General features: G+C 34.0%; 3 protein-coding genes across 4 annotated transcripts; 1 reads left to right on the top strand and 2 right to left on the bottom strand.

The window, feature by feature from the left end:
• Nucleotides 1–29,438: 29,438 nt before the first annotated feature.
• Nucleotides 29,439–41,808, bottom strand: LOC131626408 (uncharacterized). The gene is made up of 6 exons (XM_058897222.1): nucleotides 41,718–41,808; nucleotides 40,312–41,304; nucleotides 39,231–40,030; nucleotides 38,388–39,123; nucleotides 29,622–29,710; nucleotides 29,439–29,516 (listed from the first exon to the last, which is right to left on the bottom strand). The coding sequence occupies exons 1-6, from the start codon at nucleotides 41,806–41,808 to the stop codon at nucleotides 29,439–29,441; spliced, it is 2,787 nt and encodes a 928-aa protein (XP_058753205.1).
• Nucleotides 41,809–45,573: 3,765 nt separating this feature from the next.
• On the top strand, nucleotides 45,574–51,750 carry LOC131626397 (homeobox-leucine zipper protein HDG2-like). Of its 2 annotated transcripts, XM_058897211.1 has the most exons (13): nucleotides 45,574–45,772; nucleotides 45,884–46,094; nucleotides 46,565–46,866; nucleotides 46,938–47,055; nucleotides 47,140–47,328; nucleotides 48,084–48,524; nucleotides 48,720–48,821; nucleotides 48,932–49,132; nucleotides 49,218–49,392; nucleotides 49,483–49,754; nucleotides 49,835–49,930; nucleotides 50,007–50,398; nucleotides 51,216–51,750. In XM_058897211.1, exons 3-12 carry the CDS (start codon nucleotides 46,634–46,636, stop codon nucleotides 50,364–50,366), a joined length of 2,187 nt encoding a protein of 728 aa, XP_058753194.1. In that variant the 5' UTR covers nucleotides 45,574–45,772; nucleotides 45,884–46,094; nucleotides 46,565–46,633; the 3' UTR covers nucleotides 50,367–50,398; nucleotides 51,216–51,750. The 2 variants fall into 2 exon arrangements, with proteins under 2 accessions (XP_058753194.1, XP_058753195.1); XM_058897212.1 differs by lacking the exon at nucleotides 45,884–46,094.
• A 14,819-nt stretch (nucleotides 51,751–66,569) lies between these two features.
• On the bottom strand, nucleotides 66,570–68,956 carry LOC131626394 (uncharacterized). Its single transcript, XM_058897208.1, has 2 exons — nucleotides 68,527–68,956; nucleotides 66,570–67,094 (listed from the first exon to the last, which is right to left on the bottom strand). Exons 1-2 carry the CDS (start codon nucleotides 68,848–68,850, stop codon nucleotides 66,915–66,917), a joined length of 504 nt encoding a protein of 167 aa, XP_058753191.1. The 5' UTR covers nucleotides 68,851–68,956; the 3' UTR covers nucleotides 66,570–66,914.
• Between the last annotated feature and the right edge of the window lie 3,133 nt (nucleotides 68,957–72,089).

The following is a 72,089-nucleotide window of genomic DNA, read 5'->3' as shown; positions in this document are numbered from 1 at the left end:
TTTCTTTGAAGAACTCCTCAAAGAATTTGTTCTCAAATTCACCACCATGATCACTTCTGACCTTTATGATTTTACACTCTTTCTCAGATTGAATCTGAGTGCAGAATTCAAAGAACACTGAATGAGACTCATCCTTGTGTTTCAAGAACTTTACCCATGTCCAGCGGCTATAATCATCAACGATGACTAATCCATATTTCTTCCCTCTGACAGATGCTGTTTTGACTGGGCCAAACAGATCAATGTGCAAGAGTTCTAACGGCCTTGAGGTAGAAACAACATTCTTAGACTTGAATGCAGGTCTGGAGAACTTGCCCTTCGGACATGCTTCACAAAGAGCAACTGATTTGTATTTCAGATTTGGGAGTCCTCTGACTAGATTTAGTTTGTTAATCTGAGAAATCTTTCTCAAACTAGCATGTCCTAATCTTCTGTGCCAGACCCATTGCTCTTCAGAAACAGACATAAGACAAGTCACCTTCTGCTTCTCAAGATCAAAAAGATCAATCTTATAAATGTTGTTCTTCCTCTTGCCTGTAAATAGGATTGAGCCATCCTTCTGACTTACAGCCTTGCAAGACTTTTGATTAAAGATTATGTCATAACCATTGTCACTTAATTGACTTATGGACAATAAGTTATGAGCTAATCCATCTACTAGAAGAACATTAGTTATGGAAGGAGAGTTACCAAGACTTATGGTTCCAGAGCCAATGATTTTGCCCTTCTGATCTCCTCCAAACTTGACTTTTCCACCTGGTTTAAGCACCAGGTCTTGGAATGTAGACCTTCTTCCCGTCATGTGTCGCGAGCACCCAGAGTCCAGGTACCATGACATTTTGCTTTCTGTCCTCTTTGCCGCCAAGGATATCTGCAACAGAAATTATCTTCTCCTTAGGTACCCACAATTTCTTGGGTCCTTTCTTGTTAGTTCTCCTCAAGTTCTGATTGAACTTGGGTTTAGCAAAATATTTAACAGGAGGAACAGTATGACACTTCTTATTCTGAGTTCCATGATATTTCTTAGGTTGTGTCACATGCTTCTTGGTGTGTGTTATGTGAAAACTTTGTGCATGTGATGTGTGCTTAATATCATGGGAGTGGCCAAATTTAAATTGGTTATAAAGAGGCTTGTATGATATTTTCATATCATCCACAGATTCAAGCTTGTATGGGATTTCACCCTCATAACCAATGCCAACTCTCTTGTTCCCAGACACAGCATATATCATAGAAGCTAGCTGACTTCTGCCAATACTTCTAGATAAGAACTTCCTGAAACTTAAATCATATTCTTTCAGAATATGATTCAGACTGGGAGTGGATTTTTCTGAATCAGAAGGAGATCCAATATTATTGGATAATTTTAAAACTTTTTCTTTTAATTCAGAATTTTCCAACTCAAGCTTCTTAGTTTCAAATTCAAATTGCTTTTTCAGCTTTTTGTATTTGATACTAAGATGAGCTTTTAATTCAAGAAGCTCTGTTAGACTGGAAACTAACTCTTCTCTAGATAGTTCAGAAAATACCTCTTCAGAATCTGATTCTGATGTAGATTCTGATCCATCATCTTCTGTCGCCATCAGCGCAAAGTTTGCCTGCTCTCCTTCAGAGTCTGATCCTGATTCTGATTCAGAATCATCCCATGTTGCCATAAGACCTTTCTTCTTATGAAACTTCTTCTTGGGATTCTCCTTCTGAAGTTTCGGACACTCATTCTTGTAATGTCCAGGCTCATTGCACTCATAGCAGACAGCCTTCTTCTTGTCAGATCTTCTGTCACCAGAAGATTCTCCATGTTCAAATCTCTTTGAACTTCTGAAGCCTCTGAACTTCCTTTGCTTGCTTTTCCAGAGTTGGTTCACCCTTCTGGAGATCATGGATAGTTCATCTTCTTCTTCTTCAGATTCTGATTCTTCAGGATCTTCTTCTGTAGCCTGAAAAGCGTTAGTGCATTTTTTAATATTAGATTTTAATGCAATAGACTTACCTTTCTTCTGAGGCTCGTTTGCGTCCAACTCAATTTCATGGCTTCTCAAGGCACTGATAAGCTCTTCCAAAGAAACTTCATTCAGATTATTGGCAATCTTGAATGTTGTTACCATTGGACCCCATCTTCTGGGTAAGCTTCTGATAATCTTCTTTACATGATCAGCCTTGGTGTAGCCTTTATCCAGAACTCTTAATCCAGCAGTCAGAGTTTGAAATCTTGAAAACATCTTCTCAATGTCTTCATCATCCTCCATCTTGAAGGCTTCATATTTCTGGAGCTTTAGTCTCCTTTACTTGAGCACTTCCTTCATGGGTCATTTTCAATGACTCATATATGTCATGGGTCGTTTCCCTGTTAGATATCTTTTCATACTCAGCATGAGAGATAGCATTCAGCAAAACAGTCCTGCATTTGTGATGATTTTTGAAATCTTTCTTTTGATCATCAGTCATTTCGCTTCTCGTGAGCCTTACACCAGTAGCTTTAACAGGATGTTTGTAACCATCCAACAGAAGATCCCATAGATCAGCATCCAGACCAAGAAAGTAACTTTCCAGTTTATCTTTCCAATATTCAAAGTTTTCACCATCGAATATTGGTGGTCTAGTATAACCATTGTTACCATTGTATTGCTCAGCAGAGCCATATGTAGATGCAGTTGGATTTGATTGAGATTCACCGGCCATCTTTTACTGAAGCGTTTTTCTCTTCCTGAATCTTTTCTAAACACGGTTAAGTGCTTGCACCTTAGAACCGGCGCTCTGATGCCAATTGAAGGATAGAAAAACACTTAGAAGGGGGGGGGGGGGTTGAATAAGTGTAGTCTAAAAACTTGAACGATAAAAACAATATGCACAGTTATTTTTATCCTGGTTCGTTGTTAACTAAACTACTCCAGTCCACCCCCACAGAGTGATTTACCTCACCTGAGGATTTAATCCACTAATCGCAACAGATTACAATGGTTTTCCACTTAGTCCGCGACTAAGTCTTCTAGAGTATCCTGATCACAACCTGATCACTCCAGGAACAAATGCTTAGACACAAGCTAAGACTTTCTTAGAGTATCGTGACCACTACGTGATCACTCTAATTACAACTGCTTAGACACAAGCTAAGACTTCCTAGAGTATCCTGATCAACACTTGATCACTCTAGTTACTTACAAATTAATGTAATCAATTCTAAGAGTATTACAAATGCTTCTGAAAAGCTATAATCACAACAGTGATATTTCTCTTAACGTTTAAGCTTAATCTCACTAATATATTACAACAGCAATGTAGTGAGCTTTGATGAAGATGAAGTTTCTGAGCTTTGAATTTGAACAGCGTTTCAGCAAGTTTTTCAGAATAATTTCGTTCAGAGTTGGTAACCTTGCTTCTCATCAGAACTTCATATTTATAGGCGTTTGAGAAGATGACCGTTGGGCGCATTTAATGCTTTGTGTATTCCGTACAGCTTTGCATTTAATGTTTCACGCTTTTGTCAACTACCTCGAGCCTTGTTCACGCTGTGTCTACTGACGTTGCCTTTAATAGCTTCCAACGTTCCTTTTGTCAGTCAACGTAGCCTGCCACCTGTACTTTCTTCTGATCTGATGTTTGTGAATAAAATATTTGAATATCATCAGAGTCAAACAGCTTGGTGCATAGCATCTTCTTGTCTTCTGACCTTGAAGTGCTTCTGAGCGTGATACCATGAGAACTTCAGTGCTTCTGCTTCTGATCTCAAGTTCTTCTGATGCTTCCATAGACCCATGTTCTGATTCTGCCTTGACCATCTTCTGATGTCTTGCCAGACCATGTTCTGATGATGCATGCTGAACCTTCTGAGACAAAGCTTCTGAGCGCTGATTTGTGCATACTCTTTATATATTTCCTGAAATGGAAATGGCAATGTATTAGAGTACCACATTATCTCACACAAAATTCATATCCTTGTTATCATCAAAACTAAGAATATTGATCAGAACAAATCTTGTTCTAACAGAAGGGTCGTCAAAATATCATTCGCCATGAGACTGTCCCATGCCATAGAGAGGCAGGTAGTCTAAGGGAAGGATCAGAATAGCCTTTCGTAGGCAACCAGAGGATACCTCAGCCTTTCGTAGGCAACTTCCGAGGGACGAGATCATATTAGTGCATCGAAGGCAGCATCATTAGGGACTTATGATCTTTGTATTAGTCGAGGCAACATGGCTGAGGAATCCTCGTATTCGAGGGACATGGCTATCCTGCAAAAAAACACAAGGCAACAGGCAACAGACAACAGGCAACAAGAGGGGTTACCACAAAAGCGTGCGTGGGTGCAACAATCACGTGATTCAATTCAAAATATGTTATCTTGTAATTAAGTGACTCTAATTCAGCTCATAGTTGCACTCCCTAAATTACTAACCACAACAATTAATATTATACAGTTTAAGTGCCTTTAAAAAGCCAACCTATACAAGCCAGGAACAGATACATAATAATGGGGGAGGGGAATAAGAAACCAGCGGGTTTGGCATAAGTAATAATTAGGCATAAAAATAAAAGAGGTCAGAGTTCTAGGGTTACCGACTATTTGAGCTTTGGCGGTTGGCAAACCCTGAAAAATTGACAAAAGGAAAAAAATACGAAGGGGTGAGTGCATTATCGATTCATTGACAATTACGGTTAACCCTAATTAAAAGGAGGTAAAAAGAAAATAAAAATATTGAAAAGACTTAGCTTTTGATTTGATCTGATATGGTTGGCAATCGGGGTAGCCTCGGGGTTAACCCTGAAAAATGGGCAAAACAAAGGCAGACAGAAAAAGACGTGAGTGTATGTAAATTCTTTTAAATTAGCAAGGCAAAATAAATGTTTAAAAGAATAAAAGGAAGAATAACATTATATTAAATATAAAAGAAAAGAAAGGGAAATAATAAAGGAAATTTAATCGGGACTTAGCTTTGTGAGGGGCGTGGCGCGTAGTCGGATGAAACCCTGTTGCTAACCCTGAAAAAATGCATGAAGAAGAGAAATCTTAGTGCATTAACTGATTTGCAACCCTGGTTTACCGAGACAAACCAGGGTTAAAACCATAAGGTATAAAAAAATAAAAAAAATTTAAATAAACATTTGAGGTTAGGAAAATCGTAAGTTCGATTAAAAATAATAATTAAATAATTATTGAATATAAATCCTAATTATTTAATTGATTAGAAGTATGCATGAAAATAAAATTGAATTTTAAATATAGACACAATTATTAATAGAATTACGACAGGAAATCGAGTTTTTGATAAAAAATACATAAGTATGAAATTATTAGGTATACAAACCAATTTATTGAATAAGTGAGAATAAATAAATAAATAAATAATTATAATAACATTAAGAAAAAGAAATAACTATAATGTTCATGTAATAACAAAAGATAAAAAATAAAATTTAGAACACTCAGCTTATAATCAGATGTGGTTGGCCTGAGAGTCCATAACATGCTCTTCATCTCCTCAGATGCATTGGATCCTTGTTCGCTGGAGATCTGATGGAGGAGAATGAAGGTGCATAGTATGCGTCCACAGAGTCATCCACACTAGATCCTTTAGAGAAAATCTAAATAGGGAAAAAAATGGAGTTGACGCCGCTAAGGTTCGAACCCCAATTCCTGAGATTACCAGTCAACACCCTAACCATTCCTGCCGCACGCTTTACATGTTAATTGGCACTAAACACATGTATATAACAGGACAGACAAACCTATTCTAGATTTAAATCAAAAGGGCGCGCGGGGCTTCTTCTTCTTCGTTTATGTTCTGCAGATACACACACTTTTACCCACGGTTTTTGTGGGTAGCCATAGACCTGCATATAACAAACTCACAGAATACCGCACATAAATTCCAAATATGACCATGGATCAATTGGAAATCGCTTCCTAAGTTCAACGGTGCCCCCAATTTGGGCTAATTCTACCTGTAATCAGAGTTCCCAATTCACAGTCCAAAAACCCTAAACATGGTGAATCATTCAAATCGCAACGAAAATCAAATTAGACACACAGACACGATCTAAACGTCAATATGAAAACAAATACATGACCAAAATTCGTTTATGATGCGCGAAAGACCGTAATCGAAGCTAGCAAAACAACAAGCAAACCGTGGCTTTTTGATCATGAACCCAGACGTCTCAGGCTTTAGGAATGATCCGAAACACTTCCTGAAACCTCAAGGATTGTTTATATGTCTCTAAAAGTCTCCAGATTCTTCTTAAATTTCAGAATCGACTTGGCTTTTTTTTTTAGTTTGTTGAAGGGTGCATACAATTTTCTGGGCAGCAATCCTTGTTTTTTTCCGTGTCCCCTAGTGTTGGATGTCTTGTGTATATATAATGGGAGGTTTTTAGGTTAAAAACTTGAATCCAATCCTTGTGATCTTCATGTTTAAAATTTGAAAAAAATCTTGAATTTAATCTTTCTAAATCTTCATCCAATTCCAATCCTTTTCAAATTCATATGTGTGAGCACGAATTTGATATCAATTATGGGATATTTTGTTGATTGGAAATCAAGGATGAGAGCCCGTTTGTTTTGGCTTTTTTTAAAAATGATTTTTATAGTGTTACCAAATTTTATGAAAAAAAATTTTACAAAGAAACTTTTTATAAAAGCTTCAAATGAAAATTTTGTTTGAATAGTTATTCTTAAAATGTGATTTTAGGTATTTCATCAATTTATGGCAAAAAAAATTGGATATCAAAATTTCAAAAAATCACTTAATTTTGAAGCTATTTCAAATAGATTTTCATAAAAATCATTTTTGAAATACAACTTTTTTAAAAAATTATAATTTTGACTAAGTTTTGGTCTTCAATCATGTATGTTTATGTTATAGGATATCAAATTAAGTGTTTCATTTTAGAAAAAACGAATATAAAAAAATTTGTAATATTTTGAAAAACGGTTTTAGAAAATCTATTTTCAAAAATACAAAGAAAAAATCCATTTTTTTAAAGCTGAAACAAACTGGCCCTGAATCAAATCTCTCCATAATCTCTTTAAATCTTTGATTTTCATCAATTTTTTTAATGAATAAAATTCACTAAAAAAAATCAAATAATAATCAAAATTTCGTGGCATAAAGATTGGAGCTTCTAGATGACTTGTATAGCAAGATTGGATCATGAAATATTGGGCCTCTTTGCAAAGAAATCCGTTTTGAGGCCTTTTGTTTCACATTTTTTCTTTTAAACTCGACCAACTTTGACAAGGCATATCCCCCTCAATTTTTAAGATATGGAAGAGTTCTAGGACTTTTTGGAAACCTCAAGATATCCTCTACAAGCCACTTTGGAAGCTTTTTTTCATTTGAAGAATTTATCTTGATGATATTGTCTTTGACAAAAAACTGCTTTTGGCTGACTTTTGAAAGGGACCTATAATGTTTTAAGTCATATCTCTCAAATGAAGCATTTTTAGACTTGGCATGTGAGATACAAAGTTGTAGAGAATCCAATTTCCTTCAGATTGAGCTTTGGATGGAAAATTTCTGATGTTCCATGTAGGAGTTATGGCTGGTCAAAGTTCAGTTGACTTTCTCCTATAAAAACCCTAATTTATAATCTTTTGAAATTGTTGATTTCTGATCTTTCCTTGATGAACCATGATGAATTCTTGATCAAATGGTGAATGATACTTCAATATGAGGATGTTGCCAAAAAATTAGGAGTTTTGACTTTACTTTGACCACAATTGACTTTTAGGTCAACCCAGTCGACTGTTGACTTTCTGAACATTTGAGTGACCAATCCTTTAAGCTGAGACTTGATACTTGTCATAGAGGTAATGTGAGGTACTTTGAGCCATATGGGATGCCTTGGAGCCATTGATTCATTGACTTTCCCTTGAACAAACCAAACCCTAGTTTCTGAGCTTTGTATAGGAGAATGTGTCTTGGAGCTTTATGTATTGATTTGAATTTGTATAAGAGAAATAGTATGGGCAAATTTTGGGGTATGACAATTTCTAAATCATATCTTGAGCATATATTCAGGGGCAATCTCATACAAATTCTCTCAAAGGAGATTGGAAAGAAAATTGGAAAAAAGAGAAAGATTTGAACAAATTTTTTATAAAATCTTTTCATATTTTTCTTTCACCAAATCAACTTGATTCTTAAGCAAAGATTTACCCTAAGTCTTCGCTATATATAAGGGCAAAGTTATTCAGCACAAGAGGACGAAAAAAAGGAGGAGGAGGCTAGGGTTTCAAAGAGAAGAAATATTCAAAAATAAGAGAATTTTTGTGTGCCTCCCTCAAGCAATTTAAAAGCTCCAAATTCACTCAATCCTCTTCCCCAGGTAGTATAAGGTAAGATTGAGCCATTGGTTATGTCCCATAATGCATAAGACGCATGCTTCATGTTCATCATGTTCTTGGCATGGTGATTTTCGTTTTTGATTAATTATCGTGTTTTCCTCCAATCTAATCGTTTGCATGAGTTCCTGACACTATTTAGGAGAAGATTGAACCATTGATACAAAGCTTTAACGTCCATATAGGAATATGCCATTGTTAGGGCATGAAAATACCATGCTTGCGTTTTCAGGTTTCTATGCGTTTCCAGACCAAACGAATGTTACCATCACACTCAGAAGGCCCTTTTTGATCGATCCATGCTTTTTGTTTGCCTTGATTCATCGTTTTTTTAGTTGTTTGGGAATTGCAGGTTTTGCTACGAATATGTTGTAGCAAATTTCCTGATTTTGGAAGCTGTTTGGTAGCTAATTCATGGTCCACCATGAAGAAGATGAAGCGCAACACGTGGAAGGATCTGGGTGGCTGGTCCAATGTTCAATTATTTCTCTAGCGCGCGTGGACGATGTTGGTTTGCCAGTCAACACGCTATGGGCCCCACGCGCGTTATTTTGACTTACACCATTAATAATATGTTTCATATATTATTTATTGTGTTGGTTTCTTAAACAGCGAATCAACACTGCATGACTGGAAAAGGCGTTTGTATGCAAGGGAGATGTCCCTGGGTCGATTCCTAGCGTGGACATCACTTTTTTTACAAATTAAATATTGTTATTTGCTTACAGATCATGTACCGCCAGTCACTGACGATTACGGTACACAAGCGCTCATCTGCCATTGGATTCATCATTCACCAGATCCGAGAGCCCTGAAGCGCAGGTCCACCATGGATGTTCACAAGCATGCCACACCTGATTCTGAGCTGAGTATCTATTAAATTTTTTTATTTTATTCTTATTTTTATTTTTACATAAATCCTTTTTATTTGTTTATATTTTTCTTTTTTTCTTTAAATCCTTTTTATTTATTTTTATATATTTAGCCAATTAATATTTTATATAATATTCTTATGATCATTAATTTTAATCGAAAACTCGATTTTTCCACAATTTTATCAATAATTGTTTTTAAACAATAAAAATTATTATTTTTGTACGTATCTTTTTATCAATTAAAATTCTTAGGTTTGTTCACCTCGATTTATTTATAAACCTTAGAATCCTCAGGTAGGTGTTATCCACTAACGCGTTTTTAAGCCTTATAAACCTTTTGGGTCACAATAAGTTTTCTTAAATAACCCTTTTAGGTTCAGGATTAGGGTTTGTAAACTTTTAGGGTTTGTAATCAATCAGGGTTAGATCAGTTAATGCACTAACCATTTTTCTTCTTTGTGGCTAATTTTTAGGAGTAAGCAAAATCCTTCAGCCACGCGACATCAATCAAAAAGCTAAGTTTCTATTTTTTGTTTAATACCATTATATTTTTTATTTTTCCTTTTAGGGTTTACGTCAATAGTCCATGAATCACTCATACACTAACCCCCTATTATTTTCTGTTTAATTCTCAGATGTTCAGAGTCAGTCAAGGTTCGAAGAAGATCAAGGCTCAAGATAAAGATAATTAAATTAATTATTCATATTTCTTATTTTCTGCTTTAATTCCCCCATCCCCGCAGGTGTTTATTGTAATAGCGTAAGAACTTTTATTTTTCTGTCTTTAATTTCTGCAATTTTAAACTGCATGGTTAGTAACCCTAGGGAGTGCAAGACTATTAACTGAATATAGATCACTAACTTATAAGATAAATATCATCGAAGTTAACCACGTGATTGTTGCACCCACACACCTTTAGGGTAATCCCTCTCGTTGCCTTTGTTGCCTGTTGCCTTATAATTCTGTTGCCTCTAAGTATGCTAAATAGTCAAGTCCCTCGATTCCGAGGATACCTAAAGCAATGTTGCCTTTAAAGTTGTTGAAACTCCCTCGAGGTTGCCTTATAAAGATGATCGTCCCAATTGCTAAGGTATCCTCGCGTGATGCCTAAAAAAGATAAAATGACTATTATATCCTTCCCTTAGACTACCTGCCCTCTTTATGGCAAGGGACAGTCTTATGGCGAACGATACTCTCGATGACCCTTAAACATCCATTTGAAAAACTTCCTGCCCTCTCATGGCGTGGATAGACCCTTTTCGCCCGAAAGGCTAAAAGAACGATTTTTCAAACTCAGTGTAGGTTGCTTTTAATTGCTTGCTCTTTTCCAAATTCAAATTCAAATTCAAAATCTTTTCCCACTTCTTTTCAAATAAACTTTTCAAAAAGACTACGCTTATTTACAAGCTAAAGTTCTTATTCAAATTCTTATTCACACCCCACTTTTCAAACAATTCAAACATTTTGAAAACTAAGTGAGCTAAGCAATTAAAAGCCCATGGATAACCATGGATTCAAAGGGTGCCTTACACCTTCCCTTTGTATAACTTACCCCCCGAACTCAAAATCTTTAAAAGGCTTTTTTCTGTTCTTTTAGCCTTTCTTTAAATTAGATAAAATAAAAGTCGATGGCAACTCTTGCTATCCGCAACATTTCAATAAAGTCAGTTCACCGTACTACAACCTATCTCACCGATCCACCATCGTCAAGGATACGGCGACACCCACTCACTAATTCCACACAATGGGAATTAGCTACCACTGATCCACCATCGTCAAGGATCAGCCACATAATGATTATGAAATGCATGTATCAACCATAACATGCTCATCATCCACATAAACCATCCAAATGTCATAATCATCAACCAATACAGTAAACAATAGCCACACACAGTTATGCTATTCTCAACCAAATAAAATACATATTTTACATCAACAATATATGTATAACAAACACCAATTACAACCACAACTTCATAACAGGTAAACATTCATTAATGTACCTGTACGCATAAACCACCACAACTAAATAAAATCGAGTGTTTATAAAATAATTTCGAATCACGACCCAAAATACTATTTTATTATGCAAATCATTTGATTAGCTTTACTATGCTCAAAACGGCACCAAAATCCGATTTAAGGTTTAAAAGTTAGGAGTTTTCAAAGTTAAGAAATTTTAGAAAAAGTTACGCAGAGCCCGGTTCCTCCCTACGTGGGAACCGGTTCCTGATATCCTTCATAAACTCCTCTCTAGTTTTTACTACTAGGAACCGGGTTGTACCTACATGGGAATCGGTTCCTGCTATACAGAATTCCTTCGCTTCTGGTTTTCACTACGGGAACCCGGTTCCTCCCACCTGGGAATCGATTCCTACGCTGCTGTAGTAGAAAAATACCATTTTTCCAACACCGTATAGACCCGAATCCATACCAATTCGCACCCAAATGTATTATAACACCAAACAACAACCACAAACACAAATTAACACATTTATAACACATTTCAATCATCCAATTCACACCATACATGATCAATACAACATTATTAATCAATTCTCCCAAAACCTAACATATCTACAACCTAAGCATAACTCAATTGACATAAACAACATGTTCAATTCTATCCTACTACCTATAATCCCATAATAGAAGATAAATGGAAGAGTCCCCCCTTACCTGAAGGTTGATTCTTCGCTTTTCCTCTGTCACACTTCTCTGCTTCTCTTCTCTTTCACGTTCAACTTTTTCTCTTCTCCTTGGTTCTATTCTTCTTTTCTCACAATCCCTCTATTTTGTGAAAAAATAAAATAAAACTATTTTAATTAGTAATAGGGCCTACCAATGCACCCCCTCTTTACTAATCACAACTCAAGCCCATTTACTTAATTTCTCAATAATTCCAAATAATTCCCCATAATTCAATTAAATTAATTTAAATTAAATTATGAAAAATATGGAGTGTTACAAAGGACATTCAAAAATGAAAGTTCTTCAAACAAATCCATGAGTGACTTAATTTCAATGTCGCAAACTAAATTACTTAAAGATCCTTGAAAAACATTGCATATGCATATCATAACATCGCATAACAGGTTCCACAACAGGTTTTCTCATCCTCTTTCGCTGTTTATAGGCCGAAATGGATCTCGAACAAACTGTCAAAAATCTTCAAGCTCAGAACACCCAATTCCAAGATTTGATTCTGAACTTGGCAAAGGGGCAAGACGAGCTGAAAACCATGCTGGCAAAAAAGAAGAAGAAGGGCAAGAAGACTTTGGGGATAAGATTTAGAGGCACAACTAGAAAAGCCAAAGAAACTGAGATCATTGAAGACAGTGAAGATGATTAAGAGGTTGATGCTAGCATCAAGTCTAATGCAAAGAGTAACCATGATTCTGTCAAAGAAGAGGATTACTATTATGAGGATGAACATGATGATGAAAAGTACAAGCTATTGGAAGAACGCATGAAAGCTATGGAAATTCAGAAGGTACCTGGCTTGGATTTTGAAGAATTGGTTTTCATCTTAGGGGTTGTCATCCCTCCCAAATTCAAAACTCCGACCTTTGCTGTCAAAACTTTTTGAAACTTCTATTTGTCGTATCTTTTGATCCGTAACTCCTTTTTATGCGCCATTTTGACCGTTGGAAAACTAAAATAAATTCCTATATTGTAAGAATGGATTGAGAATCATTAGAAGGTTATTAAATATGACTTATACTTTTGTATGTGTTTGATATGTATGAATTGATAATGATGTTGTATGCTATATGCAATTAGTTGTACGTATTGGACCTGTATGAGCTGATAATGCCTTATAATGAATTAACAATAAATATACTTTTAATTAAGAAGTTGAACTAACGGTGTTATGTAGTTACTTGATTTGTGTAATTTGATGTTTGTTGTTAATATGATGAATTTGTTGTTGTTGTTGTTATTATTAATATGATGAATTTGTTGTCGTTGTTGCTAGTATGTGAAATTTGTTGTTGTTGTCGTAGACCCTATGGTCAATGTTGACAAGTTGTATTGTGTTGACAAGTATGAGGTGAATAAATGTTGTATGTTGATATGACATAATGACGTGAATGAGAAGTGATGAATTACTATAATAGTAATGAATTTGTTGTTTTCATTGAATCTTAGCATTGAGTTGATGATGTTTATTCGATGTTGTGACGTGTTGTGAATGTTGTGTTTTGTGGATGTGCATCATTGATTCACATCCATTGCATAAGTGATTATTAGCCTGAAAAGGGCAACGACGATGGCCTGAAAATGGCAACAATGACTATTAGCCTGAAAATGGCAACGACGATGGCCCAAGTGGCAAATGTTTGAGACAGGAGTTTTACTCAAAATGGTACCACATGCATATGCATTGTATTTGAGTCGCATATTGAGTTGCATTTTGAATTGTTGTGATTGTGAAGTGAATGTTATTATGTGTTGATGACATAGTTGTGAATATGAATATGTTATTATGATTGATTAATAACCTTGTTGTGATGAAAGTTGCATATGATTGAGTCGCATATTAAGTCGTATTTTTGAGTGGTTGTGATGATGAAAAAGTTGGCATACTGTGTTGATGTTATGGTTGCGAAGTTGAAATTGTTGTGTTACTTTGTTGATGGTTTGGTTGTGATAAAAGCCGTCTTATATTGATAAATTGTGAAGTTGTAGTAATTGTTGTGAGAAGTGGTAGCCCCCAGAGTAGGTTGTTTGAACCAAACTGGGTAAACAATTCTGTGTGTTCCTTATTGTTTTTTATGTGCTTCTGTTTTAACTTTTTATACTGCGTAATTGTGGATATCATAACATCCAGTAAGACATCAAGCGTAAGTTACTAGAATTTTCAATTGGCATCAGAGTAGGCACCCTGCCTATTTACATCTGGGTGAGATCTAGGGACAACAAAATTCCAGTACTATGGAGAAGGAACTGTTAGTGTTTGGGAATAGACCACCCATCCTGGATGGCTCTAACTATGACTACTGGAAACCTCGTATGGTAGCAGTCATAAAGTCTGTGGACAGTAAGGCCTGGAGAGATGTAGAAAGCGGATGGAAACATCATGAGAAGGTTATGAAGGATGGAACCGTTGTTCTAATTCATGAAGCACAATGGAACAAAACTGAAGAAGATCTAGCTTTGGGCAATTCCAAGGCCCTAAGTGCCTTGTTCAATGGAATTGACAAGAACATATTCAGGCTTGTGCAACACTGTGAACTAGCTAAAGAAGCTTGGGATATTCTCAAAACAGCACATGAAGGCACATCCAAGGTAAAGATGTCGAGACTTCAAATGCTTACCACTAAGTTTGAAAATCTCAAGATGAAAGAGGATGAAACCATTTATGAATTTTATATGAATGTCCTTGAGATTGCAAATAACTCAGGAGCCTTAGGAGAACAAATGTCTGAAGAAAAACTGGTAAGAAAGATCCTCAGATCACTGCCTAAGAGATTTGATATGAAGGTGATTGTCATAGAAGAAGCCCAAGACATCAGCAACATGAAGCTGGATGAACTCATTGGTTATCTACAAACCTTTGAGTTAAGTATCTGTGAGTCTGTTGAAAATAAAAACAAAAGCATAGCTTTTGTTTCCAGCATAGAAGATAATTCAAGAGAAAGCAATGGTGGAAGTAATGAAAATTTATCATAAGCCATAGCCATGCTTGGAAAACAATTCAACAAATTTATTAAAAGGGTTGATCAGAAGTCCAGATCCAATGTCAAAAACACTTCCAATGACATCAGCAAGACCTATGATCCTAGCAGAAGATTCAAAGCTAAAGAGAAGTCAAATCAAGGAAAAGGGGTTCAGTGTCATGGATGTGAAGGATATGGACACATTATAGCTCAATGTTCTACCTATCTCAAAGAGAAAAGAAAAGGTATGTCTGTCACCCGACCTAATGGAGACTCAGATAGTGATGCTGAAGAGGAATGTGCTGCTCTAACAAGTGTGTGTACACTTGAATACAAATTCGGAAAAAAGGATCCTACCTTTGAAGAACTGGTTGTCTCATACAATGATCTAAGAGTCAAGAGTACTGAATTGTGCAGATTAAGGGAGAAGCAAAAGAAAATTATAGAAGAGCTGGAAGTCGAGAAGAAATAAATTCTAGCAACCATATCACATCTCAATGGTGAAGTCAGCACACTCAACTTCAAACTAGATCAGATGTCAAGATCAATCAGAATGCTGAACAATGGGACTGACTCCCTGGAAAAGATTCTTGAACTTGGACAGGAAGTAGGGAATATGTCGGGACTAGGATTTATGAAAAAATCTGAACCCAATCTAGGGTGGAAAAGGTCAGAACCTAAAGCTCACCATGTCAATCAGATGTCAGTATCGATGTCACAACATCATGAAATGAGAAACTAGAACCAAACAAAGAAGAAATTTCAGAAATGGAGATGCCACTACTATGGAAGGTTTGGCCACCTAAACTCGTTCTGCTACAAACTGTTTGGTTACCCCTATCAAGCAGATACGAACAATCTCAAGCAGCATAACCCTATCAAGAAACAACAATGGGTTGCCAAAGGTTCTGCATTGATTGCTCACACCTCCTTGAGGGTGTCAACCAAAGAAGACTGGTATTTTGATAGTGGATGTTCAAAACACATGACAAGAATGAAGAACTTGTTAGAAGAGATCAAGCCGCATTCCACTAGCTATGTGACCTTTGGTGATGGAGCCAGGGGAGAGATTAAAGGCGTAGGAAAGCTAGAACATTCAGGAGCCCCTCAACTAGACAGTGTTCTGCTGGTCAAAGGACTAGCTGCAAAGTTGATCAACATCAGTCAACTGTGTGATCAAGGTCTAAGAGTCAGATTTACCAAAGATGAATGCGTGGTCACTAATGAAGAAAATACAGAGGTCATGAAGGGAGTGAGATCCAAAGACAACTGTTACTTGTGGGAACCCAAAACAGCAAGTCATTCATCCATATGTTCCATGGCAAAAGAATAAAAATAGGTGAGATTGTGGCATCAAAAATTGGGTCATCTACATGTGAGAGGAATGAAAAAGATCATAAGCAAGGAAGTTGTGAGAGGAATTCCAAAACTACAGATTGATGAAGGTAAAATGTGCAGAGAATGTCAGGCTGGAAAGCAAACCAGGACTCCTCATCCAAAGATTAGTCGACTCACTACTTCTAAAACCTTGGAACTGATGCATATGGATCTAATGGGACCAATGCAAGTGGAAAGTCTTGGAGGGAAAAGGTATGCATATGTGGTGGTTGATGATTACTCCAGATACACATGGATAAGCTTCATTAGAGAAAAATCAGACGTGTTTGAGGTGTTTAAGGAGCTCTGCACCAGACTGCAAAGAGAAAAGGAGAGCACTGTCATCAGAATCAGGAGCGATCATGGAAAGGAATTTGAGAATGCCAAATTTGCTAAATTTTGCTCAACTGAAGGGATCAGTCATGAATTTTCTTCTCCTATTATGCCTCAACAAAATGGAGTAGTAGAAAGGAAAAACAGGACTATACAAGAATCAACCATAGTGATGATTCATGCAAAGAAGCTACCTATGTACTTTTGGGTTGAGGCTATGAACACAGCCTTCTATGTCCATAACAGAGTAACATTGAGAAAAGGAACCTCATATACTCTCTATGAACTCTGGAGAGGTAAGAAACCAAGTGTCAAGTATTTTCATATGTTTGGTAGCAAGTGCTATATCTTGACAGGTCGTGACCACAAAAGAAAAATGGACTCCAAAAGTGATGAAGGTATATTCTTGGGATACTCCACAAACAGCAGAGCCTATAGAGTATTCAACACTAGAACACAAGTGTTGATGGAATCCATCAATGTGATTGTTGATGATCAACTTGGAGAATTTGATGTCACAGAGAATATCGAAACATTCCTTGAAATTTAGGCTGAACAGACGGACCAACCTGAAGTGAGTAATGAGACTCCTTCCGAACCAGAACCTGAGGCAATCAGGAAAGATCCATCTATCAAGGAACTTTTCATAGGAGATCTCAACAGTGGAATAATGACCAGATCGAGAGGAACTATAGCCAACTCCTTCTTTGTGTCCAAAATTAAACCAAAAAATGTGAAGGAAACCTTGACAGATAAATTTTGGATCAATGCCATGCAAGATGAACTTGCATAGTTCAAAAGAAATGAAGTATGGGAACTGGTACCTAGACCAGAAGGAATGAATATCATTGGTACCAATTGGATATACAAGAACAAGTCTGATGAACAAGGGGTCATAACCAGAAACAAAGCCAGGCTAGTAGCACAAGGATACACTCAAGTAGAGGGAGTAGACTTTGATGAGACTTTTGCACCTGTAGCAAGACTTGAGTCAATCAGACTACTACTAGGAGTAACATGCATCCTGAAGTTCAATCTATATCAGATGGATGTAAAAAGTGCCTTTCTAAATGGATATTTGAATGAAGAAGTATATGTGGAACAACCTAAAGGCTTTGCTGATCCAAATCTGCCTGATCATGTCTACAAACTAAGAAAATCTCTCTATGGTTTGAAACAAGCTCCCAGAGCTTGGTATGAAAGGTTAACTGAATTTCTAACCTCTAACGGATATAAGAAAGGAGGAATAGACAAAATCCTCTTTGTAAAGAATGCAGATGGAAGAATCATGATTGCACAGATATATGTGGATGACATAGTATGTGGGGGAATGTCTGATGCAATGGTAAATCACTTTGTCAGTCAAATGCAGACTGAGTTTGAAATGAGTATGGTTGGAGAATTGACTAACTTCCTTGGACTTCAAATCAAGCAAATGGAAGACTCCACCTTTTTGTCTCAAAGCAAATATGCTAAGAACATAGTAAAAAAGTCTGGAATGGATAATGCGAGTCACAAAAGAACTCCTGCACCAACACATCTAAAGCTATCCAAAGATGAAGGGGGCATAAGTGTTGACCAGAGTTTGTATAGGAGCATGATTGGAAGTTTGCTATATCTAACAGCCAGCAGACCAGATATTGCATTTGCAGTTGGAGTATGTGCCAGATATAAAGCAGAGCCAAAGGTAAGTCACTTAAACCAAGTCAAGAGAATCTTCAAATATGTAAATGGAACTTCTAACTATGGCATATTGTACACTAACGGGAGTGACCCTGTTCTGACTGGATATTGTGATGCTGACTGGGCTGGAAGTGCTGATGACAGAAAAAGCACATCTGGAGGATGTTTCTTCCTAGGAAACAATCTTATATCATGGTTTAGCAAGAAACAAATTTGTGTCTTATTATCAACTGCTGAAGCAGAATACATAGCAGCTGGTAGTAGTTGTTCTCAACTGGTCTAGATGAAACAAATGTTGACTAAATAAATGTTTCGCAGAATGTCATGACTTTGTATTGTGACAATCTCAGTGCTATCAACGTCTCCAAAAATCTAATTCAGCATAGCAGAACCAAACATATTGATATTTGACATCACTTTATTAGAGAACTCGTAGAAGACAGGGTAATTTGCTTAAAACATGTAACCACTGAACTTCAGCTAGCTGACATTTTCACAAAAGCTCTTGATGCTACATAGTTTGAAAACTTGCAGAGCAAGTTAGGAATCTGCATCCTTGAGGAACCATAAATTTTTTTAAAAAATTTTTTTAGGAGAAGACAATAGTTTGCTTTGGCAACTTTTTAGGCCAAACAGGGGGAGAAGTAGTATTGTCACACCCCAGAACAACAAGTATGTGGTGTTTGTATGATCAACAAATCTGATGTGCTTATTTTTGTGTTGATCTGTTTGTGCTTGTGGTGAGGTTGGTTTTGATCTGTGTAAGCACACTGTGTGCATACTGGTGGTGTATGCTGTCTGTACTGTATTAGCTCTGATTGTGATTGTGTCTTGTTTGATTTGTTTTTGCTGCAAGTGTTTCTCTGATATGGTGTGACAGGTTGTTTTAGCCAAAAATTTGCCAAAGGGGGAGATTGTAGATGTTTTTCAAGTTGGCTGCATTTGTGGTAAAACATACTTGGGTGTGTAATGTCTTGACTGATGTCATGACATGTTTGATATTGTGTTACGCAGGCTGCATATGTGTTGAGCTAATACAGGTTCTGTTAGTGAATGTCATGACCGATGTCATGACATCCTTGTGTGACAGCAGGAGCTGTTATATTTTATTAATTGTGTTTCCTGATTTCTCTCAATCTACAATTTAGGAAACCTTTTATTGTATGCTGAATATTTTGTCCAAAAGATTTCGCTGACAGCACATTCTGTAACAACTAGATGACGTGTAAATTAGGTTAACTTGGTTAGCCCTAATTTGTTTCTAAAAAAGCCCAAGGCCCAAGAGCTGCATATAAGAAGACTGCAATCCTAATTTGGAACGCAGAGAGAAAGATTGTTAATTGTGAAGAACCCTAGTTCTGTAGCTATCTCTTGTACTCCAAGCAATTGTCTCTGATGATTGTATTGGAATAGGTTGTGTTTGTTAATTGTCACTCTAAGCTTTTAAGCACGAGTGTGTGTCTCTTGATTGAAGCTTTTAAGCAGATCAAGGTGTGTTTTTGAAGTGTGTCTTCTCTCTGAATTTGTGTAATGTTTATTTGTAATCACTGCTGTGATTGAGGGGGAGTGAGTGGAGATACTCAGGTCTAGGAATATATTGGAATTACATTGGGTAGGTTTTAAGTGAGGATTTGTAAACAGGGGAGTTTAACTCCGAATTAATTCTGCTTATATTGGATTCCCTCCCTGGCTTGGTAGCCCCTAGAGTAGGTTGTTTGAACCGAACTGGGTAAACAATTCTGTGTGTTCTTTATTGTTTTTTATGTGCTTCTGTTTTAACTTTTTATACTGCATAATTGTGGATGTCATAACATCCAGTAAGACATCAAGCGTGAGTTACTAGAATTTTCATTTTTAAAATACTCTGATTTTTGCTTATAACTTGTCGGGTAGATTTGGGGTGTTACACGTAGAACTTTAAAATAATTAGCATAAAATGTATCCAACAAGATATGGATTAGAGCAAAGATGTGTTGTGTAAGTTCAAGAGAGCACCTAAGAGGGGGGGGGTGAATTAGGTGTAGTAGGGAAAATCTGAGATCAAAGCCATAGTACTGACTTGACTCAAAATTTCAGTGAAAGTCGCCATCGCGCTTTATTATTTTCAAAGGAAAAGGGAAAAGAACGAAAAAAACCCAAAGTTTGTTTTTAAAACAAAAGAGATCTTAGGTACGAGTGTTGATTATACAAGGGGAAGGTTTTAAGCACCCCTCATATCTGTAGTATTCCACAGGAACCTTTTTGAAAATCTGTGTCATGTGTGATAAAAAAAGAGTTTGTTTTATTTTTAAATAAGCTCGGCAAAGCATTAAGCCTTATGCCTACATACCTCCTCGGTGCAATGGAGAAGTCAGAGCTAATGTAGTTCCGCTTAAAGGGAAAAACATTTAAAAACTGAATAAACACTTTATCGTCATCGGGGAGAAATACTCAGCCATTGATCTTGAGCATGAGAACAAACGAGTTCTTTGTATCGCAAATGAAAGAAGGGCTCCAACTCGGATAGAAATCAACGAGTATGCCACTAGCTCTCTCACGCGGAAAAGATCTCATTATATCAATCAATTTCAAAATCGTGGGGTATCGCCACTCGTTACAACAATTAGTCGTGTCTAAACTTTTGCAAAAAAGGTTACTAAGGGCAAAAGATATTTTTAAAAGAAAGAATTTAAAAGAGGTTTTACAAACATAAGAAGGTTTTGGAAAAAGGGAGAAGATTTTGAAAATCTAAGAAGGGGAGGAGATGAAGAGGCTATCCTAATACATAAAATAAAAGATAAGGAAAGAAACGGTCTAACAGAAGAAGAAGCCAACACTTGACATTAAGAGTCAAGGTAGATTTCCCATCCTTTGGAATATTAATACTAAACCAACACGTTACAACTTGGGGATCCAGATGAACTTATTACTTAGCACCACTTTGCATTAAGCACATTAAAATTCTGACGAAAATCGGGCAGAGTAACGGTTGTTTTCGGGTAAAATCCTTATCTCAATGCCTTGGAATTAACCATCAAGGACTTTCAAGGAAAAAACTTGCATACACAAACAGAAAACAATCCAATGCCAGACAGACAGAATAACCACAGAGTAACAACAAAATAATAGAGTCTAGAGGTACTAAGTCCATAAGTCTAAGTCTCCAAAATGCTCAGGATAGTAACCAATAGTCCATAGGGTCTTATGTATTTTTTATATTTTTGTTGTTTATTAGTGTTTTAGCACAAAAATAGAGTATGGTCCAAGTGGACAAAAGTAAAATAGCATAAACATAAACAAAACGTCCAAATGGACAAAGAGAAAATAGCGGAATATAAACGCCCAAATGGACAAAGAGAAAATGGCTGAAACATAAACATGATGAAATGATAAAATAAGGCAATAAAGCGAAATATAGAGAGCGGTATAATAAAGTGCGGAAATTAAAGTCAATTGTTAGATGTTAAAGATAACCATCTTAAAACTTGTCAAGTATGTTATTAAAGTTAGTGAGAAAGATCGATGGTGAGTGAAGGATGTTCTCGGATTTAAATTCAATGGAAATTTACCAGAAGCTTAATAAAATCATAGCGACTACACGATAAAATTCCATAAGTCTTAAATCAACTGCATACAATTCTCTTCCATATTTGATCTTTTTTATTTGGGACACGAAATATTACGCTATGTTAAGCAGATCGCCAAGTGATTTATGTAGAAATCACCCTACAACAAGGCCGGTCAAAACTTTATGTGCTAATGCATGCGAGAGAAGCGATATATAGATCACTCTCCGAAAGCAATACCTCACGAAAAGAAAATAGGTAACGATCTAGTCTTTACCAAGAATCCATAAGAATTCTCAAGGTATCAAAGACTTTCATCGATCAAAAGGAAAAAAGAGAAGAAGAAGAATAAAAATGCATAAAGTAAAATCAACTCACACTATCATTAATATCATTCATCTAATATTATGGATTTGGTCATTTCAAACCTATCAACATCCTAGATCCAATGATATTAATGAAGTAGAGGAAGAAGGAAGTCAAAACAAGCATAAAAAAAGCAAAAAAAAAACATTTTGCCTCAGTGGAAATTGATTTACCCCTGTGGGAAATCGATTTCCTGAGTGCAGATTTTCAAATCTGGCGTAAAAACAGAGTGGAAATCGATTTACCTCTGTAGGAAATCGATTTCCTGCGCGCATTTTTCAAAAAAACACCATTATGAAGCATAAAACTTGACTTAAGCAAACATACAAACACCTTATGATCACATATCAATTGGAGCACGAAATTTTCATCAATTCACCATCAAATAGGACCAATGTAGCATCAAAGATGCATTAAACACAAGCAGCAAAGATCTACATCTTAGAGTTTAGAATTTTACCACTTCTTGAACAAAATGTTGGAGTAGCTTCAAGAACAAGCACCAAATGAGTAGATCCTTCAAAATTGGAGATGAACAAGTAAAGAAAAGAGTAAAATGAAGAAGGTTTAGTTCAAAACTAGCAAGATTCAAGGTGAATCTTACTAATTCTATGAAAATGAACTTTGGGTGAGGGTTTTTAGAAAGGATGAGAAGTGAAAATGCAAGAATTTCTTTGGCTCTCCAATCTTGTCAAATGAAGAGGTGAAGGCCTCTATTTATAGAATTGGAAAGAGAGGTGTGGGTAATTTGGTAATTATTCAATTGGTAATTAATTTGTGTTTAATTGATAAAATGGGTTTAATGAAGGGAATTAATTTTGGTGAGGTGGAAAATTCGTAAAATGACAAAAATGATCAAAGAAAATAGGTGCCAAAATGATGTCATGATTCCCTCTTTTTTTTCAAATTTCATCCTAGGAAATCAATTTCCTACATGGGTAAATCAATTTCCACAGTGAAATTTTCAAAAATTCTTTTTCTTGTACTGTTTTGATTTTTGCCTGATCTTTTACCTGTAAAATATAAACAAAAGAAACAAAATACATATTTTTGGATTTTGGTTAGTATAAAACAAATTAAATAAACATAGGTGCTTGATGGTTCCCCTCAGAGGCGAAGTGAGCATAACACCAAAAAATGAAATTTCAAGATTGTGATCTTGATTGATGATTGAAACGCAAATGATGTATGATCTTAGGGTCAAAAATTGGGGTATGACATTAGGTACTTTAAAAATTTTGTTTTTGAGACTTAAGTTGTTCTTATTTTTCTGGTTTGGTGCAAGAATTTTGAAATGTGTTACTTTCTTTTCTGGTTATGATTTGTGGAAACGGTAAATGCGAAAAAGCAAAGAACACAAGGGTGTATCCTGGTTCCCCTTACAATCTGAGAGTACTATAGTCCCCTTTCAACATGAAAGAGATTTTACTATTGTTAGGTGTCATACCCCAAAATTTGCCCATCATATTTCAAGATATTTTGACTCACATGACTTTCAATTGCTCAAGGCTACACAAAAATTGGACATGCTCATCCTTCTCCTAAGCAAGAGGTCCCCAACTAGGGTTTTGTTTCTTTTCAGGGAAATGAGATTTCTGACACCTCAAGTGGGCTTCATGGCTTCCTATATGCTTCAAAGAATCCCCATACCAATTTTCAATCCTTGATTCACAAATTTACTCAGTCAATGGCTCAGATGGTTGAAAATCATTTGTATTGAACAGAAAGTCGAATATGGTCAACATACTGCAAAAAGTCAATATTTTTGGTCAACATCAATCATTTGAAGTCACATTCATAATTTGATCAAGTATTGATCATGATTCATCAAGAAAAGCTCAGAAATCAACAAAATTCAGAGTTTCTAAATTAGGGTTTTTAGGCAAAAGTCAACCTAACTTTGACCAGCCATAACTTTCACATACTTTATCAGAAATTCCCCAACCAAAGCCTATTCTCAAGGAAATTCAATTCTCTACAACTTTGGTGTTGGGCTCAGGACCAATAAATGCTTCAATTTAAAGATGGATGCCAAAATATTATAGGTCCTTCTAGAAGTTCACAAAAAGTAATTTTTTGTCAAAGCCAATATTGCCAAGATTAAATCTCCAAATGCAAAAATTGTTCCAAAGTAGGTTGTAAAGGACATATTAGGATTTCCATAAAATACAAGAACACCCCCATCTGATAAAAATTGAATGAGTTATGGTTGTCAGAAGTAGGGTAAATTTTGGAAAAAAGGATGAAACCCTAATGGAGGAATTTCAAATATTTGATTATTGGGCCTTTGTTTTTTAGTCATCGACGTGAATATAAGTTCATGAGAGGCCCATGGATCAATTTCCACTTATTTTATGGTTTTATTTTATTTATTTTGAATGTCGTTGGGGCCAAAGTTTTCATTTTTAGAAGGTTTTGAAAAAAGTTTTGGAAAGAAATCGTGATATTTCTATACCTTGATTGCAATGTTTCTTTCTATATCTTTCAACCCTAATCTCATGCCCTATAAATGCACACTCGACTCAGCCTCAAAAAAGGACGAAAATCCTTGCCTCATAGCACCTCTCAAAAGTTCCAAAAAGATCACACCAAGGGTATCGAGTTCTTGATATTCCAGCCACTTGCAATCAGAACTAACCACTCTATTCTTTCCCTGAGACACCAGAGAGTAGGTATGGACTAATGCATGAGCTTCATATCACGTATTACTCACATCTTATTATTCATATTTTCACATGTTTCTTAATTCTTTCGTTTTGTATGCATGTTACTGTTTTAATGTAATTTGGTGATTTGTACGAGTTCATGGCATGATTTAAACTGGATCCACACCTTTAGATCGAAGCTTTAACGTGAGGATACGAAAACACCATGGTTAGGTCAAAAACATATAAAGCTTTCGTTCTTCATGCTACAGGCCATGTTAGCCAAAAATAATGGTACCAATGAACTCGCAGCCATCCATTTAGGGGATCTGGGTGCCTTTTATTTTTGGTTGGATCATTTTATGGTGGTTTCGAAATTGCAGGTGTGAAAAAAAGGAACTCGCAGAAAAATCCGCAGGAAAAATTGCATCTGTTTCCATGGGAAATTCCGTAGGAAACGAGGATGAATAGTAAGGTTGAACGTTTGACCAGGCGTGGCGCGCGTTCATTCGTGGGTCAAACGAGGCTCTCTCTCTCTCTCTCTCTCTCTCTCTCTCTCTCTCTCTCTCTCTCTCCCGTTCCCGTTCGTCCATCCAGTGACTCGTGGGGCCCAAGTTTGAAATCGTTTGAATGGTCCAAAGAATCAGTTGATTTAAAATTTGTTTCTTTTTGTTGAATATACTAACACATCTTGCAGGTGGCGCAGCTGGTAAATGAGAGAAACCTTTCACTATAGGAACCTGGGTTCAAGCCCTGGTTCATGCTTCCTTTTTTACCAATTAATCAAGTTTATTTCATTTAATTAATTTACCACAAAAAATCACAAAAAAGGGCATATGAAAATAGTTATGATTTAGTTTTTTTTTCTTTCCAATTAGTTTTTCTCACTCGTTTTTTTAATTAATTTAACAATCAATATTAGGTTAATTTTTCGGTTAAAAACAATTAGACATAGGTTTTAATTAATTAATTTTTATTTTGCATATAATTAATTTAATTAGGTATAATTAATTAGAATTAGTTTTAATTTAATAATTAATTAGTAATTAGGTTAAAAAATAGGTTTTAATTAAATTCTAACCTTGTTTTATTTTAAAAACCTAATTTCTTTTTTTTTTCTCTAATTTTTGCCCACCTCTTGAGTTCTCGATTTCAGTCATGATTTATTTATTTATCGTTTATTATTTTATTTTCATTTAAAATTCTAGATATTAATGTATAGGTCGCGAGTTTTTGTAATAGAGTAGTTTTAATTTCCGCACCTTTACTTTCCGCATATCCCCCATTTTGAATTATTTACACCCCTCCCCGAAGCCCTGTAATAGTTAGGTTTTTATTCCCGCTTTTATTTTCCGCATGTATGAATGATTAACTGCTAGTAACTAGGTGTGTATGGTAAGACTAAAAACAATCGTAGTTCACTTTAATTCAAGATAAGATAATCGAATCTAACTCACTCGCACACACTCACCTCTAGGGTACGCACCTCTTGGTTTCCTTACGAATTAAATGGTCGTGTCCCTCGAATATAGAGGCACCTATAGCAAACGTCCCTCGATTCAAAAATCATCAAAGATCATAATCCCTCGATGTTGCCTATGAATACATGATCTCGTCACTCGATTGCTTCCTACGAAAAGATAATTATCCCTTCGAATTTGCTAAAGTTACCTCTATCATGTTGCCTTCAACGACCATCGATGACCCTTCAATGTCCCTTAAAAACGTCCAATAAATAGAATGACCTACCCACAAATGGTATGGTTAGTCCTATCCATTCAAAAAAAGTATAAAGTGTAGGAAAGACTAAACGTTAGGGTAAGTAGCCCTTAGTTTGCTTGCCCAACAAAAATGTTTTCTCACCACCTACTTTTTCAAACAAATTTCAAAAATATTTCGCATACATCCTTGAAGACTGATACAAGGATCATTGCGAAGTCTTGCCTTACTATTGGCACCTTTTCTCAAAACACACACACACACACACAATGCTTTTTCAATCTTTTCAAACAAAATAAAACGAGCTAAGCAAACTAAGATCGCGTAGATAACTACGAATAAAAAGGGTGCTAACACCTTCCCTTTTCATAACTTACCCCCCGAACTCAACTCTTTTCTTAAAGGTCTTTCATGTAATTTTATACCTTTCCTAATAATTGGACAAAATAAAAGTCGGTGGCGACTCTTGCTCACCACAACATTTGTTTGCGAATAGATTAAAATCAGTTCTCTCACCGAGTTACAGAACTGCCCCTGTTCAATCTTCTTAAACCTGAAGAGGTAGATTGGCTTGTTTTCCTATCGTGATCTGAAGGTAGAAGATGATTGAACATTAGGACTTATACTAGACTAACACAATCACCAAGAACAATCCTCTTGTGATTACCTAAGTTGAAATAAGAACAATCCTCTCAAACTCAACTCTCTTGTTTCCAACAATTAATCCTGGATAGCAAGGATACAAACCAACAAATTAGAACAAGAAAATGATCTTTTCTTTTCTACTCTCTTGTTTCCAACAATCATAACAAAACAAGGATTACATTTACACTATACACAATCTTAATTCCAACAATCTTGGAAAAATGAGATGTGATACAATGAGAGTTTTTGAATATATAAGTTTGTGGAAAAACTATCACATTGAGTGATATGTCAATGTACTTGATCTTCCCTTCCAATAACTAATTCACAAATACAAATGTATAGAATGCTCGAGAGTTTTCTGTTATGAATGATATGGAAATTATGCAGAAAATTCCTTGAATGAAGGTAAAGTGTTCGAAATGTGAATTTCTGAAAATCCAAAAGTTTGATTGGAAGAGGTGAATTGTGAAATGAAATTTCATGTATTTATAGTAGCATAACACCCTTTTGATACATGGTAAAGATATGAAGAAATACCATGAAAAAATTCCAAGACAAAGTGAAATGGTTCCATGAAGTGGTGCATGAAGAGGTGTTGAAAAAGCTATTGGTTTTCAAATTCGTGCAGAGAGCAATCGATTGCTCAAGGGTCAAACAACTATATTTTTGAAATTGCTTCAGTGAGCAATCGATTGCACCATAGCAGAAATTGATTGCAGAGATAAGACAGAGACATTTTTCAAAGAGAAATTGGCTATTGGAACAGGGAGCAATCGATTGCTGTATGAGTGCAATCGATTGCACATAGTGAAATTTGGGAAATTTGTTTATGTGTTTTGTGTTATGGCTATGAACAAGGTACGCAATGGTGTTAGGCCATTTTGAGCATCTAAGACTTTAGTATTTGGTAAGAATTGTTACTATACCTTCTTGAAATGTCAATTGCTTGAACCCAAAGTCTTGATCATGATGCTTTAACATTGAAGATCATCTTTGCCTTCTTGTTGCTATTGGATTTGTCTTCATCAAAACATATTCATCATGGATCATGGAGAACAACTACGTACTACGATAACACTACATTTGTTGTAATAATGTAATTTAATATTTTATGTACACAATGTAATGTTAAAAAAAATCTTATACACCTTTTACCTCAATTTTTGTAAGAAATCGAGGGTATTATTTTGGCGTGATAATTGAGAATATTGATCACTGTAATGCCCCCGACTATTTTTTAGGATTACCGACTGACCCTACAAACCGATACGGGTCTTTTCAGCATCTTGTTGGTATATGTAATATCAATCAATCACTATAAGCCTTCATTCAACTATGCAGTCTCTTCCCTGCACAGCCTCAAGATCCTTCTCATTCCGATGTGGTGACCACTCCTCGCCATCTTTGGTCACAAGGGTTCCATGCGGTGCAACCTGTCATACCCCATTTTTTGCCCCGAATTTAATCATCTTATACATAAAAAATCAAAAAATATATATATACATTCATTTCATACATCATTTTAGAATTAATAATATTTTTGTTTATTCCTACTAATCTTTTGGAATTTATGATTTTATTTTTAAATTCAATTTAGATTTAAGTTGAGTTTTCAATTAAAATTAGTAAATCAATTTCATTACATTATTTTCTGTGTTATTTGTATGTGTTTTTGTTCTTTATGTTTCAATAGGTGCAATATTAAAAAGGAGGTCCATTTTTATGCAAAGACAATTGATGGTCCAAGTTGATCCAGGTTGTTCCAAGGGCCCATTATCATTTTAAAGCCTTTTTGAAGATGGTTGTGAGCAAAGAAAATTGGAGTGTGGGGACCATTTGCTAGACACATTCACATTTTTATACATCAGCAAAACCAATTTCAATTCCGAAAAATTTCACATCTTCTTCTAGAAACGCACACATGACAAAATATAACAAACTCAGCCAAGGATTGCTCACGCGTTTACACAGAAAAATGATTCTCCACTCTCCACAAAATCAATGGCTTCTCTCTTCATTCCCTCAAAATTCCATTGGATTCCTTCTCACAATCCTTATCCAATCCTTCTCAAAATCTCTCTTATACCCCGACGTTTCTTTAGCTATATATATATATATATATATATATATATATATATATATATATATATATATATATATATATATATATATATATATACAGTATCATTTCACACCCGAGGGAGGGAGAAATCAGTGAGAAACCTCTGTCCAATTTGTATCAAAACTTCCGCCAAATCTCATCAAAAACCTTCACCATTTTTCCAGCCTTACCTACAAAAGCCAACTTCTCTTTGACCTACGTGAACCACAAACCAACCTCAAACCTATTCATACTGTAAACTTTTCCACACGATAACTCTCCATCAACTTCATTATCATCACCGAACTTCATTTACTTTACACAGATCCAATAATAAATAGCAGCTTCAAATTGAAGTTCACGATCCATTTTCAACTTCACGATTTTGTAATCCAAACCAGTCACCGATTCTGCATCAACAAATCGCATATTCACTCAACCAATTCTCACTTGCAAGATTCGTCAACATCATCAATTTTTATCAACAATCCGTAGCGGCTCCGATCAAGAACGTCGCATCATCAAACAACTTCACAAATCCTCGCCCTCGACTTCAGCACAACCACGAAATTGTAACAAATGCGCGACACACACGATTCACCCAAGCAGAAGAAAACCGCAACATAGAGAAATCATTACCCGCATGGAATTTTTCCTCGGTAACGTCCGAGATGGTAATCTCTCTTTTTCTTATCACACTTATGGCTGAGTTCTGATTGAGTGTTGTTTGCTTGTTCTTCTGAAATTTGTGCTTTTACTGTTGTTTGGATATGTTTCGATTTTGTTTGTTCGGAGGGGATGTTGTTGTTGTTTTGTTGAGACAGAGGTAAGAAGAACGTAACGTGAAAGATCAGAGGGAGTTTTTGGTGGTTTTTTTCGTTTGAAAGTGATGGAAAAGAGTATGATAAGAAGAGGTATGAACATTGAAAGATTGTTTGGAGGTTGATCGATTGATAATGAAGAAATGAGATGAGTTGAGGTTCAGGTGAGAGAGAGAGATAGATATTGAGTTGATGTTTTTTTTGAAGAAGCTAAATATATTAGTAAATCTCACACTAAGCACAAGAAGTGCAGCATGAGGCCACAGCGCCAATAGAAATGGACAATTTAAAATGTAGAGTACCATATCATGGACAAAATAATCCACCCTGTCAAAATAGTTAAACCTGAACAGCCAGGATGTAACTAAATAAATACAAAGACCTAGCAGCCAGATGAAAAAAAACACCCAAGACTAACTGTAGAAAACAGACCACTGGACAGATTGTTGTCGAAAGTCACCAATGCCGCAATTGTTGAAATTTCTAGCAGGATTACCGGCTTCGGCATGCACAAGTTGTTTCTACCAACCATTTAAATTTGTTGCATTGGCAAGGAACCCAAGGTATCTAGCAACAGGACTGAAGCGGTACCGTCTCGCAGAAAAAAATTGCACTGCAACACATAGCTGCTCGGAATAACTCTGCGTTTGAACCTCAAACTACTACATTACTACCGGCCTCCAATCCACAACCCCTGCATAAAATTAATCTGGGATTTACATACCATTGCATCAGCTCACAGCTTTGATGTTTACTGCTCAACCAATTCCACGAGGTCCTTTGGACAACTTCAAATGTCTGGTCACCCGATTCAGCAGTGTTTTCGAATACCATTTTATTCCTTGCTTTCCAGATGCCCCAAATGCAGGCCAACCATACCACTCTGACTCTATTTGTTGTGTTCCTGCCACTGCCGATAATTGAGTTGATTAACGTGGGAATAGATGTGACCGTTTGTGATCATTTCCTACAGCTTGTGCATTTAGTTTTAAGGTTTCTTTAATTTTGTGTTGTACGTGGGCTTCAATGCCGAGTGTAATACGGTGAACTGACTTTAAATATTTAAGCAAGCAATGTTGCGGTGAGCAAGAGTCGCCACCGACTTTTATTTTATCCAATTTAAAGAAATGTTAAAAGAACAGAAAAAAAAAACCTTTTTGAAAGAGATTGAGTTCGGGGGGTAAGTTATACAAAGGGAAGGTTTAAAGCACCCTTTGTATCCATGGTTATCCATGGGCTCTTAATTGCTTAGCTCACTTTGTTTTCAAAAATGTTTGAGAAGTTTGAGAAAAAGGATTTGAAATAAGGACTTTAGCTTGTAAAATAAGTGTAGCCTTTTTGAAGGATTTTGAAAAAAGGGGTAAAATTGAATTTAAACCAGAGCAAGCAATTAGGAGGTAGTTACCCTAAAACCATAAAAATATTCTTTTAGCCTTTCAGGGCTGTCTATACCATAGGAGGGTAGGAAGTCCTTTTATTGGATGTTAAGGGACATTGAAGTTATCGTTCGCCACAAGACTGCCCCTGCCATAAAGAGGGCAGATAGTCTAAGGGAAGGATATAATAGTCATTCTTAGGCAGCAGGCGAGGATACCTTTGCAATGGGACACATCATCTTATTTCCGAGGCAACATCGAGGGACAAAATTGATGATGAATGAACTGAGGGAAACATTTGCTTTAGGTATCCTCGGAATCGAGAGACTTGACTATTCTGTAATAAACAACACAATAAGGCAACCAGGCAGCAAATCACAAGGCAACAAGCAACAAGAGGGGTTACCAAAAGTGTGTGTGTGGCACAATCAGGTGGTTAAATTCAGATATATTATCTTATAATTAGTTATTCTAGGTTAATTTAAGGCTTGCACTCCCTAAGATTACTAACCACGCAGTTAATATAAAATTAAAGGCGAAAAATAAAATCCTACGCTATTACAATAAACACCCGCGGGAAAGGGGAAAGCAAAAACAGACAAATAAAAATAAGGGCAAAAAGATAAGAGGCAAATTAATGCCAATGCCTCGAGCCTTCATCGAATTCTTGATCAACCCTGAAAAATTAAGAAGAGAAAGGTTAGTGCATTTAAAAGTCAACAACCCTAATTGATCGGGATCAATCAGGGTTAATACAATTTAAACAAAATGAAAAATAAAATTTAATATTTAAAATGGCCATTAAAGGGTAAAAACGAAGGTTCGATTAAATATAACAATTAAATAATTATTGGATTAAATCCTAATTATTTAATTGATTAAAAGTATATATTAAAATAAAATTGAAATTTTTATTAATATATAAAAAATAAATATTAATAGTATTAGAAAAATCGAACTTTCGATAAAAAATAAATAATTATAAGTTTATTATAAAGCTAATTTATTAGAATAAAAATAAAGAAAACAATTATAATAGTAAAAAAAGAAAATAGATAAAAGCAATTATGTAATTAAGACTTAAAAAAATTAAAAAAAAAAAAAACTTAACTTCGATCTTGTGTGGCGCTCCTCTGAGAGACCATGGTAGACTGGCAGGCTGATGCGCGTTGGATCTGAAGAGGCGATGATCTGATGGCTCTGATGATGAAGGCACATGATAGCGCGTGCGTCTTAACGCACGTGATCCCTGGATTTTGAAAAGAAACAACGCGCGTTTTCTGGCCAACCCGGAGGAGCCACGTAGTCTTCTTCTTCCTCTCTCCGTCATTTTAGACTTGCAACGACTTCTACTGACGGACATTGCCGTCACCATAACTCCTGCGCTTACGAACACAACCAAAACAAGACAAAAATATTTCGCGACCTTATGGACATGATCGTCCAGGCCTCATGAGCATAATGGTACCTGTAATTGACCCTAATTTTGCCTAAAACGAAAACCCATCATTGGAGGTCTCAAACCCTAACAATGGTAAAATACTCATAACAGCGTATAAATGCAATTAAACTTCCAGACAGCATCGAAACATCATCAAGATCAAGAATATGCAATTGAATTTCAAGAATGATGCATGGATGAGCGTAATCGAACTCAAAAAAAGTAGCGACTTACCTTGCTTAAACGGAGGTAATTCTGGGGGTGTTGATTGTGTATGATGATCCAAACAGACTCACTTTACTCCCAGGAACGTATATCAATGCTTAGAATCCTCTGAAACGTCCCCAATCTTCAAAACCGAGTTTGAGTTTTGTGTGAAAAATTTGGCACTTGAATAGGGTTCTTGACTGCAGAATTTCGTGAGCTTTGCATTTGGAATTGTTTGGCTTATATAATAGAGTGAATTAGGTTAACAAAATTGAAGAGAATCCCCTTAAATCTTTGATTGGGAAATTGATTGAAATATGATTTTCAATCTTTCTAAATTTGCCAAATTCCAATATTTTTCAATCAATCTTGGGGAGCACAAAGTTATATGGAATATGGGGGTAAATGATGATTGGATTTGATTCAAATTGATCCTTTAAACCATATCTTTGATTTTCTATTGATTTACTTAATTTTAATCATTTTTAAATGAATAAAAATTCATAATAAATCAAATAAATCAAACAATTTCGTGGCAATTGAATTTTGAGGCCTTGGATAACTTGAGAGTGAATATTGGGCCAAGAAAGATTGGGTCCCTTTGCAAAAAGATTCATTTTGGAGCCTTTTATTTCACATTTTTCTTCTCAAAATTGTCCAACTTTGACAAGGCATATCTGCTTCAATTTTTATGGTATGGAGGAGTTCTAGGAATTTTTGGAAACCTCAAGATGTCTTCTACAATCCACTTTGGAAGCTTTTTTCCATTTTGAGATTTTATCTTGATGATATGGGCTTTGACAAAAAACTACTTTTGGTTAACTTTCAAAAAGGACCTATAATGTTTTGATCTATATCTCTCAAATGAAGCATTTTTAGACTTGGCATGTGAGAGACAAATTTGTAGGGAATTCAATTTCCTTCAAGATGAGATTTTGATGGGAAATTTCTGATGTTCCATATGAAAGTTATGGCTGGTCAAAGTTCAGTTGACTTTAAGTCAAAAAACCCTAATTTAGAAACTTTAGGTTTTGTTTATTTCTGAACTTTCCTTGATGAATCATGATCAATACTTGATCAAATGATGAATGATACTTCAAAATAAGGATGTTGACTAAAAATCAGGAATTTTGACTGTACTTTGACCACTGTTGACTTTTAGGTCAAACTAGTCGACTGTTGACTTTCTGAGCAGTTGACTGGGCAATCCTTGGAATTGAAGCTTGTACTTTGCTATAGAGATAGTTTAAAACATCATAAGCCATATGAAATCCATTGGAGATCTTGATTCATTCATTTTCTTCAGAGAAATCAAAACCCTAGTTCAGGAGGTCATTGCTTAGGAGAGTATGCCTTTGAGTCTTGAACTTTGGTATGAGTTTGAAAGGTGAAATGAGATGGGCAAATTTTGGGGTATGACACCGAGCTCATTTCGTGTTTTTTTTCCACCACCCTCATGGATCTATCGAACCCCCTCTTGGTGCTGGTATTTTGTTTTGGGCTTTAATAATTAAGCCCAACGCCCAGTTTTCTTGTGACAGCCCTTTTATTTTATTTTTGCTCATTTATATTATTTTTAGCATTGTTTTTTATTTTTTTTATTTTCATTATTATTTTTTGTTAAATATTTTTATTCATTTAATTTTGTGTCTATTGTAATGTCTTTATAACAACAAAAATTTAAAAGAAAAATATATGTTACTATATTAGATTAATTAGAATTTTATGTTAATATTAAAAAAACAAAAATTAGTTAGTTTAATTTCTATCAATATTAAAAATACCAAAAATATGTTATTTAATTTTAATTTTCTTTTAGGGTTTGATATGCTTAGTTTTATATTATCTTTAGTTAATCTTGATTGATATTTGTTAGTATATTTTGGTCATTTATTCATGTATCATATTATATATATCCGTGACTAACATTTTCTTGTCTTTATAAGGTATTATTATCATTTGAAGCTCTCGGACTTTTGTGGACATTTATAAATAATTTGTTAATTTTGGTATATATTATTTCTTTTACTTCCGCTTCAATTTTCATTGAGTTTGTAATAATTCGTAGTTAGCTCCATCCTCATTTGTTAAGTTTGTAATCCCCTTTCTCGAAGCCTTGTAAAAATTTCACTGCTTTCCTTTATCGCTTTATTTTATTATTGCGCATTGCATGCTTTTAACCGTTTTTCAAAATAAAAGAATATTAGGTCCTTAGCCGTTTTCTCCCATAAGTCGATCGCACTTCACGCATCCCCATCAACCGTACTTACACATGCACATTTGCACTCATTCATAGCCTTTCATGGGCTTTCTTTTAGTGAGACCCTTTCGATCGATCGTTCCGATAGGTCGTTTAGAAGGCTAGCTTTTTGCTAGTACACTTACACTTTTACCCCTTTCATGTTCATCCCTTTATGCTTGACCCTTTATGCTTGTTTGTACATATTTTACCTGTATGAGCTCGTATGTTTCCACTTATTTCTTCCATCCTCTTTTTAATAAATTATTCACCCCCGTATACTTGGTCCATATACCAAGCCATAACCCAGTCTTTGTAAGCCGATTGCCTTGTGCATCGCCATCGATCTGTTTTCAAAACTCTTTTCATAATAAAACCTTGACATTATCAAGTGACTTCTTTTAAAACTCTTTTGTGCACTTGCACTCTTTTCCTTTAAAACTATTTTCAATAAAACCTTTTTCAAAACTTTTGAGCAGAACTACAAATGCTCTGACTTCTCCATTGCATTGAGGAGGTATGTAGGCACAATATATAACGTCTTGCCAAGCAAGCTTTTGTAAATAAAATTCTTTTATTTTTTTCTTTCTTCTTTACCAAACAAAATGGTTTTATCATAACACAGATTTTCTAAAGGTTCCTGTGGAGTACCACAGATGTGAGTGGTGCTAATACCTTCCCCTTGCAAAACCAACCCCCGTATCCAGATTTATCATTGTGGGTTTTATCGATTTTTTCCTCATTTAAATCAATAAAGTTTGGTGGCAACTCTTACTTTTTATGAGTTAAGTTAATCAATAGCTTAATCTCAAAATTTTCGCCGCTACACAACCACCTTTTGCCCTCTTCGGCCTCAGGTGTTACATACCCACTTGCTTCCGCATGGTTCGTCCTCGAACCACATCGTACTTGGATAAGTCTGGCTCGGATACCATTTGTAATGCCCCAGACTACTTTTTTGGATTATTGACTGACCCTACAAACCGACACAGATCTTTTCAGCATGATTTGTCTTCACTCGCACATTTTGTGAGAAACTTCCCAGAAGGTAACCCATCCCTTAATTGCTCCAAGTCAAACACGCTTAACTGTGGAGTTCTTATGGAACAGGCTACCGAAAAGAATATGCATCTTGTTGGTATAGGTAGTATTAATCAATCCTTATAAGTCTTCATTCAACCATGCAATATCTTCCGTGCACAACCTCAAGATCCTTCTCATTCCGATGTGGCAACCACTCCTCTCCATCTTTGGTCACGAGTGTTACATGAGGTGCAACCACCCTCTGCCCTCTTCGCCTCGGGTGTTCCAATTACAGTCCTTAAAAAAATCTGTGTCCTCCATTTCATGAGTATCAACGCTTAAGACACTCTCATTAGTGATTCACGTGAAACCTAACAAACATCCATATTATAACAGCATTATGAATATCAATAATTATTAATGAAACATATAAATAAAAACTTCGAAGCGTAAAAAAATCGGTAAAGTTCTCTACGATAGATTGCAAGAGCAGAAAATAAATTGTGTTTAAGGCTTGTGTTCTTCAATAATCAATTTTTTACGTTGTTCATCAATAATCATATATTCATTCATTTAACTAACCCTTTCCTTGTTTTACATAAAAAACATATTAATGCAAAAGGGATCTAAAATATATTGCATCCAACATTTTATATTCCCCGACATTTCAATGAAACGAGGATCCAACATTTGATCTTCACCAACAGTGATGACAATGAAATCGGATTCAAAATTTGTTATATATATATATATATATGTATATATATATATATATATATATATATATATATATATATATATATATATATATATATATATATATATATATATATAGAAATATTTTGTGTAAACAATGTCATATTATGGGTGATTAATTAAATTATAAATTTTTTTTAGTTTGTAACGAATTTAAAAAATATCAATCTTACCCCTTGATGTTATTGATAAATAGAGAGGTTTGATGTGCTTGTTTTGAAAATTTTAAAAGTTCATAAGCTGGGGTTCAAACCCATGTGCATAAGCATTTTCACCTCAGGTTTTTAAAAACCGAGAGGAAAAGTTGGTACTTTTCATGCCGCCGTTCGTTACCTTGCTTCTTTAGCCGAGGTTAAATAATTTCACGTCCGAGATAAAATGTGTTTTTTTGTTGTATTGAATACACCAAATTGGATAGAAAGTCCAAGACCATATGTTTCTTAATTTACTTCTGCTTGGCTCGCAAGGATTTGATTTTTTTTATTACGGATTGAGTACTCATTGTACATCATTAATTCAAAATTTCTACTTTGTTTATTAAAAAAAAAACTACTTTGTATATAAAACAAAAAAGTAAAATAGAAAGCTTACACAAAACCAATAAAGACTCATCAAGCCCCCAAATAAAAAAAAAGTTATACAACACATCAACAAACTTAATAATAACAAATATGAGTCAGAACATTTTTTTTTGTGTAAGCAAGAATTTCATTTAAGGGAGAACTAAGGGTTCTCCAACCTTGATACACAAGAGCGGAATTAGTCCGCCAAAAGAAACGATATTACAAACCAATTCCTATTACGACATAAAAGACAAAGGGTCTTTGCAAAAATTGTAAAAGTTGCAATTGAAATAAGCAATGTCGCCAAAGGAAGACCACCTCCACACCAAAATTTTGATGTTCCAAACAATATTGTTAATGTTCCAAATGTCATTCCTAAAACAATAGCTGTTTCTTGTCAACCAAATAATCCAACAAGTGGCTAGCCAAAACACCCCCAATTTACCAGCTTTAATTCCTTTAATCCGACCGTTAAAATACCATTCCATAAAAGATGGCATACACTCCTCCTCTTTCCGGTTCGGATAATCCACCCACGCACCAATTTCCTTCCAAACAACTTTAATCACACCGCATTTAAAGAAAGTATGATATTTTTCTTCCAAATGCGTATTACAAAAAATACAATTTAAACTAGAGTTAGAAGAAGGAAAGGTATTACCTCTATACACTAAAAGATCTTTAGTGGGGAGCCTATTCACAAAAAGCATCCAAGCAAAAGCTTTGATCTTATAAGGAACCTCCATTTTCCAAACAATTTCCAAAGCCTCCTCATTCCTTTTAATGGGACCGAAAGGTGTTCGAAGTGAAGCATACCGGTTATAACACGAAGAAACCGTAAAAGCTTTTTCCGAATCAAGTAACCAACACACGGAATCTTTATCTTCCTTCAACCCCCCAAAATTCTCTAAAAGGGACCGTAACACCGCCAACTTAGATTCCAAACCCGCTTGCTCGGCCTCCACCCCCGAAATTCCTAAATCACCCCAAATCCATTCCTCTTCTCTCCATCCTCCCAAAGCCGCTACAGACACTTTTTTAAGAGAAGAAATCTCAAAAAGTTCCAGAAAATCCTCCCTCAAGATAGAATTATTTAACCACGCCACTTCCCAAAACGGTGTAGTAAACCCATTGCCCACAATAAAACGACAATTGGAAGAAAAAGGTTCGTTAATGAACGAAGAGGAAAAACCAACCTTTAATAAGTCTCGCCACCAAAAGGATGAAGAAGTAAGCTTGGAGGAATCACCACCGGTAAAATCAAGAATACTCACATCACCATAACGCGCCTTCAACACCTCGTGCCACAAAAATCCTCCTCCTTGAGCTATCCTCCATTTCCACTTGTTCAAAAGAGCAAAGTTGAAATCTTTAATGTCTTTGATGGCTATTCCTCCCTTGGAGTATGGTAAAGTCACATCTTTCCAACTAACCCAATGGATGCTTCTTTTTTCGACCACACCCCCCATAAGAAATTGGCTTGTAACTTGGTGAATTCTTTAACCACTTTAACCGGCATCATATAAAAAGACATGGAAAAAATAGTTAGTGAGCTCAAAATAGATTTCAAAAGGGTAATCCTTCCACCAAGATTAAGATAACGATGACTCCACCCCTTTAATCGCTTTCTCATCTTATCCAAAAGAGGGAGCCATGTAGCCTCCTTCCTAGGATTAAAACCAATTGGTATCCCAAGAAAAATAAAGTTGCTATCTTCTATCTTGCAAGAGAGATACAAAGAAGCGGCCTCCAAGAATTGTGACGAAATATTAATCCCTATCAACTTGCTTTTGTGGAAATTAATGCCTAGACCCGAAACTAGCTCAAAGGCTCTCAACACAATTTTTAAAGCCTTTATATGTTTCCAAGACCCTTGACCAAACAATAAAGTATCATCCACAAATTGGAGAATGTCCACGGCACACCTCCTTTTTAAAAGTAAACCCTTATATTCGCCAATTTCAATAGATTTCCTAACCAATCTAGAAAGGGCCTCCGCCACAAGAACAAAAAGAAAGGGAGATAATGAGTCACCTTGCCTTAAACCTCTTTTAACCACAAACTCGATGGAAGGACTCCCGTTAACCACTACCGACATATCTCTTTTAAAAACCAACAATTCCATCCATTTCCTCCATTTGTCTCCAAATCCCATCTTAACCAACATACCACGCAAAAACTCCCAAGAGATTTTGTCGTAAGCCTTTTCAAAATCAACCTTAAAGAGAAAACAAGACATACCTTCCTTTCTAGCGAGATCCACCACTTCATTAGCCACCAAAACACCATCGAGCAATTGCCTACCTGGAACGAAAGCACTTTGACAATGGGAAACTATAGAGTTCAACACTTGTTTCAATCTTCCCGCCAAAATCTTAGCCATAATTTTATACATACAACCTACCAAAAAAATCGGTCTATAATCATCCAAGCATAAAGGATTAGAAGATTTCGGAACCAAAGCCAAAAAAGAATAGGTCACCGCCTTAAATAATTCCCCTCCCACAAAAAGTGCTCAAAATACCTCAAAAAGTTTTCTCTTAGAAAAGGCCAACACCTTCTAATGAACATGAAAGAAAACCCACCCGGCCCCGGACTTTTAGCTCCTCCACAACACTTTAACGCCTCATTTATTTCTTCCTCTTGAAAAGGTCTTTCAAGCCAAATCCTATCCTCATCACTAATTTTGTCGAAAAGAATACCATCTAACGTTGGCACCACTCCTTCCTCCTCTTCAAACTTCTTAGAAAAATGATGAGCAACGAAATCTTTAATATCCTTAACCGATTCAACCATACCTTCCGAAGTGCTAAAAGGCCCGATGTGGTTAAATATTCTCTTCTCCTTCATAACTTTGTGAAAGAACCCACTATTAGAATCACCTTCATTCAACCACTTCAAGTTTGCTTTTTGAACTAACATGTTTTCTTTAATCCTCAATTTCGTCCAAAAACGACTTGTAGCTTCCTTCCTATTGAACAAGATTTCCGGGTTAATAACCTTCTCTTCCGCTTCCAACAAAACATCACCGTTATTAATATCTCTAACTTCGTCTTGAATCTCCAAATCCAACCTACTGAAAACCTCTTTATTCCACCTTTTAAGACTTCCTTTGAGTAAATAAAGCTTTTGTTTCAAAACATAATCCCCTCTTCCCTCTACCCTAAATCTCTTCCATTCCTTTTCCACAAAGGCGTAAAAAGAATCGCAAGAAAACCATTCGTTGTTGAATTTAAATGGTTTAGGACCCCAATTGTTCTGGTCCATTTCCAACCAAATCGGACAATGATCCGAAACGTCTCTCTCCCCCACCATTTGGCCTACTACACCCCAATCATTCACCACTTTTTCTGACACAAGAAACCTATCGATTCTACTCATCGATCTACCATCTCTACAATACCAAGTAAACTTTTTGCCTTTACACAGTACATCTACCAATCTTGACTCTTCTATGAAATCCGCAAAGCCAATGACATCTTGACTATTGGAAGCAGCCCCTCTTCCCTTCCTCTCACTCCTATCCTTAATAGCATTAAAATCACCTCCGATAATCCACTCTCCATCATTCCAATCCTCTTTCAAATCCAAAATCTCCCGCCATAATATTCTTTTTTTCGAAGCATCACAAGACGAATACACATTTAACAAGTAAAAAGAATTGTTATCCTTGCAAAATTTAATGCCAAGATATCCCTCCCCTTTGAAACTATAAATAACTTCAAGAGCTTGCTTCTTCCATAACGTCAAAATTCCCCCCGACCTTCCCGTAGAATTAGAATAAGAATACCCGATATCGCCACTACCTCAAAAACTTTTTGCCACGAAGCCTTGTAACTCCCTAATCTTTGTCTCTTGAATCAAGAAAACGTCCGCCTTGCTCTTTAAAATCAAAGAATTAATTCTCCTCCTTTTTAAAGCATTGCCTCCCCCTCTAATATTCAAGGTTCCGATAATCATTGAACACTAGATTTAGGCCCCATCAAAACACCTTTTCTCAATACAGCTTGATTATCCAATGCCTCAATTCTTTTTACCACCTCAGTAACATCCCCCTTATGTTTCACCCCCAAAAATTCCATCGCCTTCCACGCCTTAGAACTCTCTTCACCCAATAATTCGTTCCATTGCCTATGATTGTTTCTCTCAATGTCACTACAGCCGCTAAAACTGTATTTTATCTTACTTGTTATCTTTCTACTAATTAGACATTCAAAATTTTTTAAGATCAAATAGATATATTATATATAAGAGATAACTAAAGTCATCGTAAATTAGCAGGATAGAGATGTAAATGAATTTTTATGGAAAATGATAGCATGATATCCGTGTCCATGCCATTTGATAAATATGATATTTATATCTATCTCATATCTATGTAAATATCCTTTAAACGGATAATTCGCGGGTTTTAAGATATCCGTGGATATTTACAGATATATGGATAGTATTTTTTTTTAAAAATGTTCAACTTCTTTTAAAGACTCAAAAAACTATTATCTTATAAGATTCATACAATTTGCTCTTACTTTAACAACAAAATCTGGTCACATTAATTTCCTTCATCACAAGTTTAATTTCCTTCTTTAAATGATTTAAACTAATAAATTTTGAGTGATGACTCATTTAAGTCCCTCACAAGTATTACACAAGTCAAATTAGTCTCTCACAAAAAATTAGACCCGACTTAATCCTTTACAAAATTTAACCGGATCATATTAGTCCTTTTGTAAATATTTTTCTCAAACCGGTTTTAATTTCATTTTTAAATACTAAATTGAATTTTATTTTTAATTTCATTTTTAAACAATTATGAATTAATAATATCAAAAAAACCAAAATTGTTTCTTATAAGGAATCAAACATAGGGTCTTTAAAAGACATCTCTATGTCTTTACCACTAAGCCAATATACATTCGTGACAAGTAATTCTCATGATTTCTATTTATATTAACAAATTGTATACATAAATTTTTACTTATGAGTCTCAAACCCAAGTCCCTTCAAGTTAAATGATATTCACTTTAATTAGACATATCAACTTCTATTATTAATAAAGTGACTATCATTTACAATTCAAAAAATCAATTTCTTTTGTTAGTAAAGTGACTATTATTTACAAGACAAATCACTTTTTATTGTTAATAAAATGACTATCATGTACAACTAGACAAATCAATTTCTATTGTTAGTAAAGTGACTATCATTTACAACTAGACAAATCAATTTCTATTGTTAGTAAAGTGATTATCATTTACAACTAGACAAATCAATTTTTATTGTTAGTAAAGTGACAATTATTTATAATTAGACAAATCAATTTCTATTGTTAATAAAGTAATTATCATTTACAACTAAACAAATCAATTTCTATGGTTAGTAAAGTGACTATCAATAACAACTAGACAAATCAATTTCTATTGTCAGTAAAGTGACTATCATTTACAAATAGACAAATCAATTTCTTTTTTTTTTTTTTTTTTTTGAAATCAAGAAATATATATTAAACCAAAAGAACCAAAAGTTACACCTACAACACCAACAATCCAAAAAAGAAAATTACAAACCTATTGAAACTTAACTTAAGTAAAACAATGGGTTATTGCTAAACTCAAAGAAGTTATAATTGGAATGTGTAATTTTCCCAATAAAAGACCACCTCCAAATTTTCTCAATTTCTATTGTAGTAAATTTCTATTGTAGACAAATCAATTTCTATTGAGTTCAACTCCTTATAGGAAACAATTTTGACTTTTTTATAATAATAATTCATAATTGTTTAAAAATTAAATTAAAAACAAAAATCAATTTAGTATTTAAAAAATGAAAAATAAATAAAATCCAACGTGGCAGTCCAATCACGGTTTAAAACTAGGTAAAAATCGGTTTGAAAAAAAATTTAACAAAAGGACTAATATGGCCTGGTTATATTTTATAAGGATTAAATTGAGTCCATTTTACTGTGAAGGACTAATTTGGGTTGTGTAATTTTTGTGAGGAACCAAAATGAATCTTCACTCTTAATTTTTTTTATAATTTATTAACGAATACAAATATTCGTGGATACATATCATCAAACTTGTATTCGTATCTATTTAAAAACGTATATTTAAATATCCATTTATTTTATCTGTGGATATATATTAAACTACCTATTCCGTACCCGTGATAGATTTTATCAATGGATATTCGTGGATAGGGGTGTTCAAAATCAAACCGGTCCAATAGAAACCCGCAAAACTGAACCAAAACTGCATATGGTTTTGATGTATTTGGGTCATGTTTTAACAAAACCGTGCAATTCAGTTCGATTTGTGGTTTGTATTTTACAAACCGAAACCAAACCGCATCATGGTACATCCCAAACTTCACTTAATCCACATCCAACCCAAACTCAAACCTATTATGCCTTAACCTTACGATTATGATTGGTTTTTTCTTCATCACGCTTAAGGTTTCAGTTTAAGCCTTGTATCGCACATTCTTCTCATCTGCTTTTTCAAGTAAACCTCGCATCTTCTTCTATAGTCTATCATCTCTTATGTTCTTTATTTTTCATCTTATTAATTTTATTTTACTCTTCTCTCTTCTAATTATGTTTTTAATGCATCTCTTCTTCTCTAATCTCTCATCTCTTATGCTCTTTCTTTTGCATCTTCTCTAATATTTTTTCTCCGTCTTTTCTATTTCATTATAATGTTTTTTATATTGTTTTATGCTAGTATTTTATGTTTTTTATTCCACTTTTGTTTAATCTTACTTTTGTATATTAAATGGAAAATTGTTGTCTAAATATGATGACATTTGTTGTTATTTGATAACTCATAAATAACTAATACAAAACTACGTTGTCATCTATATGTGTATGTATGACTCAATATTTTTTTTTTTTTGTAAAAAACCGAACCAACCCAAATCACATTGGTTTGGTTTGGTTTGGTTTGGTTAGGTTTAGTTTTATTTCTAAAAGTCAACCGAATCAAACCGAAATACACTCTTTCTCTTGTTGTTCGGATGACTTTTTACGTCAAACTCGCAAAAACCGCATTGCGAACACTCCTACCCACGAGTACAAATTTTATATCATCCCCAAACATATGATATACCAATTCATTGTGATTAAAAACCGTAGACTAAAAATAAACAACAAAAATAAAAAATGAAAAAACAAATATCAGGCAAAGATGCTAGATATGTGGCCTAGCAACAAAGAGAAAAATCAAAAACAAAAAAGTTCTAAAAATAGTTACAAAAATTATTTCTAAATAAAAAAAATCACCATCAACAAAAAAAGAAAATTATTCTTAATAAAAACATAAAAAAAAAACACTATATATTGGTAATGTCAACACAATTTAAATTTGTGAGAGTCTAATGCCACATAGTATCCACGTTAGAATATCCACTTCAATTATCAAATAAGTTATGAAATCTCTACCAACCTAATTTTTTGAATCCGAAATATTTTCTTTTACAAGATGAATGCATGTTTTCTCTCTCAACTCAAGAAAAAAGATAAGTAAGTAGATAGAATTTACTTTGACCAAAAAGCATAAAAACTCTTAAAACGTTACTACTAATAACGAAATAACTTTGCATTTACCCGAAAATCCACGCGCAAAATCACAATTAAAACCTCAAAATCAAGAAAGAATTATGTTTGGTAGCCGTCATTGGTTACAGAATTACACCGGCAAAGAAATTTATTTTTATTTTTATTTTTTTTAATATAAAAAAATAAATATGGCGCGTCTCTTTCTCTCTCCCCTGAGTAGCAAGCAAGCAATTAAACCTCCATTTAATGCAATTGCACCCTCTCAATACGCTCTGCAATTACTCTTCCCTGCCATTTTTTTCTCTATCTGTTCCCCACTCCCTCTCTATCCTCCTTCAATGCTCTCTCTCTCTCTCTCAAAAACAACCGTTTCTTTCTTCTTCTTCCTCTAACCTTTTCTTATCCCCATATTAACCTTCTCAAAACCACCATCCCTATCTCTTCTTCTTTCTTCAACAACTTCACACTACAGATCTAACACTTACTCTTTGGTAAGCTCATTTTCTCTAACATTCTTTAAGATCTTAACCGTTTCTGCAAAATGTGTGCGTTTTATTTTTTTTTTAATATTTGGCTGTGTTTGTGTTTTTTTTGGTATCTAGGGCTAGCTGAATACGTAAGAAAACGTTAGGTTTACAAGAAAAAGCACACTCCGAGATCTTAGACACCAGTATGAAATATGTCAAAACTGAATTTCTGATGTGAAGAAAATCAAACCCTTGAAAATCATGGTGTGTATAATAAGAAGAGAGTAGAAACCTTGGTGTGTTTGGATCAACATCATCTTTGATTCTTCTCACTCTTTAACAACAGGTTGGTAGGTAGTGTTTTTATTAACTTTTCAACTCATTTTCTTCATGTCTCTTTCTAAATATCTCTTCACTTTCTTCCCTCTCTTCTCCTCAATTCATCTTACCTTTGTTGAACTAAAATTTGCTACAATTTTTTTTTTTAATTTTTCCAATTCATCCAATTTTAATGCATAAATCTTTTTTTTTAATTTAATTTTTTTATAATTATTTTCTCTTATATTATAGTACCAATGAGGTGTAACATCCTTCTTGATCCTCTACATCCATGTTATTCACACCATCTCCACTATGGTTTCTCAGAAAAAGAGTAATTTATTTGATTATACACCAGAAGATATTAGACTTATTTATAAATACTTTAATTACAAAAGAAAAAAAAGTTGATGTCTTTGTCTTATTTCTTTACCGTACAATACTACAGTATATACTTTAATTATTGTAGTTATATTAATTTTGTATTTTTTTAATTAGGTGTAAAAACTAAAAGGCTTTTGGAACTATAAATTAAAGATCTGAAGATAAGTAGAAACATATAATACAATGTTTCAGTCAAACCTTTTGGAAGCTGGTCAGTTCCATCCATTAGAGATGATGCAAAACACTTCTGAAAGCGATGTTCCGCGAATCCGCGAAGACGAATTCTTCGAAAGTGCTACAAAATCCTACAGTGAGAATCATGAAGGTGGTGCTGCTTCTGGTGAAGAACAAGAGCCACGTCCCAAAAGAAAACGTTACCACCGCCATACTCAGCACCAGATCCAAGAAATGGAATCGTAAGAATTGAGTTTTTACTATCTCTTTTATGTTTAAAAAATGTTGTTGATTGAGTTTTTTTTTGTTGTAGTTTTTTCAAGGAGTGTCCACACCCGGACGACAAACAAAGGAAGGAGCTGAGTAGAGAGTTAGGGTTAGAGCCATTGCAGGTTAAGTTTTGGTTTCAAAACAAACGAACTCAGATGAAGGTAAGTTTCTATTTTTCTTCCTATAAATAACATTTTATCTGTTGTTTTTTTAGTGTTAAGTTTAGGTGGTGTGTTTTGTTGCAGACACAACATGAACGTTCAGAGAACTCACAGCTTAGGGCAGAAAATGAGAAGCTTAGGGCAGATAATATGAGGTATAGGGAAGCTCTTAGCAATGCTTCATGCCCTAATTGTGGTGGTCCTACAGCTATAGGTGAAATGTCATTTGATGAACATCATTTGAGGCTTGAAAATGCAAGGCTACGAGAAGAGGTACTTTACTTTTGCAAATTTGTTTTCATGTGTATAATTTGCCATTTTCTCTATCTTTTCTCTTTTTGAACATCAAAGCTAAACGTGAGTACAATACATACTCTTCAAAGGCTAAAAAGCACAAAAGTGTAAAAAACAACTAAATCAATGGTACTATACTACCACAACAAAAGCCAAAAACTTAAGGTCATGATTAGAGTCTAGATAGATAAACACTCTAATAGATTGGCTCATTATTCACAACAAAATCATGCTTTGGTCTTCACACTTCATAACAACCATCTTCATCATAATACCTTAAGAATACTCCACTAGCTATAATATAGTCACTTCCTCATAAGGAAAATGCATTCATTTGTAGTTGTTAATACATATTAGAAAAACTACACTGCATACTGGCAACAAGCTGTGCTGCCAGCTCTTTATGAAAAATCAATCCTCTTAAAAACCGATAAAACCAACTGGTCAATTAGTAGACCTATCAAAAACTAGTACATCTAGACCTAGAAGACACAACATTGTGATGCATTTATCGAGAAGAATTGTTATATTTATAGAGAATGTTTTGGTCTATAAATCTTATAATTCATATGACTGCAGCAACACCATACAACAACAATAAAGGATGGATCTAAGTTCATAATTTTGAACGACACGTGAAATCTAATCAGATTGATAGGATTGATAGGATCTTTTCTGTACAATGTAATACATATTAACTATAATTTTATAACTTTTTTAAAATTATTTTTCAGATTGATAGGATTTCAGCAATTGCAGCGAAATATGTAGGAAAGCCGGTGGTAAACTATTCAAACATTTCACCATCTCTTCCACCACGTCCATTAGAAATTGGTTTTGGTAACCAACAAGGGATGGGTACCATGGACGTGTATGGTGGTAGTGGAGAACTTCTAAGGACATTAAGTGGACCGACTGCAGCAGACAAACCAATAATAATAGAATTAGCTGTTGCGGCCATGGAAGAACTCACTGGTATGGCACAGATGGGTGAACCTCTTTGGTTAAGTACTACACTTGATGGAGCTGCCACGGTTCTTAATGAAGATGAATATGTTAGGTCATTTCCTCGTGGAATTGGACCAAAGCCGAATGGATTTAAATGTGAAGCCTCTAGAGAAACATCTGTTGTTATCATGAATCATGTCAACCTTGTTGAGATTCTCATGGATGTGGTATATATTACTTTACATATTCTCTAGTACTTTGCCTCCTCTTCCAAACTTGAGTACATGCTTTTAAAATTGTGGTTGCGAAGCGATCAGTTGATTCATGTAGCCAATCCCACTTAATGGGATAAGGCTTGATTGTTGTTGTATTCTTTTTAATGTTATAATATGAATTCTGGTTCTTTTTTTGTTATGTTTTAGAATCAATGGTCGACGGTGTTCGCTGGTATTGTTTCAAGAGCTATGACTGTGGAAGTGTTGTCAACTGGTGTGGCAGGAAACTACAATGGTGCTTTACAAGTGGTACATAACAAAAACTTAGTTTTAAAATAAAAAACATCATGATTTTGGTTCCGAAATCACAAAATCAAAATTAATGAGAACAAATGCGATTGTAACGTTTGATTGTGCAGATGACAGCAGAATTTCAAGTACCTTCACCACTCGTGCCAACTCGCGAGAGTTATTTTGTAAGGTATTGTAAACAACATACGGACGGGACATGGGCGGTTGTGGATGTTTCTTTGGATAATCTGCGCCCTAGTCCTTCATCCAGATGCAGAAGAAGGCCTTCCGGTTGCTTAATTCAGGAAATGCCTAATGGCTACTCAAAGGTTACTTATCAACCATTATTCATTCAAATTTTATTAGTATGTATGTGTAGAATATACATGAACATTAATGTCTTGCAATATATAGGTGACATGGGTTGAGCATGTAGAAGTGGATGACAGAGGTGTTCATAATCTATACAAGCAACTTGTTAGCACTGGACATGCATTTGGCGCAAAACGTTGGGTTGCAACATTAGATCGACAATGTGAAAGGCTCGCTAGCTCTATGGCAACCAACATTCCCACCGTAGATGTTGGCGGTATAAATGAATCATGAACCAACATTTATGTTATTGTTATCATTATTAGAATAAACAATTGATATCGGAAACTAATGATTTATGAATCAGTGATAACAAACCAAGAAGGGAGAAAGAGTATGCTGAAACTCGCGGAGAGAATGGTGATAAGTTTCTGTGGCGGAGTGAGTGCTTCAACAGCACACACATGGACAACGCTATCTGGAACAGGAGCTGATGATGTGAGAGTGATGACACGTAAGAGCGTCGATGATCCTGGAAGACCTCCTGGTATTGTTCTTAGTGCTGCTACTTCTTTCTGGCTTCCAGTTCCACCTAAACAAGTTTTTGATTTCCTTCGCGATGAGAACTCAAGAAACGAGGTAAATTTTTAGCCAAGCCAGCTGCATACCTGTTTGTTACTAGGCCAATTATTTGACAGACCAATTATTGCTTCTAACAGTGGGACATTCTTTCCAACGGCGGAGCAGTCCAAGAAATGGCACACATTGCTAACGGAAGAGAAACTGGAAACTGTGTCTCCCTACTAAGAGTAAATGTAAGTTCATATTTATGGTTTAACCGTTGAATCAATTGAAAAATGACGTTTAACTTTAACGGTTTTATTTGCGCAGAGTGCGAATTCAAGCCAAAGCAACATGCTAATATTACAAGAGAGTGTAACAGATTCAACAGGCTCATTTGTTATCTATGCACCAGTAGACATTGTTGCTATGAATGTAGTTCTAAACGGAGGAGATCCAGATTACGTCGCACTTCTTCCATCAGGATTTGCTATACTTTCTGATGGAAACGGAAGTGATGAATCTGGAGCACAAGCTGGTGGTGGATCTCTTTTGACAGTTGCGTTTCAAATATTGGTTGATTCCGTTCCAACTGCTAAACTTTCGCTCGGATCTGTTGCCACGGTTAATAGTCTTATTACCTGTACTGTTGAGAGAATCAAAGCTTCTTTATGCGGTGAAGCTGCTTAATTCAGCTTCATGACTATTGGAGGGGGTTTCAGGTAATTAAGCTCATTATATATCTTTTCATTCTTAATATAAATCTTTACTTTTGTTTGAATTATTACTATGATGCTAGAAACTCAGCCAGATAGGCTGCAAGCTTCTTTATTGTTCTAAACCGCAAACTGCGGGCGTATATAGCCACACTTAAGATTACAATAGCGTTGCAGAGACCTTAAATCCTAAATCCTATACATGCAGAGACCTTTTTATATTAGACCCAAATTCTGATTGTGGATCACAATTTAAATCCATAAGATATATGGTGTGTTTTTTTAAGTGCATTGATATTTAAAGAGTAGTTCCATCAAATCATAGAATACGCTATGGATAATAAAACTAAAAACCCAAATACTATTAGAGCCCAATAATAATAATACTAATAATAATACTAATAAATACTATTATACCATCTATCACACTCCACAAATGCGCCTGCAATATTGTTGATGCGATAGTTCATGCAACCGTATTAAACTGCAATTGCAGTGCGATTCAAAATCACACAATGAAGTGTATCAGACAATTTTGTCTAGGTTTTTACATCAAACTCAAAATTTCATGACCCAAAACTCAATTTTAATGTGATGTAAAATCTTAATACTAAACAATTTTTAAATGTGTATTTAAAATGTTGTCCGTTAAAAAACTATGCCACAATATGCACCGTAATCACAACACCCGCAACCGCAAATAGAATTTAAAACTATGAAATCAATATAGTAAACTAGTACTAGAAATAGTTAAGAGCGTTAATTTTGACATTATACCAACTTCAATTATTCGATTTAAATGTTATTTTTAACTTTGTTGCAGTTTACAAGGATTAATGGGATGCATTGCTTTGAAGAAGAAAAAATGGAAGGTTGTGAGGAAGTTAATTAGGCTTAATTTGCAAAAATGGGGAGAAGTCAAGAGCGCACCTTGCAAATCCTTTTCTTAATTATGAGGGTTAATTAAGAGGTTCGGGAATTGACTTCCCTAAATATAGTAAATTTTGAGCTAACACTATCACCTTACTACCTCATCAACCTTTCTTTTAGACTAAATATTTATATATAGTTAGAGCTACTAGTACTCTTTTGCTTAACTTAGGCTTTAGTATTGAGCTAAACTCTTGATTTAATTTCCTAATTTAATTCTTATTATTTGTGTGTTTTATAAAGAAGGACCATCATTGTGTGAGGTTTTTCACCTAAGACACACAATTGCTAAATTTCTTACTAGTATAACTCTTTCCCTTTTTAGGGTTTTGAATTGAATTTGTTTCATTCCTCTAAGTGAAATTGACATATTTTGTCTCTTGAATTAATATTTGTATTGAATTATTAAGGTGGTTGAGTTAACTTTAGTGATAGTGTATTATATAATTAATTGAGATTAAATGTGAAGTACTTTTAATTAATATCATATTATGGGCAGGCTATTAATTACAACATTAAAAAGACATGTATTCTTTTCTTGACCATGATTTGCTCTTAATGCTAATATGCTAGTATGTGTTTAGCCAAAGGTTGCTAACAAGGGATATAAGTATATAGTTTAGAAGCCTTAATTATGAGATTGGTCAAAGCAAATTTTGAATGTCATTAACAAGCTTTTTAGGTCGTAGTCATTATATATATGAATGCTATTTCTTATGACAAAGTCTAGCTTTTATTATCTTAAGGAGAAAATTCATTATTTTTGTTTAACAGCAAAGAAGAATTATATATTATTGATCAAAGTTTGTTTGTGTATTATTGATCCCATTTTACTCACTTTTTACTTAACTCTTGTTTACTATAAGGTCTCATTTTCTTAAAACCATCACAATTGTTCAAGGAACAATGTTCATTGGTGAAGTTAGTTGCTAAGATAAAGAGAACAAAGGATAATAAAAGAATTTTTATTTCATTTCTTTTTGGCTCACCTATGTTCAAGATGTAGTACTAGCATTTGAAGTTAATGTTGCTTTGCTCATAATTTCCAAACAAAATCACCTCAATGTGGATGAGTATACACAAGCTATGCTAATGGAATTCAATATTCTCGATGAAGACTGACTCAAGGTCATGAATATAATTGAGATTTCAAACTCAAAAAATATTCAAACTCAAGATTCGTCGAAGGAAACTTATCTTGGAAAACTATATTATCAATAGGTAGGGATGTCAACGGGGCAGATATTGTTCGGAGGATTCTTCTCCACTCCCCGCCCCGCTCCCAAATTTAGTCCCCATCCCCATCCCCAATCCCCGCCACGGAGGAATATTTCCCTCCATCCCCATCCCCACAGATCCCCACGGATATCCACGGAGATCGAATCTTAAGAAAATTTATACACTTTTTGATCAAAACTATGACACTAGTATTTTGTTTTTTTTTTCTGTATTTTTTAAAACGCATATATTTGCATCTTTATTTTCTAAAAAAAATCAAAATTCATCTTGCATCAATAATAAATAAAAAAGCAAAAGAACTTGATGTTGCTAATATTTTTTATGTAAAAATAAATAAATAGTAACATAACTTCTTACTACCGTGCTTCCACTAATTTACTACCACAATACTGATGTCGTCCAACGCAAGTGGTTAATTATGTGTGACAAATCTAACTTCTAATTACTCTTCATTTTCTAATACATTGTAAAATTATATAATTATATAATATATATAAAATATATAAATTAACATATATCTTCGGAGTCGGGGAATCCACGGGGACGGAGGATACTTTCCCAATCTCCGCCCCAAACTGTTATTGGGGGAACTTTTCCCTCCATCCCCATCCCCACGGGGAAAAAAATCCCCAACTTTGGATCTCCGCACAGATATTCCCCACAGGGATCCCCATTAACAGATGCAATTGACATCCCTATCAATAGGGGTTAAAAATCCTTAATAGAAAGAACCTTTTGTGGTTAATGTTTTGGCAGAGTCAAGGACCAATCCACTTTGTTTCGAGTCATCGAGCCAGCTAAAGTAAGATCACAAGATGGTTACACCTTATCTGTACACTTGTTCAGGATCGTCAAATCATAAAGACTATTGGATTCTCTAACAAATTTTCCATACCGAAACTATTTCCTAAGAAGGCGTAAAACCGTTTTTTGGGTTTAATCGTATGATGGTCACACCCTAACAACATATTCCCTCTGTCCCAAATTATATGAGAAATTCATTTTTTAGATTCATTGAATAATTAATGTGTCTGGTCTATATATAGACCAGACACATTAATTATTCAATGAATCTAAAAAATGAATTTCTCTTATAATTTGGGACAGAGGGAGTACTATATAGAGATCCTATTATATATATATATATATATATATATATATATATATATATATATATATATATATATATATATATATATATATATATATATATATATATCCCTAGAGACACTTGTCCCTAAAGAAGATTCTAGGGTGTCTAAACCCTAGAACCCAACTATATAGTCTAGAGAATAGTCCAGACTTAGATGCACAATATTCTAAAACACTAAATCACACACACACTTATGATTGTCAATGACTTGATCATCTAAGTATTTGCATGTACACCCCCAAACATCAACACGACGACCCACTGTATCGAAGTTCATCACCATTGTCATCATAATCAACAATATATGAAGGAAAATAAATTACCATATCATTTGACATTGTATGTGGGAATTAATTCCATGTTTCCACTTAACTCAAATATGTTGGTGAATCCTCGACACAAATGAATGACAACTGTAACCACCAAAAACCTTCGACCCACAATGCTCTAGCTAGTGCGCCGCGAGGGTATCACTGGAGCCTTAAGACGAAATGACTTTTTCGTCTTTGAGAATGTTGGTCTATCCCCTAATAACCAATGGTTCTTCCCAAGAACATGGAGTTATCGAAGTTTCCAATAGAAAATCAGGATACTAACGATCTACTTAAAAACCTATTAATGGAGATCCAAAGGAGCAGGAGACTTGGGGATGTTATAGAGGTGGAATACCTCACGTCATATGTGCTCACGACGAGTGTTCAGAGTCATGAAGTTCTTTGTCTCCTTACCTATCATTTTGAACATCGTCTTGTCATTTATGGGCGAGGTGTAATTGATCTTCCTCTAAAAGTGTGAGCTCTCGGTGTTGGAAACACACTCCTTGTTGTTACATGCCTTCTTTTCAACGATTCTTTCCTCGCACTTTATGTAACACTCAGCTCTGGTGACTGTTGGTGCGGTAAAGCGGCAAGCAACAAAAGTTTTAGAAATATTTATCCGAGAAATTTATCGTCTCCATAGGGATCGATGCATTGAATTGTCGTTCATCAGTTTCTAAAGTTATGAGTTTGGATTGAATAGTTAAAGCATAAAAATGGACAAGTAAATATTAACACAAAACGAATTCATTCTTAGAAACGAAAATACTTAACAAGCCTGCATATATTCTACTTCTCACAAACATAAACTCATCGACCAGTTACACTCATCCTACAATAATCATCAATGTCATCCAGCATTGCTCACACCCTAAGTCATTTCTAAACCAAGGTAGAGAGAACTACTATATCATCTCGGCGACGATATCTCAGCCAACCTCGACAACACGGCAGACATCCATATCAACTGTATCAAGGATCTCTCAACCGACACAACTAACACAAAAGCATTAAGCTTCGACACTCATAAAGATTGTTAGCTCTAAATCTATCTCTAGAGTTCAGAAACTAACAGATAATCATCCTAGATAAGGATTCAAGCAGTATATGTTTATAACAACCCAAAACGATAGCACAAAGCAAAAATCCAAGACAACAATCAACACAAATTTGTAAACCAGATTAAATATAACGCCATAGGAGACAAATATACATGAGTTCAAAGTAAATACATATACAAAACCCAACTAAGAGAGAATACACAAAGAGGAATAGAAATGAGCCAAATATCTCCCGGTTTGTTAGCGCTGATTGATGATCAATCCATCCCGGATCATCCGTATGTAAGCTCTGAAGTTGTTTTCTAAGCTCTCTCTACCAAAAAAAGTTAAGGTTTGATGGATAGGGATCTAAAAAACCCAAAACATACCTAAAAAATGTGTTTGACCCCTTTTAATGTATTTTTGTCCTGCCAGATTCGTCGGGCGAGTCTGGATTCGCCGGGCGAACTACACCAGTAGCAACAATAGAAAATTCTTCATTGTAAGCTCTGAAGTTGTTTTCTAAGCTCTCTCTACCCAAAAAAAATTAAGGTTTGATGGATAGGGATCTAAAAAACCCAAAACATACCTAAAAAATGTGTTTGACCCCTTTTAATGTGTTTTTGTCCTGCCAGATTCGCCGGGCGAGTCTGGATTCGCCGAGCGAACTACATCAGTAGCAACAATAGAAAATTCTGCAATGTTTCAACCATAACTTGATGATTTATTTTTCTTTGATTTTGAGCCTTATTCGTTGATGAGTTGCTCAAAATCGCGCGTTTGAAGCTGTGACTTCGATATTTTATTGCGCATGATCCAAATACGCCTCAATACCTATAAAATGAATATAAAACTATCAAACGGTGCACAAATACAATAAAACTCGATTAAATACAAAAGTATACATATTTATGTAATATACACTAAAACGCGTACAAGTTGAGGGAAAATAGTAGATAAATGCATCAAAACTATAAACCAAAATAAGTACAAAAACGCACTTATCAAACTTTCTCCAACTTAAACTTGTTTGTCCCTAAACAAGAATTAATCAACTCAAAGAAACAAAAGCGACATCCAAGCAATTACGCAACACCAAGTTTTGAAAAACAGAAACAAATGTATGGTTCAAATAAAAAACGGTACGCACAAAGTAAATACTTACCACTGAACTACGACAAAAACATAATCATGAAACAAATTCTAAATACACACTAGTGCAAAAAGAATAATATAATTTTAAAATTTACACCCAAAATACTAAAAACGAGTGTAAATAAGAAATACGGTGGAAATTTTGTAAATATAATATCATTTTAAATATTATCATGTGACAATAACGGGTGTAAATTAAAAAATTTATTATATTTAAATCTCTATTACTCCATTAAAATAAAAATGGGTGTAAATTTAGATAGATCCAAAAAAATTATTTAAATTTTTAAACCAAAATATAATTCTAAATACATTAACACATCCCAATCTATTTTATTTAGGTGTATTAATCCTAAACATACAATAGTAACAACGTAAACATAAAAAAACAAGACTATAACGTGAAAACGGGATCGACCATGGAATTACTACTGGAGAAACGACTTTTGTGAACGTGATTATCGGACGACTCATAAGCGCTTTTCTGCAAACGCGATTCTCTCTCAACGGAATGGTTTATTGGTTCACTTCTCTTGCGCAACAACAACAAATCGTTCGCAAATTCAAGTTTTCGGTGAGACTTCGGTTTGACTTCAGCTTCAATCTTCTTTGTCCCTCTTCTTCTACTGCTGATGTGCGATGGTTGTTCGCTTCTGGTTTGTGATTCACTGTCGAATTGTTAACGTATTTTCCATTTCGTAACTTGCATCCCAAGTGTTCGATGAAATGCCTGAATTAGATTCTTTCTCTTTTTTGTTCGATTTCTGCTGCAGAATTGTTGTTGTCGATGATTGTTGTTGATACTTGAATTGGTATTGATGTTGATGCTTGAATCCTTGTAAGTGATGAGGGTGATGGAGTATAAAGCTTTAAGAAGTTTTTGGTGAAATTTCAAGGTTTCTTCAAAGTGAAAAAACTTGAAGATGATTATGAAATTGGATAGAGTTTTGGTATGAAAATTATATGTTGTAGTTCTGATATGCTTGTCAATATATCTATCTATGTATAGTTGTGCCTTTAATCATGTGAGTGATTGCTTGATTATGATATTAACTATTGTTAGGTCACTATGCATTTGTGAACATGCCAATGCACTTATGTATGAGTTTCGGAATAGTTTCCTCTCGCATGTAATAGGATTGACTAGTTTCTTGTTTGTATGTAGATGGAAGCTTGAGTGTTGTAGAAACATTGGCTTCTTCAACAATTTGTGGAATTATACACACCATTTTTGGTGGACAACCTCGGCTAGTTTTAAGAGTTGCAGAACCCACTATTCTTATGTACACATATTTGTACAATTATGCCAAAAATACGGAGGGCTTGGGACAAGAACTCTATCTGGATTGGGTAGCATGGTACGTGTTGGATAAACACCAATAACTAGTTTTAAAAAGTCAAAGTATTTTCATATAGTTAATTTAATGTTGTTTTCACCTGTTGTTTTTATAAGCCCTCATATGTTTCTTATGCTAGTAGATATGTTCGAATAAGTCAATTCAAATAGGTTAGAAATTCGTGATGTAACATTGACTAGTGGATTTTCATAATATTTCAGGGTTTGTGTATGGAATGTTCCACTATTGTTTCTGTTAGCATTATTCAATGCTTGGAGTGAAAGTTGAATTAATTGGAAACTACCAAGTTGTCATAGAGCATTTAAAATCACCTTCAAATTTGACCTCTTTGACAGCTGAAGTTGTTCATTTGATGGTGGAATGCATCAGACACTTGAATGCCCCTGCCCCTATTAAACTCTTAAACTCACAAAAGATTAAGCATAATAAAATCCAGTTAGAATAATAGTTGTGGTCATCAGCATATATGAACAATGGAAAGATACTTGATAAAATGGTGGGAACTAAAGTGACTCACAAACGAACAAGTATACGAAAAAATGAATGGCATAGAAGTTGTAAAAATCCTAAGTATCATGAATATGCTAAAGTCTAGAAAGCGATAAACACATCTTTCTAAGGAGGATGGCGGAAAACTAACATACCACCTTATTTACCAAATCCTGGTAGACATTGATGAAATCACGGAGTAAATCCATATGATATATGAGGGCGGCCATCTTTGTATTGATGGAGGTAACGTGCCCGTAGGGATTGTTGCACTCACCAAACTTGGCTAAGGATGGAGGTTTGAAGTCCTCTGAGAATGGTTGTTAGTCCAATAATTCCATCTCCCCCAGGGAATTGGAATCCTATTGGCGTTGTCTAATTTTGTGGGCGTCGTCCTCCAACATCTGGGTATGATTATATAAAGGGTGTGGCCCACATTAGTTTTATCAGGGACAACTGTGGACATCACTATACTGGTAAAAAAGTATAGGTGTGTTTGTTCCCTTTGTAAGGGCATGGAGACTCAGAGGCCTTTGTAAGTTTATAACGTTGTATGGTTGTTAGGGCTTGCTTGCAGTGGTAAGAAGCCATATACGATGGTGTTTTACGGTGGATTTATGAATCCTGCTCACATGAGGTGAGAGGCTCTGTAAATGAATGATATGCTTAGGTATAAGCTTCTAAGGGGGTGATTGATATGAGGTAAGCGATATACTTTTGAGGGTATAATGATCTATATGGCTTAATATGAATTCCCTCCCATTTAACTGACATCCTTACAAATAATCGGTACCCCTGGGCGATTCCTCAAGATATCGCCTGGTTGATACAGCCTTTGGGCAAGGGCACCTTAGTTTAGGACCTTCATAGATATAACATACATTATGCAACTTTTGTGTTAGAGATGTATCATATAGGCGCTTTTGCATTATTTCCTCGTTATATCTATTTTTCTAAATAAAGGGACTTGAGTTATTCAACAATTGTATCAAAACCTATCCAATTCTAGTTTATCTAACATACAATACTTGTAGTTTATTAGTTTCAGAATTTAGCTTTTGTTTTTGTTCTTACAAGTTTTTCACACCACTTTTATGCTTAATAAAGTTAATGTTTATCCGATCCTTTCATTATTCTATTTCTTTATTCACTTTCTTTATTTACTTTACTTATGCACTCCTTTACTTTTGCGATGATGGAGTACTTCGATGATAAATCGTATATAAAATTGTTTTTATTTCTTGTTATTATTGGATGACACCACTTAGTCTAGTCTTATTGCTTTTCACTCTTGTAAATAGGTATTTTGCATCACACTAGATTATCGAATGTATAACTCACTTAAAAGTCTGATTATCTGAACCATAAAATATTACTATATGAAATTCTGAAAACACAACTCTCAATATGTCGTATTGAATTTCATTATTTCAGATGCATAATTACATAATCTTGGATGAATGAGGGAAAACTCGAAAAAAGAATTTTGTTATTTGAACTATAAGACTAGGCATTATGTCTTCCTTTGATTTCTTTTTGACAAAAAGAAGGACCTCCTAATTAACAGAACTTGACCAGATACTCACTACGAAATTGGAACTCATGTAGTCAAAGTACACCAAATGCGATTGAAATTTATAAGTGTTGCCCATATCAAATAAATTTCTACCCGTAATAACAAGAAGAAAGAATAATAGTATTTAGTCTTTCATCATGAGAAACTGATAATTCAAGGGTTGGCTTGTTGGTGAGAGCTTGGGACACCCCCGATAATAACCACTCTTGTGTTGGGTTAGTCTTTAGAGAACAAAGCTCTGAGTTCTATTGTCCCCTGATAATGGACGATGAAATTGATCCCCAAATAAGTTTATTTTAGTATTGTATACCAAAATTTCAAAAAATAACAATACTAATCAATAATCATTAGTATAAATTGTTCAATGAATAGTTGCTTTTAGTGAAACCAATACTCAACAAGGTCTCTCTATAGACAATTTGTATTACCCAATATATTAGTGCATTTGCAGTTATTATCATTTTGTTGGCGGTAGAGACTTTTTTTTTTTAATTTTTTTTATCGATTAGACTAAATGTTTTTTTTCTTTAAAAAAAAGGGTTAATATTACTTTATCATATGTAATGTAGGCGATCTTCGCTTTATCCCTTGCAATAATTTTTTTTTGGATTGTCCTCCAGTAATATATATTTTTTTGGATTTTTTCAAAAGCGTACAAATTAAACACTGAATCTGGGAGTAAATAAAAAAATTATTGCAGAGGATAATTTCTGCATTTAGGGGACAAAAAACATAGATTTTATTATTTCAAGGGTGATTCAAATTTGTTTTTTTATAGAGGAGTAAAGCGAATTTTGCCTATATTAACAGAGATATTGTATATTTAATAAAAATTATTTATTATTTAATATGACTAAACTAATTTTTTTCTTCGAAAAAATTAGAATCATTTTGTTCAACCTTATCACAACCATACCACCCAACATGTGAGTATTTAAGGACGAATGAGAATCATTACTACCACCACCACCACCACTCTATATTTGGGTGTTAGAGTAAAAAACTTCCACAATAGTTGTTGAGAAATTTGCATAAGACGTGTTTAAGAATTTAAAAAAGAGTTAATTATGATTGATTGTATTCTAGTAGTGATGTAAAATCTCCAAACTCTAGTTATGAAAAAATTGTACATATGGGGATTTACGAAAAAGTGGTTGATAAAAAATTTGATAAAATGGTAGGGGAGGTAAAGTCTTTATAAAAAGATATTGAAGCATAATAATCCCCATTAATCCTTGGAAAAATTCTTATTATTTGTGTGTTTTATTATGAAGGACCAACATTGTGTGAGGTTTTTCTCCTAATACACACAATTGCTGAATGTCTTTCTAGTATACCTCTTCCCCTTTTTATGGTTTTGAATTGAATTTGTTTCATTCCTCTAAGTGAAATTGACATATTTTGTCTCTTGAATTATTATTATTTGTATTGAATTATTAAGGTAATTGAGTAACATTAGTGATAGTCTTATCATATAATTAATTGAGGTTAAATGTGAAGTGCTTTTAATTAATACTCCCTCCGTTTTTTATTATAAGTCGTTTTGGAAAAAAGTTTTGTATTTAAATATAAGTCGCTTTACAATTCCAATGAATAACTAATGTTATTTTTCCTATTATATCCTTAAATATTTATTATTCTCTCTCCTTTCAGTTATATAAATTTATCTTCCACATGACATTAATGAAGGATAATTTTGTAAAAACCTTTATAATTTTTCATTTTCATACAACAATTATTATTTTTTTAATCTGTGTGAAAAGTCTAAAATGATTTATAATAAAAAACGGAGGGAGCATCATATTATGGACAGGCTATTAATTAAAACATCAAACAAACATGTATTCTTTTCTTGACCATGATTTGCTCTTAATGCTAATATGCTAGCGAAAGGTTGCTAATAAGGGACATAAGTAATCATTTAGAAGCCTTAATTATGAGATTGGTCAAAGCAAATTTTGAATGTCATTTGTTAACAAGCTATTTAGGGCGTAGTCGTTAGATGTATGGATGCTATTTCCTATTACAAGTCCAACTTTTATTTTAAGGAGAAAATTCATTATCAATTGGGTTTTTAGTAGTAGTAAATAAGAATTATATATCATTGATCAATTCTTTGTGTATATTATTATCATATTTTAATTACGTTTTAATAAACTCTTGTTTACTAAGGTCTCATTTTCCTTGAATACACGAAGAACTATGAAAATATTACACTAATAAACAAAAAAGTAAACTCATAAGGCACTTTCTAATGATACATTTCAAAGGAGCTCTAAACCAACCATTCTTAATATTGACAATTGCCATCCGTTCATAGCAAAAAATAATATAGCAACTTAATTTACTAATAAATGATTTTGGGCGATTTCAATTATTTTGTCCTTCATCAATACATCTCTAAACATTAAAATTTCAAGTGAAGAATTTTTTCTTTAGTTAGTTTCTACCAATTAGATGTTTCTAATCGCTTTGATTCTCTCTCTTATTTTTAAAATTCTCTAATATTTTTAAAAGCTAATATAATATGAGGCATTAAAATTTCAAGTGAAGAATTTTTTCTTTAGTTAGTTTCTACCAATTAGATGTTTCTAATCGCTTTGATTCTCTCTCTTATTTTTAAAATTCTCTAATACTTTTAAAAGCTAATATAATATGAGGAGGGATGTATTTACTACAGGAGTAAATTATTATAACTTATTCCACATCTTAGACTATTAATTCTTTTCAATCTAATGGTTAAAAACAATAAGAAATTAAATATGGAGAGAGAAGATTATTACTTACTCCGTATTATTTTTAACTATTAGATTGAGAAAAAACAATGATCCAAATTTGAAGTAAGTTATAACTCTTGGAGTAAATATATCCCCTCGTATAATATATAATAAATATAAAAGAGACATTAAAATTAAAGTTAAAGTTAAAGTACATACGAGGGATAAATTAAATCTAACCCCACATTTATATTTGGCATCTCTAATAATGATGTTATTACTCTTATATTTCTATAAAAAAAAATTAAAATTTCTTTTTATAATTTACCGAAAAATTTCAACGAAATGCTGGATTTTTTAAAATTATCGAAATTTTTGAAAAATTCGATTGTGCATTTTAAAAAAAAAATAATAAATTTTTCTACACTATCGAAAATTTGAAATTTATGATAAATCACCCGAAATTTCTGGTATATTTTCGAAATTTTGTGTAGAATAAAAAAAATTTACTAAATTATCTCCAGGGTCTTTTATGTTAAGAGTGAAGACTCATTTTAGTCCATCACAAATATTAGTCCTTCTGCTAATATTTTTCTGCTAATATTAGTCCTTCTGCTAATATTTTTCTCAAATCAGATTTTTCCTACTTCTAAACTGGTTCTTTTCATACTTTTAACTCGTGACTGGACTGACACGTTGAATTTTTTATTTTTTTATTTTTTAAGTACTAAATTAATTTTTATTTTTATTTCATTTTTAAAAAGTTATAAATGAATAATATCAAAATAGCCAAAATTATTTCTTATAAAGTAATTTTTAAATAAGTAATTTTCATGATTTCTACTAATATTAACAAATTTTATACATAAATTTTTTATCTATGAGGTCTCAAATCTAAATTCCTTCAAGTTAAAAGATTTTCACTTTACAACTAAACAAATCAATTTCTATCGTTAATAAAGTGACTATCATTTATAACTAGAAAAATCAATTTCTATTGTTAGTAAATTGACTATTATTTACAACAAGACAAATCAATTTCTATTGTTAATAAAGTGATTATCATTTACAACTAGATAAATCAATTTCTATTGTTAATAAAGTGACTATCATTTACAACTAGAAAAATCAATTTCTATTGTTAGTAAAATGACTATTATTTACAACAAGACAAATCAATTTCTATTGTTAATAAAGTGATTATCATTTACAACTAGATAAATCAATTTCTATTGTTAATAAAGTGATTATCATTTACAACTAGACAAACCAAATTCTACGGTTAGTAAAGTGACTGTCAATAACAACTAGACAAATCAATTCTATTGTTAGTAAAGTGACAATCATTTACAAATAGACAAATCAATTTCTATTTTATTAAATTGACTGTCATTTAATATGAAGATACTTAGGTTCGATACCATTTTAATACAAATTTTGTATTTTTTATTTTAAATTTAGAATTGTTTAAGATTAACCACATGGGCCTGAGTTCAACTCCTTATAAGAAATATTTTTTGCGTAGTTATATTATTAATTTATAATTGTTTAAAAATGAAATTAAAAATAAAAATTTTAAAAATGAAAATAAAATAAAATCCAACGTGACAATCCAGTCACGGTTTAAAACTTGGAAAAAACCGGTTTGAAAAAAATATTAACAGAAGAACTTATATGATCCGGTTAAATTTTATAAGGGATTAAATTGGATCTATTTTATTGTGACGGACTAATCTGAATCGTATAATATTTGTGAAGGACCAAAATGAGTCTTCACTCTTATGTTAATTAATGCCTACACAGTTGACCTTTTTTCTTTCTTCTACTTTATTTTATTCTATTAATCTTATTTTAATTTCTAAAATTCATATTAAATCCATTTTTTATTCAAAAATTATGAAAAAAAATTCTAACAATATTTCTTCTAATTTTACACTTCGTGTAATTTTATGAGAATTTTACTTTTTTTATTATTTTTCTTTAATTTCATTTTTTGTGTATATTTTAATTAGTTTAAAAATATTTTTATGTACTAAAAAATTCTAAATTTTTTATTATATGATCTAATAAAGGTGTATAACCTATGTTAAGTGACATATCAGTATCATTAGTGTCACTTATTTTTTTAAAAAGGAGTTTGGAAAAATAGAGATATGATAAAGTAGTAAAGAAATAAAAATTTGAAATTGAACATGAGAGTTTAATTGTGATTAATTATACTTTTTTACTTTCAACGTTTTTATGAAGCTTGTAGAATAATATCAAATGAGTGTAAAATGTCAAATAAGAGAAAAAGATGAACATGAGAGTTGTATCTTGAAAATGAAAATCTGAATCAAATGAGTTCTATCTTTATGAAGCTTTAGTATATAACCATTATTAATTGCCTAAAAAGTAGCTATAAAGATGTAATTATGAAATGCATTTCAATTTGAAATTGCATTTGGTTACTTATTTACCGTGTATCCGATCCGAGCCGTTTAAAATCAATTTATTCTGATTACTCGGTGGTTTGTGGGGGGTTCGGTTTTTTATCCATCTCTACAATAAACTTGTATATTAGGTGGTGTTTAAGCATGGAAAAGTTTGACTTTTACTCTGACATGTTCATTTTTACCTGCTAATTTTTTTAATTAAAAATCAAACAAAAGTTATTATATTAATATTTAATTATTTCATTTTTATTTCTCTCTCTTCGTTTTGAACTACAAAACTTAAAAATGCATAATGTAAATTAAGCAAAAAGGTAAAGGAATAAAAACATATAAAAAGTGTTTGATTGACTATGCCACTTTAAAACATTTACAAATGAAATATTTATATTTTCAACATTATCTGTACCGACAAAATAGATGTAAGATATAACATTTAGTCATGCTCAACTAATTACACAGGTAATGCAAAAAATTTCTTGCTCCTAGGGGTACATAGTGCTCCATATTTGGCATACTCTTTACTTTTAAATATTATTTTCCAATCTTATTAATAAAATGTGTTCTATATTTGGCCATGAACACAGTCAAATATGAAACACATTTTGTTAATAGGATTGAAAAATAATATTTAAAAGTAAAGAGCATGTCAAATATGGAGCACTATGCCAAATATGGAGCATTATGTACACTCATTTGATATTATTTTTCAAGTTTCATAAAATTGTTGAAAATTAAAAAGTATAATTAATCACAACTAAACTCTCATGTTCATCTTTTTCTTTTATTTGACATTTTACACTCATTTGATATTATTCTCCAAACTTCATAAAAATATTGAAAGTAAAAAAGTACTCCCTCCGTTCCTTTTTAAGTGTCGTTTTAGCAAAAAGCTCTTAAACCAAGATAATGAATTATTAGAGTTACTTTTTCTAATATACCCTTATTTATTTTTCTCTTTCCAAATAAATTCAATCATAAACTCTCTTTTTCCAATAACTAATTGAAAAATTTGAGGTGGAGTTAATGAGAAAATAAGGGTATAAATGACAAATTATAACATTAAATTATAAAACGACACTAAAATAAGAACAAAATTTTTTTTTCTAAAACGACACTTAAAAAGGACGGAGGGAGTATAATTAATTTCTTCTCTCTGGCACAAATTTGAATCTTTTACTACTAGTTGCATATCTTCATCTGCCACAATGAAAAATAATAGTTTTAAAAAGAGTACTTTGATTTAAAAGATTTATCTCTGTTTGAAATTATTTCTTCTTAATCTTATTTTGAATTCATGAATAGAGAAGCAAATCGAATCAACCAAACCGTCCAACTCGTCGCCGTTTCCAACCGAACCCGCTCAAACCGATGACTAGAATGGACGGAAATGGATCTGGATACTTCTTTGTCGTTTTTTTCAGATCAGCCTTTTTAGACCGAATCCAAACCATGCTGTTTCCAACCGAACCCGCTCAAACCGATGACTAGAATGGACGGAAATGGATCTGGATACTTCTTTGTCGTTTTTTTTCAGATCAGCCTTTTTAGACCGAATCCAAACCATGCCCAACCGATGTCCACCCCTACTTTATTGAAAGTGTTGGGAAAATTTGACATTTTCATAAACTTAGTTGTTTTTTCTTCTTCATAAGTGTACTTCCCGACAGAACCAGAAAAAAAAAAAAAAAAAAGCCTAGAGCAGGAGCCTAGCACGAGTGATTGGTGACACAAAAGACATTGAGAAATAAGGAAGTATACTATAAATCGGTTCTGAAACAAAAAATCACCTTCATAACTAATAACCAAACAAGTTGAAAGTGTGATTCAAGTATGTTAAATGAGAGTTTAATGTGAAACCAAACACATTCTAAGAATTCACCAACTTATGGAATATAAATTGAATTGAATCTCAAGTCTATCTATGACCGATCCTTAGACCAACCTTTACAATTTTAATGACTAAAATGATGACTACTCAATAAAATACAAACTCAACAACACTAAAAAAGTACCAAAACATGAATAGCGGAACGATATTTGCAACATCGATCCTTTCACACCTACAATTCTTTTTCTCTTTCCTTTCTCTCAAAATTGATGGAGTAAAACTGTTTCAAGCACGTTTTTTCCTCGCCATTGCAGGTCTTTTACCAAAAGCTGATGATGATTTGGAGGAACTTGTCAGCAAGCCTCTCAGAGTAGCTAAAATACCCAAACACATGAAAGGGAAATACATTGACAATAGTTTCTCAGATGCTTTCTTCGATCCCATCATTTCTGATAACACAGCAACCTGCAATCCATAAGCCACAAACAATCAAAAAATGTAAACTAAAAAGCAAGATATAGAGTCTTGTTAAGCCAACTCAGTTGGTAGCTGTGCAGGTACATAAGATTACAAGGGCGGGGGTTGCGATATCCAACTTATTCACCATTAAGGTACTAGGCAAAAAAAGTAAGAAATAGATATCCAAATTGTATCAAAATCAAATTGTGCCACCAACTACTTATAGCTCAGATGAAGGTTATCTAAAATATAAGTTTAACTTAACCTCACTCACAACAACAAACTTATAAGGTGAGAAATGCTTCTCAATTATAAACCCATTTTCAAATCATCTCATCTATTATGGAAGTATTAACACACAGCCCTTGCATCCAATAGAGAGTGGTTTAACAGATTATGGATAGATATGAAATCATCTTAAAATTTAAACCGAGTCAAATTCAATCATCTAAAACCAACTGATAAAGCGAGAGATGTTACTCTTTATAAACTCTTTTTAGGCTGTATATCCTATCAATTTGGCATCGCTCACCTTCTACACCGGATTTTCAGGACGAGTTAATCTCAATCCGAAAACCTAACAGACTATTACACCTCTAATATCAGTGAAACAAATGTATTTACAAAGCCAATGCAGAAGAGTAATTTAAGAAAGCCGTGTAATAAATAACCCAGTTAATAGGTTCGAATCAAATCTTAAATGTAATCCAATCTACAAATTAGCATAGCCCCAATTAAAATTTGTATTAAACTAAGAGAACAGACATGATAACCATTTTAAGAGGATCTAAAATCTTCAAATGCAAACACAACCTTAAAAACAAAAAACATTTTAATCCTAGTACAATCCAATAACAAAGCTTATCTTCAAATCAAAATGTTAATACAACAATCGCAGAATGAGAATGAATCTAATCACAAACAACAAATTCCTACAAACAAAAGTAATGATGCCAAATGAATGTATGGTCAACCATGGTTTAAAATTGCAGTCCACAACCGCAATATTGCTGATGCAGTAGTCTCTGCAACCGCATCAGACCATAATTGCGGTGTGAATTAAAACCATGCGTCCGACTGCCATTACAAATCAAACCAGACAATCTCGCTCATGTTTCTTTTAAGTATTTTCCTCAAAACTCAAAATTTCATAACCCAAAAACTCAATTTACTTCCTATGTAATAAAAAATCTTAACATCACAAACACCTCTCAATTAAAGTTTACGCTACAACTGCCCGCAATGCAATGACGGCAATTGCATTACCTGCATCCATGATTTACAGCCATGTTGTCACCTACCAATAAAAAGTTTAACTTTTTTTACCTATAACCCATCAGAAAAATCATCAAAATGTTCATTTTCTTCATTCTCCAATGACATACAGAACCCTGATAATTCAATACTATCACATGACCCATAAGAAAAAGGAAATTACCATGGAAGTGGAGAGAGAAACCCCATAGATCAAGCAAGTGGTATTAAACCAAGGCTTGGAAGACAAAATACCATAGATATTGATAAGAGAAAGGGGCCATTGAAAGAGAAGCTCAAGCCAAACAAGCCCAACGAAGAAATGGGGTTTGTCAGCAACAAGATAATCACCATACTCATTGGTGTACCATGTTTTCACGTTGACGAGAAAATCAGGGAAGTAAGAGAGAGGAAGACACGTTTGTGCATCTATCAATGGTGCAGCGATTGCTATCAAGAGGAAGAACAGGAACAAGATCGCATCTACGAGCTTCAACACAAAACCCATTTTTTTGATTTTGTTTTTGTTTCGGAGATTTGGGGAAGAAGGAATTGAAGAGGGAGATTTATTGATGGGTGCAGCTTGCACGACGATGAGAAAGAGGAATCTTGAAACCTTGAGGCAATTAAATATGATGTTTACAATATATAAATAGGGGGTTAAAAATTTAAACTAGTATAAATTAATAATATTAATTTTTTAAAATTATTTGTGACAATTAATTTAAGAGAAAGAGGTTAAAGGTAGTGCACTGACAGCGTAAAAAAGTTTTACACTGTTATCCAATAGAAACAAATTGTTTTGCCATGTCATATAAGTTTTTTTAAAATTACAGTCTGACTTGTCCTGATTCATGGTCGTGATTGGTTGACAGTGTAAAACTTTTTTACACTGTCAGTGCATCACCCATTTTCTCTAAGAGAAAATGGGTGATGCCTGACCGTGTAAAATAGTTTTACGCTGTCAACCAATCACAACCATGTATCTAATTAAAGCCCTCTTTTATTTTAAAAAACTTTTAATGACATGGCAAATTTATGATTTTCTATTGGATGACAGTGTAAGCGCATATCTATTAAACTCTTAATTTAACAATAATGTTGTTGAAAGGAAATGTTCTTTTATGCTTTAAGTTTACAAATTATTTGATCTACTTGTCATTTCTTCGTTGATGTATAGATCTTAAAAATCGTTTTTATTAACTACAATTTAGATCTTAAAAATCGTTTTTATTAACTACAATTTTTTAGATAGTTATGTTTATGTATGTATCAGACAACATAATTTGTAAAATATAATAAAATGACAAAGTTGTTTTCTAACTTAACCAAAAATTTTAGATACATATGTTAATTTGTAAATTTTTCTAGATAGATATATTTAACAAACATAACATAATTTGCAAAATATAACAAATTCACAGTTTTTTCTAACTTAACTGGGAAATGTTTGTGTAAATTTATAAATTTTTTAGACAAAAATGTTACAAACATAACATCATTTGTAAAAGATAACAAAATGAGTTTTTTCTAAGTTAACTAGAAAATATTTGTGAGGGCGTTCTAAAATAACTTCAAAGTGAGACACTACAATAAGTCTCTCGTCCAAAAACCATTGCTTTCGTTTACAAAGGTGGTCACCAGAGTGGAATGTTACATAAAAGATGAAGAGAACAATGCTGAGAAGAAGGCAGCATACGTCAGGGAGTGTATTTCTAACGCCGAAGGTTGCACCACCAAAGAAAGAGTAATTGTACCTCTCCCATCAAGGATAAGATTGCATTCAAGAGAGTAGGTTGGACGATGGAGAACTTCACACCCCTGAATATTTGCCGTGAACAGAGCTTGCACGAAGTTCTCCACCTATACAACATCCCTACGACCCTAGCTCCGAAAGCGTATGTAATAGGTCCTGAACCAGGTAGATGGTGCAAGTTCCATATAGTCAAAGGACATCATACAGAGGACTGTTACCAACTCAATAAAGATATTGAAAGGTTGATCCAAGAGGAACACCTCAAAAAGTATGTAAAGGGTGATTCTTCCCATGGGTCAAAAAGTCCAGCTCACGAGGGCGAGAAGACACAGGAAGTCTCAGACCTAACTGTTAGCTAAAGTTTTCTACACTACATTATCCTAATAGAGAAGAGGAAAATATCTTTTAAGATATTGTAAGTTTTTCGACAAAAAATAGCATGTGTACCAAAATTTCATTGAAATCACTCTTTGTAAGAAGGAAGCGTTGAATTAGAAATATTTGCTAAGTTTTGTACTTATTCGACGAACAAGGATGTGGCATTCGATGGAGTAGTGTGAATTTGAATGAAGGATAACTGACTTTCGTCCTTAAATGTTTTTACCAGAGGACGCGTGGAGCTTTGGGGCAAAAGGAAGACATGCCAGGAGACGTGGCATATTCTGAACGAAAGGCCGTTGAAAACAGTTATTCTCGATTTAGTATATATAGGAGTCTTAGTTTTAGGATTCATGTGTGTTCATTCATATTGTTCAAAATCCCACTTAAAACTCAAAGTAATTGCGTATTGAGAAAAAGAGTCTCCTAAGAATGTACGTGTAAACATCATCTTTCCTTTTTACAGTTTGTAATTTATCATTCCCAGAATTTTACTTATAGCAATTTACTTTCAATTTCTTTTATCATAGTTTCTTTACAAGTTTATTAGATTACTTTAGAGAATCATTCGGATCAAAATGAACAATATCACAAGATTATTGTTAGTGCTTTTGAGGATTGGCTTTATGTTTGGTAAAACTAATTTAGTAGTAATAGGTTAAATAGAATTATAACTTGTAAGAGAAAGCAGGTTGAAGTTCTATTTAATGGAGAAACATGTTGTGTTGAAATGTTTCAACATCTGGAACAACATGTCGAAGAAGATGTCGTGACATCGTAAATGACATCGTGTTTTAGCTGACAGTTTGGATTCTATTATAACAGAAACAGAATATTCCTAAAACATTGAATCCTATGTGGAGCTATATCTAAGGAGAACATTTAGGAAACTAAATGTTGAAAGATTTTATAGGAGAATATGTTGCAAAAGTGTAACAACTTATTGTTGTTACTTGGAGCATATTTTATGGAGATATTTGTGGAGAATATCTTGGAGCTTATATTGTGAAGCAATTTTAGCAACAGTTTGTTATGTCAGTTTGTTACGATTTAAAGGTCAAAAGAATGAAGTCAGAATATTGAAGATTATGTAGTTTCTAATTATGGAGATAATTTAGGAAACTTATGATTAAAGACCTATATTTTAGAAGAAGATATCGGCTGATTTGTAACAGCAAATATAGCTGTGATTGTAAGCCCAAGTCCAGTTGGAAATAAGTTATAAATAGAAGCTTTGTGACCTAAATTTGGTACCAGCCGTAATTTTAGTAATGTAGTTTTTAAGGGATGAGTCTGTAAAGTGAACCACCCGGATTGTGGGATGGTCACTGATATGTGATTCTCGAAGCTGTTAAGCAAGAGAAGTTTACTGTGAATCTCAAAGCCTGTAGGTAAGAGATGTTGTGTTCTTGGAGGAAGCTGTTAAGAAACTCCAGGTTATGTTTATTTGTGTATTTAGAATGTTGGTGATTAGGCCGTCGATGCAATGGCTGAGGTGTTAACTGCTAAACATCATTGCTATGATTGGGAGTGGAATGGAGATATTCCATATTTAGGGAGAACCTACGTAGAAGGGTCATTGGGTAGTCATTAAGTGAAAAGTTGTAAACGGG

This window comes from Vicia villosa, unplaced genomic scaffold, assembly GCF_029867415.1.
Source record: "Vicia villosa cultivar HV-30 ecotype Madison, WI unplaced genomic scaffold, Vvil1.0 ctg.000286F_1_1, whole genome shotgun sequence".
In the NCBI taxonomy this organism is placed as follows: Eukaryota; Viridiplantae; Streptophyta; class Magnoliopsida; order Fabales; family Fabaceae; genus Vicia; species Vicia villosa.
Note: the sequence above shows the minus strand (reverse complement) of the source record. Positions and strands in the feature narration are given on the sequence as shown.

What these genes read in the sequence shown, in the direction of transcription:
- LOC131626397 (XM_058897212.1), top strand. Translation starts at nt 46,634, where the DNA reads ATGTTTCAGTCAAACCTTTTGGAAGCTGGTCAGTTCCATCCATTAGAG. An exon ending in CAGATCCAAGAAATGGAATC is followed by an intron (nt 46,867 to 46,937) that starts GTAAGAATTGAG and finishes TTTTTGTTGTAG; the next exon opens with TTTTTTCAAGGAGTGTCCAC. An exon ending in ACAAACGAACTCAGATGAAG is followed by an intron (nt 47,056 to 47,139) that starts GTAAGTTTCTAT and finishes GTTTTGTTGCAG; the next exon opens with ACACAACATGAACGTTCAGA.
- LOC131626408 (XM_058897222.1), bottom strand. Translation starts at nt 41,808, where the DNA reads ATGGAATTTTTGGGGGTGAAACATAAGGGGGATGTTACTGAGGTGGTA. An exon ending in AGCTAAAAGTCCGGGGCCGG is followed by an intron (nt 40,031 to 40,311) that starts GTGGGTTTTCTT and finishes CTTTCGTTCCAG; the next exon opens with GTAGGCAATTGCTCGATGGT. An exon ending in ATATGATGCCGGTTAAAGTG is followed by an intron (nt 39,124 to 39,230) that starts GTTAAAGAATTC and finishes CCATACTCCAAG; the next exon opens with GGAGGAATAGCCATCAAAGA.
- LOC131626394 (XM_058897208.1), bottom strand. Translation starts at nt 68,850, where the DNA reads ATGGGTTTTGTGTTGAAGCTCGTAGATGCGATCTTGTTCCTGTTCTTC. An exon ending in TTTCTCTCTCCACTTCCATG is followed by an intron (nt 67,095 to 68,526) that starts GTAATTTCCTTT and finishes TATGGATTGCAG; the next exon opens with GTTGCTGTGTTATCAGAAAT.